Source organism: Mytilus galloprovincialis, chromosome 5 (genome assembly GCF_965363235.1).
Source record: "Mytilus galloprovincialis chromosome 5, xbMytGall1.hap1.1, whole genome shotgun sequence".
In the NCBI taxonomy this organism is placed as follows: domain Eukaryota; kingdom Metazoa; phylum Mollusca; class Bivalvia; order Mytilida; family Mytilidae; genus Mytilus; species Mytilus galloprovincialis.
This window is the reverse complement of record NC_134842.1, coordinates 48,205,448-48,277,536: the sequence shown is the minus strand read 5'-3', so window position 1 is coordinate 48,277,536 and position 72,089 is coordinate 48,205,448. Positions and strand designations below refer to the sequence as shown.

Genomic DNA, 72,089 nt, shown 5'->3' with positions numbered 1-72,089 from the left:
TAATACAAAGAAAGGTAACGCAGTTTTTAGAACTTCAATCAAAATGTTAACATGTTGAAGACTTTTGTTTAGTTTTTTCTGTTTACCATGACATTGTGTGTATTTCCGCGATTCTTCTGGCGTTGCATTTTTCCGTGCTTTAATAAACTTTGTTTTATTTCGCTTTTCTTAAAAAAAAATCTTACCAAGTTATTGGTTTTCAGTGCTTTTAAACATCGAACTATGTTGTTCCTTTTTACTGAACTTTTTTATTCAAGAATCAACTACCTGAAATGTAGTTACCTTTTCTGTAGTGTCAGTCACTTCAGTTTGAACTAGGATATGTTCAAAGCGGTAAAATCACGACCATTATCACTTTGTAGTTTACAGCGCATACCACAATTTTGAAAACTTCATTTAAATTGAATGTCAACTCTGAGCACATAAAAAAAGAAAATATTATTTTCATCTAGGTTTAATTTTTGAAATCCATTGATTCAGCCTGTCATCAAATGTTTAAGTCTTAGGATAACATGATTTTCACAACTACCTTCCCTGAATTCTTTTTCTTCATGATACAATTTTCATTGAGACGAAGAACTAGTTCAGTTTAATCACGATAAATATTCGAATGACCATGGAATTACGACCAATATTTGCATGACCATGGAATCACGAGAAATACTTGATTGACCTTGGAATCACGACAAATCTTTCCATGAACATGGAATCATGAGGAATATTTGCATGATCATTGAATCACGAGGAATATTTGCATGACCATGGAATCACGAGGAATATTTGCCTAATAATGGATTCACGATAAATATTCACATGGCCATGAAATCACGATAAATATTTGAATAACCATTGGATGACGACAAATATTTGCATGACCACATGAACTCTCGAGAAATATTTGCATGACCATTAAATCACGACAGATATTTGCATGACCTTGACAGCATGAGGAATATTTGGATGACCATGAATTCACGAGAAATATTACACATTATTAAATTAAGTTAAATCCTACAGCCTTAGCCATAACCATTTATTGCATCTTTTAAGACTTACGATCCAATGCTTAAAATGCGGTACCTTTTTAGTTGTAGTCATCATTGAATCACGAGGAATATTTGCATGACCATGGAATCACGAGGAATATTTGCCTAATAATGGAATCACGATAAATATTCACATGGCCATGAAATCACGATAAATATTTGAATAACCATTGGATGACGAGAAATATTTGCATGATCATTAAATCACGACAGATATTTGCATGACCTTGACAGCATGAGGAATATTTGGATGACCATGAATTCACGAGAAATATTACACATTATTAAATTAGTTAAATCCTACAGCCTTAGCCATAACCATTTATTGCATCTTTTAAGAATTACGATCCAATGCTTAAAATGCGGTACCTTTTTAGTTGTAGTTGTCTTTAATTGCTGTCTTCTCTTGGGATTCTAAAACGTAAATCTTCTTAGGCTGTGTCACTGCTCTATTAGTGGGATACCATACAGCAACAATGAATGAACTAGTGACTTGTTTTAAGCTTTAAGATCCAGAACTTACTAGTGAAAATCGAACCAGCTATATCCTAAACACCTCGGACAGTATGGTAGGCCATAGAGATTGGAATACTGCCCGACACTTTAGCAGCCGCACCTTGCATTGAAGTATTCAGGGCCAGAAAAACCAGTGTGCCAAGGACCGAGCTGTGATCATATTAACGTTTGTTCTGAGTTAGTGTCCTGTTTTTAAATATGGGGTCAATTCCTTACCGAAAGAAACAGAAATGTTAATAATACAAATTATGACGTATAAAAGAATACATTGAAAAATAATATTTGTATAAATATATCCTATGAATCAACGAGAAGATTATATGAGTACACATTCATATCTACATGTGTGTACTTAAGACCAAGCCAAAACCAATTAGACTTGTAAAATAGTTAGCAAAGGTACCAGGATTATAATTGAATACGCCAGACGCGCGTTTCGTCTACACAAGACGCACCAGTGACGCTCACATCAAAACAATTGAAAAGCCAAACAAGTACAAAGTTGAAGAGCACTGACGACCCAAATTTCCAAAACAATTGTGCCAAATACGGCCAAGGCAATCTACTCCTGGGGGAAAAAACTTAGTTTTTCGAAAAATTCAAAGTTTTGTAAACAGGAAATTTATAAAATTACCATATTATTGATATTCATGTCAACACCGGAGTGCTGACTACTGGGCTGGTGATACCCTCGGGGACGAAACGTCCACCAGCAGTAGCATCGACCCAGTGCTTTTTATTTTCGAATGATTTTAGATAGAATCATCAATCGAACACTTCTGTTGTAGACGAAACACGCGTCTGGCATCAATACAAAATTAATCCTGGTATCTGTGATGAGTTTATTTACAACCAATGGGTCAATGCCACTGTTGGTGGAGTATCTATTCCCCGAGAGTATCACATACCCAGTAGTAAGCACTTCTGTGCTGACATGAATTATCATTTATATAGACATACATGTATCTATAAATTAACTGTTTACAAAACAAAATTAATCCTGGTATCTGTGGCGAGTTTATTTTATTAAAAACGATAACCTCTTTTAAAAAATCTTTTTTGGAATACCCCAAAACAATACAAGTGATTCTGTTATGAAAATAAAAAGATAAAAAGATTTAGAAAAAAAATGAAGACCTGTTAAATAAATTTTGTATGTTATTAAGATCTCAGACAGGGTATACAATATGACATTCCGGCTTAGAGTTTATATTCAATGAGCAGTAGGCATAGGGTATCAACCCTAACCGGGAATGTCACATTTTATACCATATCTCAATTGAAAAGCAATTTAGATTTACTAATACAGGATATCTATATAAATTGTTGTAAGCATACTACATTGTACTATTTAAAAAATTATAAGTTTTGGATTTGAATTTTTTTTACAATATTGTATATCAACCTTTATTAATGGTTATTAACTAATGATTTAAAGTTCATTCTCCATATCATACAATTCGTTGTGTCTGAAATCTGGTCTGGTCATTATCACAGGTCTTGGCGAAATTAGTTGTCCCTATTTTCTCTTTTTAAGATATACCTTGTTTTGAAAAATAAATTATTGCTTATTCCTGTATTATAACATTAAACACCATAAATATTTCTTTCTTTTTTTTCAGAAGAAAAGACCGCGCTTCTTGAAGGTAAAGATGGTGATGACAGTAAATCTGTATATCTTGAAACATTCAATAAGATTGAGAAATTACGACGGGATGGAAGAAAATATAAGCGGTCGGCACTTAATTATTGTGTCCTAGTGTATACTATTTTGCGTGGATCGGCATCAGCGGATGAAATTCGTTTTGATGTTTTAGAGCAGATTGATAAAGCTCTGTATAATATGTCGACGCTAGCCAAAGACACTTTGCTGATCAAAAAAACTTTAAAAAAATTAGTTCCATTATACCTCTTACAGATTGGAGATTCCTTTACATCACATGATGCAGTTGTTGACAAATCAGTCATTAATTCATTCGGAAAGAAATGCGCTGAATGTTTCTTACAAATCTGTAACAATGAAATGCTTTTAGAACACGTACGTCCTAGAAATGCGAAGAAATCTAGCGGTTTTCTACGTGTTGATGCGTATACGCTTGCATCAGCCCTCATTAAACGAATGCAATGTGGGTTAGACGATGCAAAGTACACTGGTGCATACATTGAAAAGCTTATTGTGGAAATAAAAGAAACCGAAACAACTGGATTATTTTTAGACATAATGGGGCAATGTAATGATAAGATCACAACAAACCAGTTGGTGTCTTTATTAGATGGACTTACAAAGAATGGGGAAGATTTCAAAATTTTCAAACATTTCAAAACATTAAATCGTGCCTTTCATCGTAGGGTAGACAAACATAAGAATACAATATTTCATTACCTAGTATCATTATACAATGAAGACAAAAGATACAAGATATATATTGAATATTTCTGTGAAAATGGAATGTCGCTACTGCAACTGAAGAACTGCGACGATGAGACAGCTGTAGATTTTGCGTCTTATCTTGGAAGATCTGAGGTAATTGCCAACGTTATGTGCAACACAAAATGCGACAAGCTTTTAATCAACAGGATTCTTTTGATGGTGCAACGAGGTGTTGGGTTTTTGAAAAAGCATAATCTATTTGACTCAGTTAAATTCAATATTAAAATTTTGCTTGACCAGATCACTTTTGGTGAAAAGAAAGACTACGAGCAAATTTTACAGATAATTGGAAAGGAATCTGAAATTTGCCGACGATCTATAACCGGAAAAAGAGAAAACAAAGCAAGCCCAGAAGATGATTTACAAAAGGTGTCCGGGAAAAAAGAAAGCATATCAAGTTTGGATGAAAATATGATGACATTTGGGGAAATATTTATAGATACAGCAGTCGTTATAAGAAAAACGCTAGATGATTTTCCAGATATTGTTAACAAAATAGTAGCAAAACTGGATAAAGATGAAAGTTGATCTTTAATTGATGCAATTGTTGTTAAAATACCATTAGTATGCTATCGTACCTTGACCTATAATGGTTATGTAATTGTGACTTGAATGGAGAATTGTCTCATGAGCACTCATACTAAATCGTTTTATATCTATCAATTGGAAATAAGCCATTCAATTATACTAATAAATCGGGTACACGTCGAGTGCTAATGGTCTCGATGAAAAATCATTAATACGTATGTTTGGAGTATCAATCTTACATAGCCGTATTTGGTATAACTTTTTGGAATTTTGGATCCTCAATGCTCTTCATCTTTGTACTTGTTTGAATTTATAAATTTTTTGATATGAGCGTCACTGATGACTCTAGATCTTATTTAGACGAAACGCGCGTTTGGCGAACTAAATTATAATCCTGGTACCTTTAATAAATACACCACTTGGTCGATGACACTGCTGCTGGACGTTTTGTTCCCGAGGGTATCACTAGCCCATCAGTCAACACTTCGATGTTGACATGAATATCAATAAGATGGTCATGTTTATAAATTTCTTGTTAACAAAACTTTGATTTTTCGAAAAACTAAGTTTTTTTCTTATCCCAGGCATAGATTACCTTAGTCGTATTTGGCACAATTTTTTGAAAGTTTGGATCCTCAATGCTCTTCAATTTTGTACTTGTTTGGCTTTATAAATATTTTGTTATGGGCGTCACTGATGAGTCTTATGTAGACGAAACGCGCGTCTGACGTACTAAATTATAATCCTGGTACCGTTGATAACTATTTACACCACTGGGTCGATGCCACTGCTGTTGGACGTTTCGTCCAAGAGGGTATCACCAGCCCAGTAGTCAACACTTCGGTGTTGACATAAATATCAATAATGTGGTTATTTTTATAAATTTCCTGTTTACAAAACTCTGATTTTTCGAAAAACTAAGGATTTTTCCTATCCCAGGCATATATTATTTTAGCCGTATTCACAGTGTAGATACTATTCTGTACGCTATCCGGAAGTCGCGATTTTCGAAGCGAGAACTTTTTGGATCACATTTTAAATTTGATGGGTATACTGAATTAAACGGCAAGTTTATCATCTGTACATTGCTTAATTATTAATTCAGCCGACATCGATATTCTCAAATGGTTTAGAATTAAATTCCGCACATTCATTATTCGTATCTTTACCTTAATCAAGAGATTTGCAAGTGCATCACTAAGGAAAATCAGTCGGCGAACCTAAAAACAATCTTTTTACCCTCTTAGTGTACAAATTAACGTAAAAACCTGACTTAATTAACTAAATGAAATATATTTCAAGTGGTGGTAAAAGTTTCAACCAGATCTTTGAAGCCAGAAATAAGAAAATTACACTTGTTTGAATTTCTCACTGTACGATCAGTCTCGCTTGTATATTTTGAAACTGTATGATCAGTCTTTATGTCACTGTATTCTAGTGATGATTTCAAAGTTATTTACGATACATTAGAAGGTGGCATTTTTCTAAAAAAATACAAATATATTTCAATACATTCACATCCTGAAAACTTATGAAACATGTTTTAGCTTGATGGGGTGTACTCGACTTACTACATTAAGTATAAGGATGTTTAAATGTTGCTAAAATAAGAGGAAGGTTTGATGTATACTAGTATATAAGTTTCAGAAATGTCCTCCGTTATTTAAAATTTTACAAACACAGATTTAGTTGTTATATAAAAATGCATGTATTTACAAACATTCGAGGCCGTACTGTAGCCTTTAATTGATCACAGTTCCTGCGATTGGTTTAAGATGTAGAGCTGTCTCTTTGACACTCAATTGTACACCACTTTGTCAAGCAGGGGGTTATAGTGATAAAGAAGTCCGTCTTTCCGTTCGTCCTTTGGACCAGTACAATATGTTTCGCCGGTTTTGTAAGCGCATCTCCTCATAAACCACTTAATATACATTGGGGGTTCCGTCCATTTTTAAATGGAGAGGGGGTCCAATCTAGGAGAAAAGGGGATTCCAAATATATGTTCCCATACAAATGCATTGTTAAAAAAGGGTTTCAAACTGCCGGATCCCCTTTTTATGAACCCGTCACTGATATAACTATTAATTAATCTTATTCGGTTTCCTTATCATAAATGATAATGACTGTATTGTGCACCGTCTACTTCGAATTTTAGTAAAAATCTTTTATGGGGTTACTTTATATAAGATACGGACTTGAACATTGCATTATGTGGGGGCACCCATCAGGTATTCCTATCACCTCCTAAACCAATCATTAAAGTTTTCTGAAGTTGCTCCATTTTTACTCGATTAATGCTTTATGGACCTTCTATTTCTGTAAACTTACCAAAATTATATCACATGAATTATCCCCCTACGCAAAGCTGTCTTTATCCATTTTTTGTTAGTTTAAAAGAGACAAGCTTGATTTATGTTATCATCAATTGGTCAACGGCGGACGGTGTAAATAATCTTTAAAAATTTAATAGCTAAACAGATAACTGTAACGATACACTATTACAAAGTCCACAAGCGAATCATGTATTACTTTTTAGGCATTTGATTTTAAATAAGACTGATGGAACAAAAATACAATTATTTTGCCGTCTAAAAAATGCATCAGAAATATATTTGTATTGTCTGATGAAAGTAATTACACGTTATAGTTCCCTGGATAGTTCATAATATCACATATACACGTATATACCTTCAAATTGCTTTTGTTTTTTCTTCAAAATCACGACTGGTCATACAGTCAGAAAATCTGAAATCGCTTCTAGAATACAGTCAGTTCTAGACTGATCGTACAGTAATTTATTTTGGGATCCTCAAGGAAAACATATTTTTTATGGGAAATACGAATATTCTACTTAAATACGAAAAGAATATTGAAACAGTATATATTTAACTGTAAACTGATGCAAATATTTGCAATAAAAGATTATTTACTTTGTACTACGAGAGCAAACTTGTCCATCGATTTCACTTTTTTCTACCAAGTTGATGTGATGCACACGTATATTTTATATTCTAATGCATGTTTTTGTTACAGTTACTCATATTTATGATGCTATATATACATTGAAGCTGTTCAAAGCACTTTGTAGATATAGGAGTAAACAAATGATGAGAAAAGTTAACGTAGGCAACACCGTCCTGTTAGCCAGTTGGAAATCATCGCTTCGAAAATCGCGACTTCCGGATAGCGTACAGAATAGTATCTACACTGTGGTATTTGGCACAACTTTATGGAATTTTGAATCCTCAATGCTGTTCAACTTTGTAATTGTTTTGCTTTATAAATAAGAGCGTCACTGTTGAGTCTTATGTAGACGAAACGCGCGTCTGGCGTACTAAATAATCATCCTGGTACCTTTGATAACTAATTACTGATATGATACACATTTTGATAATAAATATCTCTTCAGTGATGCTCGGAACCAAAATATTTGAACATCCAAAACTTATTTAAAAATGAAAAAAAAATTATGACGTCGCATGGATTTCTCGAAGCAAGCATTGAATTCGATTATTATATTTTTTTTCTTTGTGTAATACTTCTTTGTATCATAATTAGACACAAATCAGTAAAACAATGCAGACCCAAATGCGTCATCGTGCTGTTGCTTGACATGTTTAGGTTTGAAACTCCTCTTATAGTCCTTACAACAACAAAAAAGGGAGACTTCATTTGTTTATACCACCTATGACTAAATCAAACTCTAGTAAAAACGCCACGTCAATACAGTTTTATAACGCTACCCCGTCTGCGACACATATTAATTGCTGAGCGAGTCGTTGGATGTCAAATTCACGCCACAAATATTTCCCATAAAATCGACTGCAGAAGAAACATTTAAAGACAAACATTTAAATCGCATGATTGCCAAAACATACTCTTATAGACGAAACAAAGGCCAAATCAGAAGGTACAAAATTGAACTAATGCACATTCGATCTATGTGACTTTTCTGGCAATCATTTAGGTGTTAGCCAGAAGAAGTCACGGTGAACGGGGATTTATCTGTTGATTAGGAAAATACCAGCTAGAATTTCAGCGCATTCCACATGACTTGAACATTAAACGTACCGTAGCAGTTGAAACTTTGGAAATGAAAACTTTATTTAAATAACAAAGAAATTAATAAAATTTGTACAAGCATTGCATTTTTGAAAGTGACAATCAAAAGGAACAATGTAAACGTTGCGCTTCCAAGTTCGTCAGTATATTTTGGGGTTGTTAAATGAAAAATTAATAACCACTGTTTTTGTTGTTTTTGTAAATGGTTAGTTAATAATAAGGACCCTTGACCTTAACCCAGTTATAATTGTTTATGAAATTTACATTGTTTAATCATAGAATATCCTAGATAGACAATGACAGTATTTGTATAATGCAATGCTTCAGAAAGTAGATAGACCCCCCACCTTTGGGTTATGCACCCCCGTTTTTACAATGGCTGGATCCGCCCTTGCGCTTTTATGTCATAGTAGAAATAGTATTGTCAGTAATGTAAAAGTGTTATCAGTTGAACAAAAAAAGGATAAGACGGATTATTTAGCAGTTTATTCCAATGTGATACTTATTGAATATGACAAACTGTACATACTGTAAATAACAGTTAGTTATATCACTTAAAGAGGGATAAAAGATACCAGAGGGATAATCAAACTCATATATCGATAATAAACTGTGACAATGCCCTGGTTAAGAACGAAAGTGTCATACAGACAAATAGTATTACACAAAACAAAACATAGAAAACTAAAGATTAAGTAAAACGAACTCTACCAAAAACTGTAAGTGATTTCAGGTGCTTCGGAAGGGTACGCAGATCCTGCTTCACAGGTGGCACCCGTCGTATTGCTCATGTTGTAACAAACACGTAAATGGTCCGGTAGGTCACATTCGTGAAGGGAAAGTGGATTGTAGTAACGACATTAGGAACATATCAGATTATCTGTGAAAAGTTATTTCATATAACGGTCAACCAACTCGGAATCGCCCGTAAATTTACGATGGGATGATTTCAACGTCATCATTTGGAACACTTGGTATAATAGTTTTCTTGTGTGTAGCAATCCTCTATCAAGGAATGCATGATAGGAAATATATCCCCTAGCTGGAATATCAAATCAATTGACAGATATACTTCGTGTGTGGGCGCTGCTGGATTGTTGGTACATAGAAATGGAAAGTTCACCATTGCGAAGCTGAAGTTTTGTTTTCAACCGAACCTGATTGTCAATTTCTAAATGTAAATAGATATAGGAAGAGTGGTATGAGTGCCTATAAGACAACTCTTCATCCGAATAACAATTTATAAAAGTAAATCATTATAGTTCAAGGTACGACCTTCAACATGGAGCCTTGGCTCACACCGAACAGCAAGCTATAAATTGCCCCAAAAATTAGTAATGTAAAACCAGTCAAACGGGAAAACCAACGGTGTAATCAATATAAAAACTAGAAACGAGAAACACGTATGAACTACATAAACAAACAACAACTATTGTACATCAGATGCCGGACTAAGTTCAGGTGCAGCGGGATTAAACGTTTTAATGGTACCAAATCGTTCCCTTTTCTGAAACAATAGTATAACATCACAACATAGAAAAATACAATATAAAAGAGGGACGAAAGATACCAAAGGGACAGTCAAACTCATAAATCTAAAACAAACTGACAACGCCATGGCTAAAAATGAAAAAGACAAACAGAAAAACAATAGTACACATGACACAACATAGAAAACTAAAGAATAAACAACACGAACCCCACCAAAAACTAGGGGTGATCTCAGGTGCTCCGGAAGGGTAAGCATATCCTGCTCCACATGTGGCACACGTTGTGTTGCTTATGTGATTACAAATCCGGTAAATAGTCTAATTCGGTAGGTCACATTCGTGAAAGGGGAGGGGATTGTAGTTAAGACGTAAGAAACATATCCGATATCATTTGTGAAACGGTTATTTCATAACAGTCAACCAACTCGTGATGGCGTCCGTAAAATTTACGAAGGGATGATTTCAACTTCACCATTTGGAACTCTTGGTTTAATAGCTTCCTTGTGAGCAGTAACCCTCTATCAAGAAAATCATGATAGGAAATGCAAGCACGAGAATATCGTATCAATTGGGAGATATAAACCCCGTATGCAGGTGCTGCTGGAATGTTGCTACTTAGAAATGGAAATCATCTCTTTTGTCGTAAAGTTTTGTTTTCAACCGACCCTCATTGTCAATTTCTAGATGTAAGTCAAGATATGAATAAAATTGAGAATGGAAATGGGGAATGTGTCAAAGAGACAACAACCCGACCAAATAAAAAACAACAGCAGAGGGTCACCAACAGGTCTTCAATGTAGCGAGAAATTCCCGCACCCGGAGGCGTCCTTCAGCTGGCCCCTAAACAAATATATACTAGTCCAGTGATAATGAACGCCATACTAATTTCCAAATTGTACACAAGAAACTAAAATTAAAATAATACAAGCCGACTTAACTGTATCTGTAGTATCCTTTATCTCCAAATCGATGGGATAGATGCGTTCCACTTAGTCTCCAAATTTTGAATTTTTTAGTGAAAGAACGTCATCTATATAGCGGAAAGTAGAGTTAAAGGATATTGCTAACTTCTTATCTTTCTTCGTAAGAAGTTCCTGCATGAAGTCAGCCTCATAATAATAAAAAAAAAACAGTCGGCAAGTAGAGGGGCACAGTTTGTTTCCATTGGGATGCCGACAGTCTGTTGAAAAACACGTCCTCCGAACGTTACAAATATGTTGTCAATCAAGAAATCAAGCATCTTGATAATATCGGTTTCACAGAATTTTTGGTTTGAATCAGAGTGATTCTTTACAAAGTATGATTTATCCCTCCCTAAGACAAGATACTTGTATCTACGTTGGCCATTCTTTTTTATGAAGCAAAGTAATACCAACTCTTTCAATTTGTCTTTTAGTTTGGAATGTGGAATACTTGTGTAAAGAGTAGAAAAGTCAAATGTTTTAATACTGTTACAAGATGAAAGAGAGTTAGATTGTATGTACTCTAAAAGATCTTTGGAATTTTTAAGTATCCGCATCTGATTCACGCCACCTCTAGAATAGGCAGTTTCACAATAACTTTGAAGCCCGTCTTTGATTGCTGATAAAATAGATGTTAATAATTTAGAAAGAGGTTTCGTGGAGCACTTGGAAGACCCAGCAATATACCGTTGTTTGTAAGGACACTTATGTAGTTTAGGTATCCAATACAGTGATGGAAGATCCAGTTCTTCATCTTTGGTATAAAATATCAATTGAAAGGCTTAACTCAATCAAAAAATGCAAATTAACACACAATGAACGAATGAATTTGATCTTGATACCTGAATGCAAATTCATAGTTTATGAAATTTACAAGGGATAAATAATTAAGGTCAAAAGTTAATAAACAGGTTTAAACAAAATTATGGTTAGATACCACTGTGAAATATTAAACAATTTATAAAACGTCATCACTTTTGAAAAAGCTGCGTCATGTCCTACACAGGTAAATGAAAAACATTTTGTTGTTACGTTTACTTGATCGTCTGTGTGTATAAAATATTTCGTTTAGGAATACCAAGATTTTTTTTTAATAGCAAGAAAACTAATCTAACACTTGTTACATATGGGGTGAATATCAACAATAAAACTATAAAATTAGAGCTAGATAAAACTTCCTTTACAAGTGCAAGAACGGTATTTAAGGAGAAATGAAATAATTTTGACGTTCATAGTACGAAGAAGTGAAAACTGGTAGTAATTCTAAATAATCAAAGCTGGTATATAGACAGGATCCATATTAACATAAAATAACAAAAAGCCTTACAAACAGTATCAACAGGTCAAATTAACAGGGAAGTACGATTTGAGAGTACTCGCAGTTGCTAACAGCTAGTTAAAAGCCAACACAATTAATTACCAAAAAATTATGCATCAGAGACTGAAATTAACTAAAATACACCCAGGGATTTAGTATTTTGACATCATGAACAGCCAAAGAAGACATGACTTGTGCAATGCCAAAAATAAATGTATCGACAGGTAGTAGATAAAGGCAACAGTAGTATACCGCTGTTCAAAACTCATAAATTCATGGACAAAAAACAAAATTGGGGTAACAACTTAAACTGAGGGAAACGCATTAAATATAAGAGGAGAACAACGACACAACATTAAAATGTAACACACACACACACACACACACACACACACAGAAACGGACTAAGTACATTGTAGGACAGTTAGAAGTTACTTCTTTATAGATAAAAATAAACGTGTGAGTGTGTGTCTATACATCCCGTTTGATATGAGGCAGACTTAGCTGTATCTGTTGTATCCTATATCTCTTGTTTGACGGGATAGATGCGTTCCACATAGTCACTCATTAGAATTATTTAATGAGGGACCATCATCAATATAGCGGAAAGTAAAGTTAAAGGATATTTCCAACTTCTTATCATTCTTACTTAGAGGTTCCTGCATGAAGTCAGATTCAAATTAATAAAGGACAAAGAAAAGGGATGCAATTAGTTCCCATTGGAATGCCGAAAGTCTTTTGAAAAACACGTCTTCAAAACGTAGCATATATGTTGTCAATCAAGAAATCAAACATCTTAATAATATCCGTTTCAAAGATTTTTTTGTTTTAATTTGAGTGACTTTTTATAAAGTAGAATTTATCCTTCCCTAAACAAGATACTTCTATTTACGTTTGTCATTCTCTTTTATGAAACAAAGCAATACCAACTCTTTCAATTCGTCTTTAAGTTTGAAATTGGAATAACTCGTGTAAATTCTGAAAAAAGTCAAATGCTTTAATACAATTAGAAGTTGAAAGAGTTTTAGATTGTTTGTACTCTAAAAGATCTTTGGAATTTTTTGTATCCACATTTGATTCACGCCACCTCTCGAATAAGCACTTTCGCAATAACTTTAAAGCCTGGCTTTGATTGCTAATAAAATAAATGTGTATAATTTAGAAAGATGTTTCGTGGAACACTGGGAAAGTTGGAATACCCAGCAATATACTGTTGTTTGTAAGGACACTTATGTAGTGTAAGTATTCAACACAGTGATGAAAGATCCAGTTCTTCATTTTTGGTTGAAATTCCAAAGAAACATAAAACAGACCTATGATTATTCACGATTTCCTCTTTGGCCAGTGTCGTGAGGATATATTTTGATTTGCCAAGTGAATTGTCAATACCAAATCATTTATCAAGCAGTTTACGTATTGAGATTTACACATACAAACGATGATGTTAGGAGCTTTATCTGCGAGGACAACAACATATTTGTAGTGGGGATAGGAAGTGTTTTGTTTGGGCTTTAAAGATTGACTAAGCATGGGTATTGGTCCGAGTACACAGTTATCGTCCTATGATTTTCGTTGTCCACGAATATAGTCCTTAGTGTGGACAGTGTGTTACTTGCCAATTTTTGTCATACCCCTTCCAAATTTATTTCTCCATGTTTTATGCCTCATATAGCAAGTTGGGGGGTGAAATGACACTGTAAAAAAAAAATGGGTCATAAATATTAATGTAAAGTAGTGATTAGGTCCAGCTGAAAAAGGTCAAAAATTAGCACTTCGGAAGCTGTCAAAAGATTTCAAGACCCCCTTAACACAAAATTGTCCATATTTTGAGTTAGAGCTGATGAAGTTTTCTACAATTTTGATATAATTTGTCCCAAAAGTAGTACAACACACTGTAAAAATATTATTGAGAAAGCGCAGGTGGGATTTTTTTAATTTTCATTTATTGTCTAAAAGAAATGCACTAAGAAATAACTGTGTACTCGGACCTAAGAGGTGAAATCAGGAAATATAGAATCTGTACTTTGGCAACTTCCCTGAATGATTTGATGGTGTCAATTTGTCAAATAGCATAAAACTAAAGGATTTAAACTTTTATTTGATAGAATTTCTGCTAAAATGACCAATTTTGGCATTATATGGTCAAAATAAGCATTTCATAGCTTTTTCAATTTTGATGCATAAGTGGCATTCTGACTTTCTATCTGACATGTTTTCATGTGTCAATTTTTGTGTTTCTATGCTTTAATCCAGTTTTAATACTCATGTGTGAACTCTGAATCTACAGAAAAGAAGATTGTCTCAGACAATATGAGCAAAATGTGTTGTATAAATGACCCTCGCCTAACGCCCTGTTTGGATCAAGTTAAATGTGAGAAGCATGGCACATAAAAGTTGAAGTCCATAATAAAGACCTCACTAAATTTGTATAAAAAGCACTTAACAATGTTGTCTTTTGTACCTTTTTCATTTCACATAATATCTTTCTTTACTTCTGTAGAATAGCATGTGGTTCAAATATAAGCCTGTTGAGACTAAAATTGCATGCAAGTTTTTCACTAAAAAGTGAAAAATCTTTGTATCAGACCATACTGTCTGCTAAAAAAGTTGAGTGTAAGAGCCTTTTTGTGCTCAGATTTATTGTATCATGTCACCTGAGTATAGAAATGATAGAAAAGACACAAATTTTTATTTCCTATAGCTTCAATATGCATTTTTAAATGTAAATATGTGCTACGGCCTAAATTGACCCTAAATTATTTTTAGTCTTACTTAGCCTAAGACCCTTTTAAACTAATATGATATGTTATTTGTAAGTTTTCTTTCCATTTAAAGTACATTAAATACATATGTAAGGATTATTTATAATCATTAAGCTTCACAAATTAAAAATTGCTGGAAAATATTACATCTTCATGTAAGCCCCCCCTTCATTGGAAAACCTCCATTTTTAGGCACAGGCTCATATAAATTTGACTTTTGAATAATTATGCTAAGTCTGATATATCAAATGAGTACTCTATTGCTTTAAATACATGATATATTATATATTAAGGCATTTTAAAAGTATTTTTTTGCAATATTTAAATTTTAAAAGCCCCAAATGTTGATAGTTGAAATTTTTCAATTTTAACGTCTAAATTTAACACGTAAAGTTGAATATAGAATTAATCATATTGTCTATAATATATATCCTATTGCTATGAAACTTTGTAAGCAGTCTTATAATATATTAAGCTTTAGTCATACCAAGTTTTATTAAGATTGGTTAACTTATTTTATCCTATTAGGTCCGAGTACACAGTTATCGTCCTTTGATTTTCGTTGTCCACGAATATAGTCCTTAGTGTGGACAGTGTGTTACTTGCCAATTTTTGTCATACCCCTTCCAAATTTATTTCTCCATGTTTTATGCCTCATATAGCAAGTTGGGGGGTGAAATGACACTGTAAAAAAATTTGGGTCATAAATATTAATGTAAAGTAGTGATTAGGTTCAGCTGAAAAAGGTCAAAAATTAGCACTTCGGAAGCTGTCAAAAGATTTCAAGACCCCCTTAACACAAAATTGTCCATATTTTGAGTTAGAGCTGATGAAGTTTTCTATAATTTTGATATAATTTGTCCCAAAAGTAGTACAACACACTGTAAAAATATTATTGAGAAAGCGCAGGTGGGATTTTTTTAATTTTCATTTATTGTCTAAAAGAAATGCACTACGAAATAACTGTGTACTCGGACCTATTGATAGACTCCCTCAGTTTCCTATTTCTGATTTGTATCAATGTATCTATGTCTTCCTTCTCGCGTTTAGCCCATTGCCTGGCATAATCTTCGACTGAATCTATCAGTATTTTGAAGTTGTATTTCCAATTGGATTTAGGCTCACGATACTTTGGACCTTTGGATAACACATTTCGCAGGAAAATAATGTTGACAATGTTGAGGTCACTGGTTTTAACATGACCAACTGGACTGTATGTGAATGGGTGTATGGGAACTACCACTGTTGCAATAAGAAGGTTCAGACTTGAAATCGTCAATATTGAGAGCATGCAAAACTTGATTGTTATCAAAATGTTAGTTGCAATTGGTATGGTATAGGTATAAGAAATGATTTGTACAGATTGATAGGAATTTTCGATTCAACTAATTTATTATGAAAGATATTGCTCAAGTTGACGCCATCGAGACCTTTAATTTGTTGGCAAAGTAAAGTTTAAAATAATATATTTTTCTCTTTTTCATCTTTTCAATGCGAACTAGTTTGAAAAGTCTGTGATTGGCAATATCCGAAATTATGGCTGTAAATAGATATCAAAGGTACCACGATTATAACTTAATACGGCAGGCGCGATTTTCATCTAAATACGACTCACCATTGACGCTTACTTCAAAATAGTTATAAAGCCAAAAAAGTAGAAAGATGGAGAGCATTGAAGACCAAAAATTCCAACAAGTTGTGCCAAATACGTCTATGGTAGTAGAAAATCTTTAGTTTTTTTAAAAATTCAAAGTTTTGTAACAGGAAATTTATAAAAATTACCATATAATTGATAATCATGTCAACACCGAAGTGCTGCTGCTGAGCTGGTGATAACCACTGGGACGAAAAGTCAACCGGCAGTGACATTGACACAGTGATGTAAATAGTTAAATAGTTATCAAAGGTACCAGAACTATAATTTAATACGCCAGACGCGCGTTTCATCTACATAAGACTCACCAGTGACGCTCATATCAAAGTAGTTAAACGTTTGTATTGGTTGGAATGAGGGTTTGCAATTGTAACAGTGGTTTCCAAACATGGATTGAAACGTTAATGAAGTTTTGAAAGGGATAATGAATAAAGTTTCGTGCGAATGTGATGTATACCTTACAGCTTGCTTTTGTGTAAATGGCAGTAAGTCATAAATAAAGACATCATACAGAGTAGGTGATGTATAATGACGATGACCATGACTGCGTAAGTTTTAAAGAATTACGACACAGTTTTACCCAGAGATACTGGGATAACCGCTTGGGTATCTGCAAAATTGACACAAAAATGATAATACACATCTTATCTATGGTCGGTGGCTGTTTGATGAACATTACACTTTAGATATCTTATCATATAGGATTTATAGAGACTAAACAAAATTGTTGTGTTAAGCATACGAAAAGCAGAACATTAACTAGATTTTCATGTATACAATAATGCTAATACTATAGAAGTTGTAGATTCTTGAATTCATTAACTTTTTAAAATTACATCAATATTTTATGTACACATATAAAAGGATTGTTGACCAAACACAAAAGCAATGTTTGCTCTGTGCAGAAAGATAAAACCTAAATAGTTACCAATTGATATTTAATAGCACTAAGCACTAAACACAAAAACAAAGAGACACAACAAGTAAAAATGGGGTACAGCAGTCGTCAATACAGTGATAATTCCATATGATTTAATTTTGTAACGCGTCTTCCGATCGACTGACAGTGTTTTGTTTATCATATCATAGACATAATTTTAGTGTAAACAATATTTTATTCAGAAACAGATAAATAAATGCGAACATAAATACAATACAATGGATTGGAAAACAAGTGACAAGTCACTTATACAAATTCCTCTCCTTTTAAATGGCAAAATCAATTACAATGGACAGAAAATGTACAATTATATAATATAATATCATGGAAAAAGAAATCAAATGTAATGGAAATTAAAATATAATGCAGATAGTATTTTTAATATTGGGTGACATGTTGTTGGGCCAACAAGAATAATTATGTGAATCTCTTAGTTTTGAATATATAGTCTTGGACAATAAGAAAGTTCTTTTTATTGTCTATATCGGTAATGTTCGGATCCCCATATAGTAACGTATCTATGTTAAGTGTACCAACTAGGTTAACAAAAAGGGCTTCACGAGTTCGATGATAATTGGGACAGTTTAGAAGGAAGTGTTCTGAGGTTTCTATCTGTTTACATTTACAAAATGGGTCTGATTCCAAATTTTTCTGATACAAGTGATCCCTAAGACTACTGCTCTCGGTACGGATTCGGGCATGATATATCTGGCCTAGTCTACTGCCTGCATAATAATAATTTGGTATAGAATGATTTATCTTTAGAAATGCTTTAAGTGGCGCGATAGAACCAGCATTTTTTATATCTGGGGGGAGGCTATTCCATAGTCGAACTGTTGATGGAAGGAAACTTTTCATATGATAAGTAGTTCGACAGGGTACTGATGGAAAATTATTTGCAGAACGAGTTCTATACTGATGAATGTTTCTAAACTGATCGGGAAGGATATCATTTAGATAACATGGGGTCTTTCCATTCACCATATTATGAAAAAGTAAAAGTTTATGCTTATCTCTTCGCTGTTGAAGAGTCTCCCATCCGCATTCAGCCAAAAGTAAGCGTAGACTGGTGAGTTTTGTTGCACCAGTAACGATGCGTGCAGCATCGTAATTTATATGTTCAAGCTTTGCTTTTAAGTATTCGGGACAGTTATCCCAGACAACATCAACATATTCAAGTAATGGGCGAACACAGCTAAAATACATATTTTCAAGAGATCTTCTGTCTAGCCTAAATTTTAGGCGACGTAGTAAGTTTAGTCGAGGTAACGTCTTTGAAATAATTTTTTCAATGTGATGATTCCATGTCCCATCACTCGAGAAAGTTAATCCCAAGTGCTTATGAGTTTGAACTCTTTTTATAATGACGCCATTCATATTGAAAGGGGGGTGATAATCTGGTTCACTTTTGCGTGAGAATACGATGGATTCTGTCTTAGACGGGTTAAAATTTACTAACCATTTATCCGCCCAGCTATTTATTTTACACAAGTTGTTGTTTAAAGAAATCGACGAAACCAGTGGATTATCTACAACAGCATAAATACATGTATCATCCGCAAATAGTTTAATCTTACAGCTTACTTCGTTAATAATGTCATTAATATAAATAAGGAACAGCAAGGGCCCGAGAATTGACCCCTGGGGTACTCCAGCATTTACATCAGCCCAGGAAGATTCTACTCCGTTTATGACCACCCTTTGTTTTCTGTTCGACAAGTAATCTTTAAGCCACAGGAGAAGGTCACCAACAATCCCCATCATTTGCAACTTATAGAGCAATCCCTTATGCCACACACGGTCGAAGGCTTTACTTATATCGAAAAATATGAACCTGATATCTTTGCCTTCGTCTAAGGCTTTGCTAAGAACGTTACAAATGTATAAAAGCTGATTTCTGGTCGAATCGTTAGGCATGAAACCAGACTGGTGCTCGGAAATCAAAACTCGTATAAAGTTAAATACGTGCTTATATACACAACGCTCGAAAACTTTACTCATCACCGATAGAAGAGATATTGGTCGATAATTACTAAGTATGCTTTTATCGTCATTCTTGAAACAAGGAATTACATTAGCTAGCTTCCATGCGGACGGGAACAACTTCGTTCTAAGACTTAAGTTGAAAATAGCGCGTAGTGGTTTTGCTATAATATCGGCAACCGGCTTGAGAATACGACCGCTTATAGCATCAGGCCCCGAAGCCTTGTTGACATTTAAAGTTTGAAGAATGTCTTTAACTTCGTACGTTTCGAAAACGATACTACTTAATCGTTTATCTGGAGGGGTGTCGTCCCTAGGCAGTAGTTTGTTGCTATCGTCAATATTAGACTGCGACGCAAAATAGTCATTAAATGCCTCGGTCTTTTGTTTATCGTCCTCAATAATAGAGCTGTTTAAATTGATAGGCGGGGTATTCATGTCTCGAGATTTTAGGTTGGTTATGCGGTAGGCTAAATTCCACCAAATTTTGGTTGAAGACATGGTCGTTCTAAGCTTTCCGATCAGTTTGTCATAGAATTTTGTCTTCTCATTCCGTATTACGTTCACAGTTTTGTTACGACTCCTGCGAAATTGTAGCCAGTTTTCGGGACTATTTGCCTTTTTCGCCTTCTTATAAATACGGTTCCTTTTTCTAATAGTCCTGCGTATGTAATTATTCATCCACGGAGGTTCGGTTTTCCTAACATTGATATTTTTATTTGGAATAGCTTTCGAAGCAAAATCTATTAATAATTCGGAAAATCTCTCGACGAGCACATCGACGTTATTGCTAGATTCAATAAAATCGTTCCAGTTAACATCTGAAAGCATCCTACGGAAAAGGTCGTAGTCGCCTCTGTCGTACAACCATATTTTGCGTTTGAAACACGTATTTGACGATTTTTGAAATTTTAGTATACCGTAAACAGGAGAGTGAAATCGGATATTAGCGGGAAGAAACGGTTGGCCTACGTGGACCAAATCTACTACGTTTAATTTATTACTTAATACCAAATCAATAATAGATGCTGAATTTTCACAAAAATGTGTAGGTTCCTCTACAAATTGGGTCATGCCATATCTTGTGAAAATTTCCTTCATCTTAGATTGCCTCGGATTCATTTGGTCGTCATTAAAATCGCCTACAATTACGATGGTCTCAATGCCGGTATCTGAAGCGAGATCAAAAGAGTGCTCTATAAGATTCAACAAATGCTGTGGTGAGTTGGGAGGCCTATAGAAAGTACCGAGCAAAAAGGGTCGATTCTGTTTTAACTTTAGTTCTAGCCAAACACTTTCTACCCCGTTTACTTCTAAGTCACATCTCCGTTTTGCAGAAAGACAACTTTTCACATAAACAGCCACCCCACCACCCATACGATCTACTCTGTCGTGCCGGAACGGCTTTACAAAATTTTGGTATGTGACTGTGACGTCATCAACGTTTTTTCGTGATTTACGCCGGTTTAAAATGGAATTTAGACTTAAATTATAAGGAAAGAATGTAATATGTTTTTCTGTCTATTCAAAATAGCATGAAAAATGTGGTGCACACTGTAGCGAAAGAACAAATATTACAATCACTCTGTTAAAAATAGTGTTTATATGAAGGGAGCAGAAGTTATGGTCAGACAATATTTAAACATAGAAAGATCTTCCGAACGAACATGCCAATATGAGCACATCTTAAAGACAACCAAATACATAATTAAGTGGATCGAACTATTTAACATTAGACGAGACACGGTAGATGTCAGTTATCTGAAGTTTTTTTTGTAATGTTTATCTGGAACAAAACACTAATTCTGACAAAATGTATACTTCGTTCTACTCAAATGCATAAATAAATACAATAGTAGAACATAAACTTGATTTAGATAAATAATTGATGAATCTCAGTTGAAAGCAAATTATGCGTTGTTTATTAATGACGATAATAGATCGATCAAAGTAGGAAAGCTTAGAAATCAAAATAAAAAATGATTCTGAAGTCAGTATTTGTATAAATATGTATTGATAAAATTATACAGTTTAACATTGAGGTACTTTAAAAGGAGAATCATAGTTATACTTAACGTTATAATTATACGTCATTTTCACATCTTACAGTGTTGGGCTATACTTGAGACAAATTATATATATTATTATGTATTCACCAATATGTCAAAAATAGAACGACCTCGGCCACTTTGCAATTCAGACTGGCCTATATAAACTACTTTGTTGTCATTAACTTGTATCCATTGACATATAGCACAAGGATAAATATATCATCATTAATATGATTCGTCCGAGATACAAAGATAGACAAGATCATAATTCACATTTATTTATTTTTTATACTTGTATTTCATTCGCTTACATGTAATATAACTTTTCCTTCTTCACTTCAAACATTAAAAGCATATGTTTAGAAAAAACTAAAATTATCATAGTTTGTATAGATAAAAGACAAAGACATTTAAATACTTAATCAGTAATCTTTAAAATACGTAACATTTCACCTTTGACAAGGGTAGTGATATTTTTATCTACCTCACTTATATATAACTTAATAAAGGAAGTATACCACTTCAACCAATTATACATATAGACAAATATGACGCCCAATCAGTAAAATAGTACAGCACTATGTCTTAGATCATATTACATGTATTGTTCTAATATACTCTAAAATACATGTTTGTTACATTTGTAGTCCATGTTACACTTACTACTATTTACAGTATAGTATAGGACGTACTATACTACATGGCAATTATTACCGTGCTTAGTATTGTGGCTTTTACTAGATATATTTTCCTTGCAGGTAAGGATTTTTGCAAAGAAAATTAATATCGGCTTTATACATTCATTTTATTCTTATTGTAGTGTTAAAAAAGTTATATCATTTCAAACAAAGATATGCCAGTTTAATATTTACATCCCATTTTGTTTTACTTGGAGTAGAATGTAACCGGTGTTGTTCAAATATAAAAGACGACATCACATTTTATCTTGTCAACAACGATATCAATTTGAATAAAATATTTGTATTAATATTTCTGTAAATAATTCTTTGTAAATCATACGAGGTGCATTGTATTTTAAGTATGATCCCCTGTAAAAAAAAAACATTTACTTTATTAATTTGTTGGGTCCGAGTCGCTTTTATGTATTTATCTTAATTTTGGAAAAATGGTGTCTTTTAAATAGTAAATCAAATGATTTAAACTACCTTAACACCTGAAGTTACCGCAAATTATAATTATGTATAATATTTACCTAGTTAAACTAAAAATGAAACATATATGTTGTATGACGCGTGTCATTAAATCTACGAAGTCAAAGTGGATTAAAGGTGTAAACCGTCCGTCGGTTAGGTATAATTCATTAAAATTTTCACTTATCTTTTCTGAAAATCTTCACTATATTTATTAGATATTTGGTATAGAATCATATCATCAGATTTTAAAGGCAGCTTGATTATAGTATATTCCTTGCTTTTGCGGCAGTTGTGACCATTGGACACAGGGAAAATGCTTTAAAATATTTAAAAGTTGATACTAACTCGAAATGTTCAAAATAATAATTAAAACATTAGTGTTATCAATCTCCGAATGTTTGTCTGTGTTTTTCTATGATGTTGTCGTCATCCCTCTGTTTCATTTGGAGGGTTTACGGTATTGGATATTTTGATAAATCAAGGCAATATAAAATTTGTTTCCGTAAATCTATTGTTATTTCTACCTTTCCTTATTGTTCTCATGTCTTTTTTATCTACTTTTCCTAATGCTTTCAGTTTAAAGGTTTGGTTGGCTTGCTGGCTTTGTTTCAAACATTCAATACCATAATACAAGCTGATGCTCCGCCTGTCTATTGATTTCTAATGTCAATCTTAATTACAATGAATGAGCAAACATTTATAAATAACTAGTCATCTTTCAAAAAAACATGTTTTCCTGTTTTAAAATTTTAAAATTTTACGGTTTATTTTTTCAGAGGCAAATTCTCCTTCCAAGTCTTCGTGTTTTCCTGTACCTCCAGAAAATAACTTGTGCAAATCCATAGACATTAGCTGTCCACTAGGATATGTTATTTATAAACCAAACATTGATGCCTCATCTGACGAATGTTCGGCCTCTGGTCAATTCTTTCAGAATACTGAGCCTCCTTGTGTTGGCAGACCAGTCGATCTTTATGCAGATATAGCTGATTGCTTTTGGAAACAATCCTGTTTAATCAAGTTTCCCTTGACACCGATTTATACACAAAAATGTATAAATAAGGCCCAATCAATCATAGTCCATGACTGGATTTGTATCAAAGGCAAGTAAAAAGTTATCAAAGGTAGCAGGATTATAATTTAATATGCCAGACGCGCGTTTCGTCTACATAAGACTCATCAGTGACGCTCAGATCAAAATAGTTATAAAGCCAAACAAGTACAAAGTTGAAGAGCATTGAGGACCCAAAATTCCAAAAAGTTGTTGCCAAATGCAGCTATGGTAATCTATTCCTGGGATAAGAAAATCCTTACTTTTCGAAAAAGTCAATGTTTGGTAAACAGAAAATTTATAAAAATGACCATATAATTGATATTCATGTCAACACCGAAGTGCTGACTACTGGGCTGGTGATACCTTAATACACACAAAAAACAGTACAACTTATACATTATAAAAATCAGTTGAAAAGGGCTTTTACTCATCAGATCGATACAAAGCATAAAACAAAGGAACAAATCAAACAGTGGAAGTAGAAGGACACATACACATCCCCACATTAAAAAGACACTAAATACAGATATGAGACTTCTCAATGTTACTGACAGCAAGCACAAAGCCAATCGAAAAAAAATTTAAAAAATCATGCATCTATTAACAAATGAAAAGGACTTAACCTTATTTCTATATCTCAGCAAACCAAGTTTAGAAAAAACAGTACTTTTAACTTCTCTATTTTACCATCTTAACGTTTATCTCGCACTACGTTTTGATTACTTTGCTAACTGTTTTAAGATGTTAAACAAATCGAGGCACATATCGACAGTTTGAGAATTCGATTGACCCTGAAAAAAAGAGTAAAATTAAGAATGAAAGTTGGGAATGTGTCAAAGAGACAACAACCAGACCAAAGATCAGATAACAGCCGAGGGTCACCAATAGGTCTTCAATGCAGCGAGTGTATATTAACTAAATAAGATAATTATGACAATCAAATATTTATCTAAAATCATTTTCTATGTTTTCTTCACCTTTCAGCTGTACAAACTAGAGTGTACTTCAAAGATTTGATATGTAAAAGCCAGTACATTGGAACCAATGCCAATAGTGGTGTAATACTAAGCCATCAAAACATACCGTGGAATTACGACAGAACGATGTTTGAAGATAATTTGAATAAGTCACAGATTTTCAAACCCGAGAAAACTTGTGCAACTACAATAACCGTACCTACTTCAGGCGGAAGCAGGGTTTTAGTAGAGATAAGTTTATTTGACATCGATATGCAAAACGACCAGTTGACCATTAATGAGATCATGGTTGAAAAGGAAGATTTTCGTAAAGAATTCCCGCCTTATACCCAGGTCAACATCAAATTTTCATCAAAAACTGGCAAATCTAAATCGGGTAAAGGCTTCGTTATATGTTTCAGAAGTAAGTTTAAACCTACAGTTACTCTCAGAAATAGGAAAAAAAAAGAGGAGATATATCTTTTTCATTTTAAGCCATGGCGTTGTATCTTTCGTCCCTCTTTTATGAGAACTATCACACAGAGTCTCGCGCAAGCAAATAAGTGCACTGTGATAATTTTTAGATGTAATCTGGGTTATCAGATAAAACATAGCATATACCCACAGAAGACAGGCGTTAACTGGTCCTCTACTAATGCATTCCACAATATAGAAATATAGTCATGGTTAGATTTCAAACACTGGTTCTAGGTATTGACAAATATTCAACTCGTAACCAAACCATACTAAAAAAGACTTCACTCATGCGCAACGCGCAATCAGGAATTAAATCCATTTATTAAATGTGTTGTTCGGTTATTCATTGAATCTTTTTTAATTTGAATTTTTCTATTAATTATTCTATAAGAATAATATAAGTTATGGTTCGTTTTTGATCGTGTTATGCCGTTTAGGATGGTGAATATGATATCGAATATTGCATTACTAAACTGCAAGGTTTTTTAATTTTTGAGAGTGGAAACTATATATTTGAGACGGACGAACACAAGACCGGACACTCAAATTATGATAGGCGGAGGTCATTTGCCCCATTTAAATTTTCTTTGCTACGAGCGTGACTAAATAAGTCTTTTGTAGACAACAAATGATTAACCTAGTCTTTATTTAAGGAATATTTGTAATATTTTTTTCTGTCTATGAAGAAATAACATAAAAATGTGTTATACTTCATTGTTTATGTTATTTCGAATAGACATATACAATTACTGTTATTTCTTATAATTTAATTCTAAATTCCATTTTGAATCGTATTAAACCATGAAAAAACGTTGATGACGTCACGGTCACATGACTAAATTATATCTATGAGCTGATTAACAAAAACGACGTCAGCCAATCAGAACACACGTGAAATCCAAAAATTAATTATTCTACGTTAGAGCTGGCAACACAGATGAAAAAAGGTTAGTATTAGAGTTTAAGGTTTTATTATAACAGTTGAAGAATGCGCATTGAATCCATAATTATTTTATTCTTAAGTTACCGGGGTGTTTTTTTTTTTTGCGTTTCACATCACACCTTCTTGTTTATAATCGGCATAAATCATAATTTTGTACAAAATGTTTACATTAGCTTTTTCAGTACAATCGATGTCGGCATTAAAAGAGCAAATAGAATTTACAAAATAATAATTAGGTCTTTCCACTTTTCTATAAAAAGAACTTTTGTTTTTCTTCTGATAATTTTTTTCCCGCCTAATTTTGTTCTTGCGATAAATATTTGTTTCGCAATATGTCGCTCAGATATTTGGTATATGATATCGAACAGTTTATGCGCTTTTGAAATTTCCCCTGCTTTACCGAATACTTTTCTTTATAGGAGTTATCTCCCCAAACACTGTTTTCCTTGTGTCCACTTCTCCTTCGCAACTGTAAAAGATTACGACAAATTTATTTTATAAAATTACTCGTTATATCCTTTGCATGATTTGTTCTATTTTGACTGAAGCAATACTAATGCTCCATATGAGAGTTATTTCCTCTTATGCATTTGATATAAGTGATATGCATTTTTATCTTGTAAACCATAAGTGAAAGAGACCTAGGAGCTTTTGATTTGAGGTCCTTGGTTCAAAGAAATGAAAATTAGGTCAAGGTAAAAGGTCAAGGTCATATTCTAATTTTTGAATTTGGCTCATTTTCACTTATTTCCAAAAAACCGTATAAAATATCAACAAATTAATTTTACCAAATTGTTAGTTGCGACATGTTGTAACACGTAAATTTTGATTGCAAGGGAATGTGGGCTTGTGTTTAAAAATACGCGTATGGTAATATAACTCATTAACTAAATATAATAAAGACCTATGGTCTTTTGATTCGAGGTCCTTGGTTTATGACCTTGAAATTAATTTCACCTTGAAATTAATCTCAAAGTCATAGCTTAATTTGACGTTCTAGATTTTGACCTTTGCTTTTACCTCATATGTATACAAGATAAAGCCATGAGACATTTTGGCAAAAAGTATCAAACCATTTCACCTCGAAAAACCCAACCGGAAGTGACCTTGTGTAAACCGAAAGTAGCTATTTTTTGTACTTTATTAATATAAAAGTATATAGAACCAGATAATTTTGGAATCAGTGTCAAGTAAATATTCAAATATTATCGGAAATTACATTTGTCAAACCGGAAGTAACAAATTATCTTCCTTATTTAAAAAATATCGTATAGAAACCATATATTTTTAGAATCAGCGTACAATATTAAGCTATCATTTGACGATTGATATGACATTTTAAACATGTTAAACTTAATTTTTTACAACTTTCATATTAAAATACATTGTTTTGGTGGAGAGACCTTCAATTGTTCTCTGAACAATTGGTTTTTAATTATAATAGATTTTGTTTGTCAATTTACAGGACTAAACAAACAGGAAAACAATGCAAAATCTGCATGTGACGGAATTTTTGAGTTTGGTAAAGACCCACAGCTCACATTTGGTAAGATTTATTCAATTGGTATAAATAAAAGATTATTCAAAGCATGATTACGGTTAATGTCACTAAACATACATACCTTACCGAATTGATATTTCGATTTTTTAATTTTTTTTTTGTTAACTGCAGCACACATGCATGAAATAGTTGCCACTAGACGTAACGTATCGATTTTCAATCAATCAATATGTACATGCTAGCTAAGACCAAACATCACGAACCTGCTTATATCATTCAATGGTATTTTTTCGCCTCTCTTTTCCAACATATTTTTGTTTTGTTTTGGTAAGATGCTTTACTTGCACATTTTGGGGATAAATGCTCAACATTAGCCAAAATCTCTTAAAGAACTGCAGACGTTATGAAGTCTTAAGGCGTTGATGATTTGACGCGATGCCTTGACATTGTTCAGAAAGAGGCTCAATTATTGTAAGAAGCTCAGAGTACACACCTTGGAGCTTTTGATTTTGCCATTTAATTTGGGACGTTCCGTTAAGAGATCCGTATTTTTGTGATTTTACTTTTTGGCTGTGATACTTTGAATTTTAGTAAAGTTATAAGTACTTCATTAAAAGTTGCCATTGTATGAAATCAATTCAGCACAAATAAGCAAATTGAATTCATTACAACTTAAGTGCCAAACTACATGCACCCTATTTTTTTAGAATGTTTTCTTATAAATCATTTCCAAGTATCAAAAGTATCAAAACTAAAATTTCTCGTACGATAATCAAGCGATAACCTACCCTACTAGGCAAAATAGCTCAATAAAAAAATGCATACCAAACGAGACTTAATAATTAAATGAAATAAGTCAATAAGATATGAAAACTTCCAGTAGGCAATTATGTAGGTATATGATATTTACAAAATTACACAGTAATTCGGTATTGCCTTATACATGTATGTGCCTCCCCTTTCACTTGGATAGATATAACAATTATGAGCTTATAACGTTCAAAGCAACATAACCCGTTTATAATTGAAGATAACTAAATATTTTTTTTTCGCTGTATGTCTTGCGATATCAATATTTAAATTAAGCATCATATTGCAGACGAAGACATACAACTAGAACAAGGAACAACAGCTTCAAAAGAGGATAGTACAACAGTACCTACAACCGTCATAAGCCCGAAAACCAAACCAACACCTAGTACTGATCAACAGTGTACGAAATGCTTGAAAAGAAAAAGTCCAAGAGAAAAATGTAAAACATTTTGTTGCAAAGGGCAAGCAACTCATCCAAAATGTCAGAATCAAGCGTCTCCAACCACAAATACGCAAGGAAAGTGTAAACAGAAGAAGAATAAAATCGATAAGCTTTGTTTAAATTGTGTTAAAGGCAAGATCAGATGCGCAAAAAAAAACAGTTGTTATTCATGTTGTCCAGGCAAAACCATTTCTGCGAAATGTAGGCAGGGAAGACGGGGTCGTAACAGAAAGAGGAAAGACAAGAAAAAGAAGAAAACGAATAAAAAGAAAGACAAAAATGGTTCTTGGATTTCGAACAATCTTTAAAAGATCATGTTTTTCTTTTATTATTCAATATATAAATAAGAAATATATATATAAGTACGTCTGAGAAATATATATATATATATTAAATTAGACAAAAAAATAAAAGATATAAGATACCATAGGGAAACATAAATTGGGATGATTGGGATGATATACACTAACGAGGCAGCAAGTCCACATAAAAAAGACACATACATGATAGAAAGTGTCTATACATTGTGTAAAGCTCCAAATTATCCATAGTCTATGCATGTTGTGAATAATTAAAGAGAATATTTTTAAAGATATGGTATCAGCATTAAAATTCTACACGAAATTTACTAGAAGTTACATAAGATTACCACAGTTCCTGACATGAAAAAGACACATAAACATATGACTAGTTTAACTAAATTTGCCTTAAAGGAGTCTTTTTCTTGCATTTGACATTGTTTGATGGTTTATTTCCTAATTGAACAGGTAAAAGAGCGGCGAAAGATACTAAAGGGACATTCAAACTGATAAGTCGAAAATAAACCGACAACGTCATGGCTAAAACAGAAAAAGACAAACAGACAAACAATAGTACACAAAACATAACATAGAAATCTAACTAAAGACTGATCAACACGAACCCAATCAAAAACTGGAGTGAACTCAGGTTCTTCGGAAGGGTAAGAAGATTCTGATCCGCATGGTATGAGGGCTATGATGTTATCTTGTTTCATTGGCAATCATACCTCATCTTCTTCTATGTTAAAAACATAATAAAAGGATTGATTTGATAAGAGACGACATAAAAAAATCAATGAAGGATAAAAAAAACTTAATTCAAATAGTTTTCTTTTTTTTTTGGGGGGGGGGGGGGGGGGGGATGCTGCAAGTTTTGTTTAATGACATCGATTTTACATATATTGTTACGGCCGAAATCACCTTTAAATGGTAGCCAACAAAAGACACAAATCAATTATAAAATTTAACAAGATTTATTATACAAATGTTTACAAGAAGTATTACACAACTATTACTGTCAACTTAACTGTCAAAACATGAGTCCAATCTGTTATCTTTATCTGTATCCAGAAATCTTCTCGGAATCCAATCTGAATATTACGTTCACTACTAAGGTCACAATCCAGTATGATGTTGCTTGTAGAATTAAAGTGTCAATCCAAATGAGCTGAATACTAATGTCTATCGATGTCTAAGTCTAAATCTAAGTCTGAGAGTTTAACTTTAGTGTCTGTATATATGTTAGCGGCAATAAGTGAAATTAGGCATTAAGCTTAAATCCTAGGCAATAAGCTAACGCCTAGGCAGTAAGTCTATTGCCTAAATGATGTTAGGCATTAGTCTTAAATCCTGAAAAAAGTGTGCAGGCATTAAGCTTAATGCCTAAAATATATATGCGAGTAAATAAAAGACCTTTATCCATATAAATAAAAATATGTTTGTTACATAATAACATAATGAGAACTAGAGCCTCTTTATCGAAACTGTTCTAAGATCGGTCCTTTAGATAGTCTTAGGACAGAAATAATGATAAGGTTAGGTCCAACCTACGAAACGTCTCAGCATGCACACTGAAGTTACATGTATCTGAGGATTATCTTAGCTAGGATGTCCTAACAGCTGTTCTTAGTATTGGCGTGAAAGAAAATAGCAAATTAAAAAATTGAAATAGTGTCTCAAATTTAATCAACAACTTTAATTTAAAAGCCGATTAATTATTAGAAAAATAATTATCAGTTTTAAATTAAAGGTAATAAATAATTTTGATACTACATTTAAACTCTTTGAAACAAAACATAAGTAAAAAATGTTAATAGGTAAAATAAAACATGTTAAATATGTAATCGGTGACATCATAGTATGTTTTGAGGGAGCTGAAATATAATTGTCCCGGTTTTATACTTCAATTTTAAAAATCTAATCTCGTGCATCTTTCATATAAATACTGAGTACTTTAACTATTTTATTTTATTACTGAAAATAACATACGTTTGCAAATGACCAAGAGGAAGAAATCAAATGTTATCAATGCAAAACTACAGGGCCAAGTTTCATCCTAAATATAAAAAAAGAAGATGTGGTTTAATTGCCAATGAGACAACTCTCCACATGAGACCGGAAATAAACTTACTAATACAATATTTTATTTATAATAAAACGCATCAAATAATAATTTCAAATATGAAAACTTGATAGAAAATTGTGTTAAAATTATTTTGTTATCAAAAGTTATGGAACTGTTAACAAAGAAAATTTACTTATCCAATAAAAAATGGAAAATGGTGTGAGCAAAAAAAACGCATCTTAATTTTGTCAACTTTCGACCAGTTAAAACCAGCTCGACTAGTGATCAGTTCAAATTTTCAAAAAAATATTTAAATAATTCTATAGAATCTCCCCTTTTTTGTTGGATACAATCATATTTTTTTTTAAATCTTTTAAATATTTTTAAATACCACAAAAACATGAAAAAAGTATGAGTTTATTCTGTTTTATAACTGCTAAATTTACTAAATAAACTTACTAAATTTGAAGATCTGTCAAATGAAACATGTATAATATAAATGTAATATTAGAAATATAATTAAGAAACGACTTTATATCAAGAATAAATCATCATATAGGCATACATTCAAGATTTTACTTATTGCCTAAAATTATATTTGGCAATAGGATGAATAATCATCAACAGATTTCAGGAAATAAGCTTAATGCCTGAAAATTTCAGGCAATAACTTAATGCCTAGGCGTTAGCTTATTGCCTAGGATTTAAGCTTAATGCCTAATTTCACTTATTGCCGCTAACATATATATAGTTGTCACGGAAAATTCTAGAACATTCTCGAATGGAACGTCCTAGAAAGTTACAACAGAAGTGTCTAGTAAAATGTAGAAGTTTATATAACGCATCTTTTATTAGGATCATTCTGGAATCATTATGTAAGTCAAATAGAAAGTTCCAATCATTCCACAAGTATCTGTGATTGTTCCAGTGATTTCTAAACTGCACAGTTATAAGATTATTTTGTAAACAACTATCAGGCCATACAACACAAATTAGGCCAACATGAATAAATACAATAATTACAATATCATAACAATATCCTTATTGGTCAATCAATTTTCCCAAAATTAATTTAAGAGAGGGGTAGGGGGTCATTGAAAAAACTATATGAATTAAGTTTTTTATCCGTCATTGAACTTTTGATGTCGTTCTTAACCCTATTATATCTTAATCCTATAATAAAATTGAAAACGGATATAGGGAATATGGCAAAGAGACAACAACCCCGCCAAAGTGCAGAAAACAACTGAAGGCCATCAAATACTTGATACGGCCGTCGTATTTTGTGAGAAGTGTTATGCAATAATCATAAATAGTTTCTAGTTACGATGCGACCTGTGACACCCCCCCCCCCCTTTTCCCCTTTTCCCTTTACAAAATACTCAGTAACTCTAAAATAAGATTTTGAATCAAAGAGTAGGTCGATGTGTAATCGTGGCAGATGCACTAAACACGTAACTACATGAAAGTCTTTGCTAAAGCTACCTAAAAAAATTTGAGATATAAAAAAAACTGTTTTTTTTAGGAGAGTGTTGTTGTGGGGTGCCATCGAATTTATTTGCAAAATCATTCTGCCGTATAAGTTTTGTGTAAAATTGTCTTTAAAACAAAAAAGTAATTGAGACTTGCGTCATTAGACATTTCGTCCTTTTTATTTAACCAACAAAACAACTTTTAGCTTGACCAATGGAAAGAAATCAGCCCTATTTAAAAAAAAAACCTTGGTCTCAGTTTCCTACAGTATGCTGTTCACAAATAGAATCAAATGTACACAACATGATGTTTCTACTAGTCGAATGTAAAAAGTATATAAACATTAGAAATATATACTGTACGAACTAAAAAAAATAATGTTAAAAGAAAATTCGAGGAATGCTATTACCAAAAAGTGACTTTTAGCCTAATCAATGTTGTCTATCTGAGTGTTTCTTCAGATGCTGAATCTGATTAATATTAAAGACCTCAATAGTTACCACGAGTTGGACTGTCCTCTCTTCCATGAATGACATAATTAGTGATTTTTAGCCTTATCAATGTTGCGTATCCGAGTGTTTCTTCAGATGTTGACTCTGATTAAAACTCTTTGAACATATTTCACACTTATAAGGTTTTTCACCCGTATGTATTCTTATATGCTTTGTCAAATCATAACTCTGGCAAAATGCTTTACTACATAAATTACACTTGTATGGCTTTTCACCGGTGTGTATTCTCTGGTGTGAATATAGGGTACTTAACGTTCCGAACCGTTTTTCACATGTGTCGCATTTATAAGGTCTTTCACCGGTATGTGTTCTCTTATGTTTTTTCAAGTCAGTACCCAGATGAAATCCTTTACCGCATACATCACAAATCAATCGTTTTTCTCTGACCGATTCAGTACCAGTATGACTTTTCAAATGTTGTCGTAGAATACTTTTGCGACCGTACGCTTTTAAACATACATCACATTTATAAGGCCTTTCATCAGTATGTATTTTCAAGTGCTGTTGTAAGTATGCATTTGATTTAAAATTCTTACCACATTTGTCACATGAGAAAGATGTACTAACAGGGTGCGTTCTCGTTTTATGTCTCGTTAACTTTTTCTTTTGGTGAAATTCTTTATCACATATATTACATTTGTAAAGTTCGTCACGTGATTGTGTTGCCGCCATGTTTTCCCATGATTCACCCGTATGTATTCGTTTATGTTTCCTGAAGCCAGATGAGGAAGCAAATTGTTTACCACATACATCACACTCAAAGGGCTTAACATAGTTATTTGTGTGTATTTGCAAATGTCCCTGTAACGTCCTGTCGCAGCTGAATTTTTTACTGCAGATATTACATTCAAATGGTTTTTCACCCGCATGTGTTCTCATATGTACCATTAATTGACGATTCAGTAAAAATTTGTGGCCACACATTTCACACTCGTATGGTTTTTCGCCAGTATGTATTTGGATATGTCTCTTTAAATGATGAGACTTTAAAAATGCTTTTCCGCACTCGTTGCATTTATGGTTTCTTTCATTGTTGCCTGTATGGCTCCTCATGTGTGCCTTCAGAATACCAGACGTGATATACACTTTATTACAAACATCACACGAATGATTTTTATCGCCGGTATGATATTTTGCGTGTTGATTTAAATTAGCTTTACAATAAAATTGTTTACTGCATAGCTCACATGTGTGTTGTTTGTCACCTGAATGTCGTAACCTGTGTATTCGTAAGCCATAACTGCGACTAAAACATTTACCACAGACATCACATGTATGAATCTTCTTCTCCATAACTATTAAGACGTATACCAATTGTGTCTACACATATATATATACGGTAACACAAGTAAGATTCAAACTATTTACAAACCAAGGAAAATGTAATTTACTTGTCTACTGTCGATAACCTGCAAGAAAACAAATAAAATTGTCCATTTATTGCCACAACACTACATATATTACAAGTTTATAGTATGTGACACAACACAACAAGTTATAGATATTTTATATCTTTTGTATAGTTTTGTGGTGTTTAGTAAATTACACCATAGCTTTTGTTGAAACCCTCGACATTAACTTTTAACAAAAAACTATGGTTAATTTATCAGTGTTTACGAAACACCACAAACTATTCAACAGATATAAAATATCTGTTTCACGCTATTGCACCTTTTGCTGTTAAAAATGCATATTTCATATATTTTTGTTTTGTTAACTTTAAAAATATTTTTTATGAGAATCAGTTAAATATCTCTTCTCGGGCCTTGCACAGAAAGCTCTGCCTAATTTATAAAATAAGCACGAGATTAGTTAGATTTGATTTTTTGACAGTGATGGACGCACATTTACCTTGGTAGCTTATAATGTTACAAACAAAAACTTGTTGCAGAAATTATATTTTCAGGATATTGACACAAGACAAGTCACAGATGTTCTGATTTTAGGTTAAATTTTTATTTTATTTTATCTAAACGTTAGATTTCTGAGTATTTGAATAAATCATTCCGCGTTTTGCTTTGTACCACAAGCTTTTAAAGTCGTACATTGATTAAAAGGGATCTTAAAATGATCACGATTATAATCACATGCCGACAACAAGTAATTAATACAAAAAGTTTAGCTTCATTTAGAGTAACCAGACGCTAGCCTATCCTATTTTAATGTTCAGACATTATTGTAAATACTTTAGCAATCTCATTAATGATTATGTACCCGTGTGTTGATTCAATGCTAAACATATAGAAAGAAGTAAGTCCGGTAAAGTCCGATTTTGACCTCAAATTTCAGGTTTATCTAACGAACGTTTTTGGACACTTTTTAGACACTTTAGTGTCTATTTCAATTGGTTCGATTAGTTCATATGAAAGATTTTAACTGATTTAGTTATTTAAAACGCTCTGATTCAAGCTTAAATATGAAAAATCTATCAAATATGCAAAAAAAACGTCACTTTTCAGATGTTTTTTTTTATGGTGGCCGGATGCGGCCATTCCCCCTTTTCGTGTTTTCGCGTTTTCTCCTCTCACTTTTCCAACGCGAAATCGGGAAATCGAGAAATCGAAAAATCGGGAAATCAGGAAATCGGGAAATCGAGAAATCGAGAAATCGGGAAATCGGGAAATCGGATAATCGAGAAAGCAAAATCGAGAAATTGAGAAATCGGGAAATCGAGAAAGCAAAAACGCGAAATCGAGAATTTCATTTCGTGTTTTCGTATTTTCGCGTTCTTGCTTTCTCGTTTTTATCGATTTCCCGATTTCCCGATTTCGCGTTTGCAAAGTGAAGGAAGAAAACACGAAAACGCGAAAAGGCGAAATGACCGCATCTGGCCACCATATTTTTGTCAAAAATGAAAGTGGCCGCATTAGTGTTCATCCTCAACCTTTATATATGTTTTGTATTATCATAAAATACAACTTACATTTCAATATTATGAATGAACACGAATGCGGCCACTTTCATTTTAGACGGAAACCGTCTAAAATTTAACTAAAATGCTAAAATTGTGAAGATTTTAGTAATTTAGCATGACTTAATAATGCTAGTACGCGATATCTGTGCATTGTATTGTATAAAAACAGCCCATATTTATGTAGCGGAAGCATTCTACTTTCCAAAAAAGCTTAAAGATTACGTTTTCACAATTTTGTAAAACTGCTATATTTTGGGGCCAAAAAGGGGTCTTACTGAACCTACTCCTTTTATAGAAAATCCACAGCCTTTATCCTTGTACTCTTATATTTGGCAATTTGATCACTAATAGATAAAGGAATGTTGCATGCAGTGCTAGCATTAATTTCCTTAAAACAAGTTTATTAATGTAGTTATTGGTTATAACAAATAAAAATATTGACCAAATCAAGTACACCTTTCAGGGTGCGCTTGACTTAAGTTACTCAGCATGAGATATTTTGGCATTTAAAGATTGCTTAGAACTTTTTTGAAAAATGAACACGTCTAGCACATCATAGAAAAGCAAGTGAGTTATCTTTGTTTCAAATTTTATAACAAAAATCACTGTATTAAAGGTTGTGGATTTTCTATTAAAATCTTGATTTATTTGCCATTAAGTACTCTTTTTCTATTAAATGCAATGAGACAGTAAATAATAACGCTTTGCATCAAGTTTCCCCTTGGTATATGTACGAAATGGCCTATCTCTATGATTCATTATATCTGTAGTTTTGATACAATTGAAGTTTGAAAAATTCGTACAAAAATGGCTCCAGAAGGGGTCATAATCCTTAAGTCTAGGTGTCAGCAGTGTTTAACAAATCTGGTGCAATTCACGGATTTTGAAAAGAGGATCCAGTAAGCCAATATTTTGAATAATACTCTGAAGGCCGTACGGTATCCTATATATGTTAATTTCTGTGTCATTTGGTCTCTTGTGGAGAGTTGTCGCATTGGCACTCATACCATATCTTCTTATATCTATTCAGAGGATTTGAAATCTCTAAGGGGAAAAGCACGCATGTACACAAATAATCTCGCCATGATTTATTTCGAGTCTTTAAAACCGACAATTATGAGGGTGTGGATGGAAGTTTACAAAAAAGATAATAATAGGCAAAAAATGCAATGAAACTAGAATGTGTCCCTAGTACACGGATGTCCCATCCGCACTTTCATTTTCTATGTTCATTGGACCGTGAAAATGCAGTAGATTGGAATTAACTTCATCAAAAACTACCTCGACCAAAAATTTAACTTGAAGCGGGACAAAGTCGGACGGACGAACGAACGGACGGACGCACAGACCAGAAAACATGATGCCCATAAATGGGGCATAAAAAAGACAAATGGACTTAAATACAAAATATAGAATATAGAATATTAACCCCAACGATATAGAACGAATATAAACATGATAAACATAACGCAACATGAACGGTAATAGAATTTAGTTTCTCTTAGAAGATGACCGCTTCTTCCTTCTTTCTCGTTGAAGAAGAAGTCACTTTTCCTCACCCTCTTCTAAATCCTAGATTGGCACTGAATTACTTTGTCAAAATTAACGATCACGCATTTATTAGGACACAAAAAATGTCCGTGACAGTACTACAACATGTATAAACTTTTAATAAAAAAGTATAAACCAAATTATTTTAGGTGGCACGGTAGTATTTCCTGGCCCATAGGAATAATGATAGCCTTTTTAGAATTTTCACCACTTTCTAACACTGCAAAAAATTCTACATTTACAGTTAACTGAAGTACTTTCATTTTACTATTTAGAAATGAATTTGAATATGTATCATGACCGTTTACTTTTTTTGCTATATTTAAATACATGTACCTAAGGCCACTAGTGTTTTTAGGTCTTTTATGGTGCAGTGAATACAAAATTAAAAAAAATTCTCAAAAATTCATTTTCATCTGTATGTAAAATTATTTCATATTTTTCTACACCTGATTCATCCCTCAGTTTGGGAAAGTATGTTCGGTTGATACTGTATTTTTTGTCCAATCACACTGTTTAGATACATTAACCTAAGTAGGGTACACAAAAGAGCAACCTAAATTCTGGAATGCAAATACTACCGTGCCACCTTAAATATTCTAATACACAATGCATCTACTTTTAAAGAAAGAGGTCAGTTTTATTAAGCCGGATTTTCTTTTCCAACAATTGAGTTAAAAGGGTAAAAAAATACTAAAAATCACACTTTGCCACATTTTTCTGACGGTATTTAATATTTTCTTTCTTCAATCGAGAAAAATGTGGTCATTATCATTGCGTAATGATCCTCGTTTTCATCTCTTTAAGGAAATAGAATTAAATACATTAACTGTGTCCAAATCTTTACTGTGTCCACACTCTTTATTTCAACACTTGCCCAATTGTAAACAGCGATTTCGCGGGCATTTTCTAGTGTATATAAAAATAAAAGAAGAATATACTGTTTTAGCTTTCTTACCTTAACTGAACGAAAAACCAGTTAACAAACTTAACTATTCTTCATTTCAAGTAAGTGACTTAACCTACTGTCTATTTAAGGTATTTTTAATTATTTCTCCCGTGGTGACATCTTTGTTGATTATTTTGAGATCAGCTGATTAGAGGTGACATGCTTATCTGATTACAATTATGCGGATTATTTTGACAGATTAATATTCCGTTTAATTTATGGATGTTTCTCAATGAAAGGTTTATTAGAAATCCTATGCGATGTAAAATATTGCCCAAAGCTAACAGTAATTGTTACTTATGATTGAACTATGTAATGTTTGGTTCTTATGTTATTCCACAAGTTAAGTTAGCCCTTTGAGTTCGTGTGACACTTACATGTAACAATTCAAAACTTTAAAAAGTTTTTCAATTTTTTGTTTTTTAATTCCAAATAGTTAAACATTCTAAAGCAGTTCTAAAATTTGATATATTAGATATCTATACTATTAAACGAGAAGACCTCATTTTGTGTGTCGCTTCTCTTCCTTCCACAATAAATTAATCAACACGACTCTGTGTTCTTTAGGTAACATGCATAGTCGCATTTGTCATCCATTCTTGATTATTCAGATTGAGTTATTTTTGGAGAAAAACGACAAAATAGGTGTCCGGATATTGTTTCCGTTATCACACTGACTTTTAGTCATAGATTAGACTCCCGGTTTTAAACATGCACAAGAACAACCAATCGTAGTATAGATTACAAAAATGAAAAATAAATAAGCCAATCAGAGCGTTCTCCATATCATGGTTTTTAGATCGCAAGAACCACAACTATTAAACCTCAGAGACAATTATGTTTTCGCGTTTCTCCACCTGTAAAATACGATTATACTACTATAATATACTGTATTCTGTCTACTTTTTTTTCTGAAATATTTACTATCTAAGGGGTCATACCAGCTGCATATATATTGAAATAAGTAAAACATGTGAAAACAAGAATGTGTCCATAGTATACGGATGCCACATCGGCACTATCATTTACTATGTTTAGTGGACTGTGAAATGGGGTAAAATCTCTAATTTGGCATTAAAATTAGAAAGATCATATCATAGGGAACATAGTTGACTGGACTTCAACTTCATCAAAAACTACATCAACAAATTTTAACTTGAAGCGGGACAGACGGACGGACGAACGAACGAACGGACGAACAGACTAGAAAACATAATTCCCATGAACGGGGCATAAATATTTAGTGTTGAAAGGGAAATCTTTAACCTGAAGCCGGAAAGAAGGACGGACGCGAACGGACGAACAGACCAGAAAACATAATTCCCATAAATGGGGCATAAAAATTTATTGTTGAAAGTGAAAGTAGTGATTTGGCCAAAATGAAAGTATGGTAGAGATTAGAGGGAGGCAGGACTTATTCGGGACGTCGGGATCGGGTGTTTTTAAGCTTAGGATTTCGGGATTGATCTTTACGGGATGCGAGAATATTGGGTTTTTTTAATTTCGGGATGTCGGGATATGAATTTCGTTAAAATACGCATCTCGGGATTTCATGTTTTTAAGCCCGGTTTTTGGGATCAGGGTCCCTCAGACCACCCCTCAAATGAGCATTAGTCATTTATACGAGATTCAAATCCTACCATTGGCATGTTAATAGGGCTCTCAAAAGGAAAAGCACTGATGGATTGTCCTAGAGGCACATTTTATTAGAATAATAATGGTCTATAAGCGGTTTCATTTATTTCATGTTTGAAGCGGTGCAAATGTTTAATTTAAATAAATTTGACTTTTACCAAAAAATGCATTGTAGCAAAGGGGAAGAATAATTGTGGTATAAGACCAGAAACACGAATAATAATTGAATTTAACAGAAAGGAAACACATAACGGACTTTGGAAAAAAGGGAGAGGGCTTTTGATACCTTATATGAAATTCTCCAGTCATAATATCTTTTATAAAATTTCATCCTACAACAGTTTACAAGCTGTATATGCCCGCGATTTCGCGGGTGTGTTCTAGTACTACTAAAGGGAAGAGACCGATTTCATTGTATCGCATCGTCTCTGAAACTATATAAAGTCGAAAATATTTGAGATATAACATATAAATGTTTCAGTACTGTTTTATATTTCCAAAATTTGTCTTTGAAACAATCACTTTTCCACAGAAAACGCAATTTTTTGAGAAAATAACTTAATTCGGGGACCGTTATTGATCCGTGTCTTTTTCGCGCATGGTCAGTCGACGTTCTGCAAGCTAAATTTAAAAACTCTTTGTTTCAACGCTTGTCCCTTTCACCTCGTTTTTGCGGGCATCTTCTATTAAACAAAAGAGGAGAATCAATTTTAAAATAAGAATCGATCATGATCGTTCGTAGGAAGAAAAAAATAACCAAACGAATCCAATCATTTATAATTGCAAAAAAATCGACTACTAAAGAAAAGCTTGTATTTCTTTAAATAAATTCGCCGTTTCAGAATCTAATGCATCCTGGGTAATATTTTCAAAAGCGTACACCAAAGCGTTTTGATTGGTTTAAAACGTTATAAACAATGGAAATTCAACCAATGACGTAACGTTATTTTCACTTTGGGGTACGAACAATGAAATTACCCATGATGCTTTAGATTCTGAAACGGCCAATTGGACATCACATGAGATATTTGTATCCTGATTTCTTTAAGGTTGAAATCTATTGAAAACACAGAATTTCTTAACCCTTTTTAAAGCTGCATTAAACAGATTAATTTACTTAGTTGATATGTCTAGAAGAAAAGCTTAAAGCATATCAGATAATTCATTTAGCACTTTTTAATTTTCTCAATTATTCGAAAGGCAACAGTGAATTACGGTTTATAATTGGTTGAAATGGACGAAAGGAGCTCTAGGTTGGATAGTTAACTCCTTTTGCACTATTGTGTTTTTTCTACACTTCAATAACTCAAATGTCACTTGCTTGATAAAGCGCCTATCATTTTGGAGTGCTGACATTAGTACTTACATGATGTATAATAAACCTTCAACGGGACATCGGGAACAGATATATGGTTACTTTAGGTCTTCTTCTATCCGGCAGTAAAATCCTTGTCAATGTGGGGCATCCGTTTTGCTGTGCAAGATATACAATTATACAGTCCCGTTAGTCAAAATGGGGAGTGAAGAGAGGGTGTTAAAATCTGTGTAAGCTAAGAACTTTTGCGATAGCTCTTTGAGGGGTCCGTTGGTAGCATGTTGCAAGGCAGTATTTCTGTACCTATCCAATATATCCCAATTCTACAGTGTCGGTCGAAATTTCTTCGACCTTCATTCTAGACGGCCTCTATAACAGGACCTTCCTATTGTATTTGTTCTAAAATTGTTCTAGTTCTGAATATGCTTATGGTATTTGCCACTGGACGTTAAGCAGCCAACATTCAATCATCTAAAATTGTCCGTTTGCAAATATTTTTTTTTAAAGAATTTAAGATTTCAACTCCTTCAGCCAAAGCTGGTCTGAGATGGATTTAAGTCCCTTTTGCTCTTTTACTGTTCCAAATCTTATATTTATTATCATTGGCTTTTAAATATACATCTCAGAGCGTTTCGAATGTCGGTAAATCCAGAAAAGTGCACGGAATTTATGAAGTGCTATTTTTCATTTTCTTCTGGATATTCCTTCAATTCAAACGTTATTGTCAATGGGAAATAGTACCAGTCCGATATGCTGTTTAAATAGAACAAAAGAATTCGACCTCTTGTGTTTAGAAGGTAGAAAAGTAAAATAAACTTTGTATACGGTTGTCAATATGTCAGAAAAGTTACTTTCCGTAAAGTCATAAATATTTGCATTCACGTTGTTTAATTTTCATGTTGTACAATTGTTAACAATGCAACTTGCAAACAATCGTTTTTAAAACGACCACAAGTCAAGCTGTTACATCATTTAGGGGGTCTCCTTAAAAACTGCTACTGTTTTTTCGCCCGACATAGAAAAAATCTGGGGAAAATTACAAAAATTGAGAATTGAATTGTAAATCGTTTAAGACCATTCCCAAAGTGGCACACGTTAAATTGACATTTAGACGCAATTTCAAAGTTGGATGTTATATGACTGGGTTTTGTTAATTAATTTACGCATCAAACACACCCGTCCTATATATGTAACATCACATGACTTTTAAGGGATTAAAACTAACTTTTTTTAAATAATATTTGCATGTTTGACATGTTTTTTTCTTAAACAATTACTTTTACGCCAAATTAAAGTATTGACCCCAATTTCACGGTCCACTGAACATGTAAAATGATAGTGCGAGTAGGGCATCCGTGTACTATGGACACATTCTTGTTAGTCTATTTTATAGCATCTTACAATTGGCTCACTCTATTTTTCTCATACATGCTCACTATTACAAGTCAAGTACTATAGTAGTACACCGGTGTCTTCATATTTCATGTTCTACACATGCGTATATATATTACTCGAATGTGAAACATGCAACAATACTCTACCACAGCAAGACAGGAAACAATCCATCAACAAGGAAGTAAGTTAATCATTTAACTTTAAAGGGGATATGGTTTTCTTGTCTGAGCGCGACCATTTATTGTCCGCCTCCACCAATCAAATATTTTTTTCTTTTAAAACTTAACACTATAAAGTTTTAAAAGATCAGAATTCATAATAATTTTTCTGGTTTTAAATTTTGCCTGACAACAATATTTTTTCGAACGAATTTTGGATCAGACGATATTTTTTTTAATGAATCTTACCCCTCACTCTTTTTTTACAATTTGATGTTAAATTTTCGTTCCCGTATGTAAATAACCAGCACAAAGACTTTCATTTTTTTTTATACATTTGAATACTTCCATCGCACTGTTCAAACCATTATTCAGGGCGGATCCAGAATTTTACATTAGGGGGGGGGGGGGTGACTGAGCTTAGGGGAGCTCGCTCCAGTCATGCTTCAGTGTTTCCCTATGTTTAAGCAAACATATTTTTCCGACGAAAGCCACCCCTCCCCCAAATCCGCCTATATTCTTGAAAACGTTGTTCTTATATATACTTACCTCCATGTTATTGTCTCAAGTCTTCAGTCTTTGCACCAAACACTTACAATCAACCAAGCCGTTGCTGAGACAGTTTTTGATAATCTGTTACAGTTTTGTACAAGAGTTAGACTTTTGTTATTTTAATAATAAAAACGGAACTATTATGATGTTATGGGAAATATCGAGTTTGCTTCAAAAATTCAAGTCCCATGGTAATGTTTGGGATGCTTAAACCTTTGACATATTTTGTAAGTTGAAAAATGAATATGCTAAATTATTTAAAGACCTTTTTTGAGTGTTTTAAAACATTTACGGTTGACTAGCATATTTTATGTAGAATGTACAACCTGTTTTATTTTATTTTATTTTTTAAATGATGATTCTAAAAGATAATTAAGCATATGCCCTTTTAACTGTTCTTGAACAGGGCTCCAATTTATATAAAAAAAAGAAGGGTTCAGATAATCAAGTTCTTTGAAGAAGGAGAAAGGGGAAACCAATGGCACTGCTATATCATCTCAGAAATTATATAAATTATTACCATCAGTATTACAAGGCTATGAAGGATGCATTCACATCTCTTCTGTTATGGATACGTTTGACAAATTCTGTATATATAAAAAAAAGTTCCTTTTGTGGCATAACTTTATTCATATAGATTATTTCTTCTACATATCTTTATATATTGCTTTCTTTAGTTCAAATTGGAATCTCAGATAAGCATCTGGTACTTTAAAACCTCTCCTCTCTGGTCTACGCCCCTGGTCGACATGTGTACTTCAGAGTTATTCCTGACTGTCAGATGTATAGCAGACTTTTCACATAACTTCTTGATAAAACTGCTGTCTATCTCCCTTTTCGACACTGCAAACATAAAAATCGAACAGGCAATTAAAGAGGGGGTTGCAACCACATGTTCCCCGTACAAACGGATCGGAATTTAGAGCTCTTTCCCGGATCTGCCACTGGATTTATACACCAGATGCATCACAAAATATAAACATGTTATTAAATATACTAGATTACATCTTCTGACATCAGACTCGGACTTCTCTTGAATTGAATTTTAATGTGCGTATTGTTATGCGTTTACTTTTCTACATTGGTTAGAGGTATAGGGGGAGGGTTGAGATCTCACAAACATGTTTAACCCCGCCGCATTTTTGTGCCTGTCCCAAGTCAGGAGCCTCTGGCCTTTGTTAGTCTTGTATTATTTTAATTTTAGTTTCTTGTGTACAATTTGGAAATTAGTATGGCGTTCATTATCACTGGACTAGTATATATTTGTTTAGGGGCCAGCCGAAGGACGACTCCGGGTGCGGGAATTTCTCGCTACATTGAAGACCTGTTGGTGACCCTCTGCTGTTGTTTTTTATTTGGTCGGGTTGTTGTCTCTTTGACACATTCCCCATTTCCATTCTCAATTTTAGAATATGAAATAAAGAAAAATATAATTTGAAAATGTTGAATTATAATTTATGTCTACGAAACCCAAAGTCCCTACTTAATTGGCCATGTTTTCAAATCATATCAAATGTTTTCATTGGTCTTCACATGTTAGAAAAATGTAGGTTATTGCATATTCTTCAGAGCTGTATCTTGAACTAATGAATTGAAAAAGAGGGGATGGATATACGTACTAAACATTAATTTTTGTCTGTATTTTCAACATATCTAACAAACATGCGAGAAAAATTCGTTTTAGAATACGAAATATCTCTCTCATTCTGTAGAATGAGAGAGATATTTCTCTCCCCCCTCCCCATGTTTATCGGATTTTTTTACTATTATTGATAAAAAAAAAATGTTGAATGTAAATGTTATGAACCTCCGGTCTTATAGTAAAGAACAATATATAAGACTTCTGAGATTCATATCATTTACATTCAACGGTTTTATCGGATTTTTTGTTTTACTATGAACCGTTCAACATCAATAGTAAAAAAAATCCGATATAAAAAGGTTGAATATAAGTGATATGAACCTCCGAAGTCTTATATAATAGCACTACGGTAAATAGAATAATTGAAATTCAGTTAATTGAGTGTGGGAGGTTATTTTAATCCACTTTATGCGTGTGTATTATATAATGTTACAATGTTACAAACCTATCGAACACACCGTGAAAAATAACATTATCTCCCCTGGAAATGCTTAACAACAAGATACAAAAAGCTGCTACCTTTTTTTGCCATATTTCACATAATTATGAAAACACATTACATAGATAGGGAATACTGTGCTTTTGTACACGTTTGAATGTGAAGGTGGCACACTTAGAACGATCGTCTCTAGATTTTTTTTTAATTCGTCCCAGCCTTTCCGGGTTCACGTTGCAACACGTTTCTTTCCTTTCCAGATATTCCTGATTATAAATAAATCCAAAACATGCATTTATCCCAAAGCAACAACTATTAAACAACTCACCTAAACCAATGGTGATCGTCTAATTCCTAGCTGATTCCTTTAATCGTAACATTCTTGACGACACCCATCGTTGTAGCGTCTACCATTGGAGGTAGCGAAATTACATGATTTGACAGGAGAGCGAATAAACAAGGGGAGCAATTTTATCGAACCGCATTCCGGACTGGTACAGAGTTGATTAAGTGCATTTTTGTTCGTTTGTTAGTTTGTTTGTTGTTTTTGTTTTGTGATCACATGGATTTTTTCTGATTTTTCTCTACTGTTCCTTTGGTTTCTTACCTGTTTTTAACTCTAGTGTTCGCAACTGTGATATATATTAATCATAAAGTATTATTAACTACAAAAACAAAGATCCATATATGTAGCATGAAACTCAAAGTAAGAAGACTGTGAGTACTCGGTTGTAAAGATCGTAAATAGAAATACGACGAATACTTATCGTGAATTTTTTTTTAACTAGATGCTCCAAGGAGTCTGTGTCGCTCACCTTGTTTACAATTGACTAGAACACACCTGCGAAATCGCGGGCATTCAGAGCGTAGTTTATAGTATGTAAAGTGTTGTTGGAAGAATTATGTAAAATATTGAATGACTGGAAAATTTCAGCAAAAGTATCATAAGTCAAAGGTTATTGGGGACAAGAAAATGTGTTTTTTTTTTCTTATCCCTCCTCCTTTATTTCCAAAATTCCCAATTTTGGTTTTCTATCAATTTCAATATGAATATAATACATTTAGTGGGGAATTTCAGCAAAAGTATCATAAGTCATAGGTTATTGGGGACAGGAAAATATTTTTTTGTATCCCTCCTCCTTTATTTCCAAAATTACATTGAGTATGTTATGAACATTTAAGTAAGGAGCCTGTAATTCAGTGGTTGTCGTTTGTTTATGTGTTACATATTAGTATTTCGTTCATTTTTTGTACATCAATAAGGCCGCTAGTTTTCTGGTTTGGATTGTGTTACCTTGTCAGTTCAGGGCCTTTTAAAGCTGATTATGCGGTTTGGGCTTTGCTCATTGTTGAAGGTCGTACGGTGAACTATAGTTGTTAATTTCTGTATCATTTTGGTCTCTTGTGGAGAGTTGTCTCAACATGGCTATCATACCACATCTTCTTTTTTTTGTAATCAATGAATTTTGTAAAAGATTTAATAACTGGAGAATTTCAGAAAAGGTATCAAAAGTTCACATGAATAATTTTAGCGCTTATATAAATCTGTATATTATGAACATTCATTACTATATAAATATAGTGTATTTACTTTCAATTTTAAGTTTACTAATCGATCCATGGTGGTCATTGATATAGTATACAGACCCTCTCTATTTAATAAACTATGTGACCGCCGTGGATAGTAAACTTGAAAATGATAGCAGATAGAATTCTTAAAATACAGTATACAGAAAAACGCAAACCGGAAGTCTAATCAGACTTAAAATTTCGTCCAATGACGGGACAATATCCGGATGCCTTTTTTCTCGTTTTTCTACATCTGAATAATCATATGAATGGATGACAAATGCGACTATGCACTGAACCTATAGGACACAGAGGCGTGTTAATTAATTTATTGTGGAAAGAAGAGAAGCGACACCAAAAATGAGGTCTTCTCGTTTAATAGTATAGATGCATGAAATAATGCAACCATTATACTTTTGCTTTAGTTTCAGAGATATAAGCCAAAATGATGATATATTTTCAGCCATTTCGGCCATGTTGGTTGACAGGCGGGGTCATGGGACACGATTGTTTAACTTGATACCCGAATGATGATTAGGGCCTTCATCTCAGTAGTTTCAGCGGAGAAGATTTTGTAAAAGATTAAAAAATCTTCTGGAAAACTGTTAGAAATTGACTTTAAAGGACCATAACTCCTTAAGGGGTAATTTGACCATTTTGATCATGTTGATTTATTTGTAGATCTTACTTTGCTGAACATTATTGCTGTTTGCAATTTATCTCTATCTATAATAACATTCAAGATAATAGCCAAAAACTGCAAAAAAATCTTTAGAATTACCAATTCACGGTCTGCAACGTGTGTTCTGATTCGTCTGAAAATGTTAGGTCAGAAAGATCTTAAACTGCTCAACCATTTGATCCATTTACAGATTTGCTCTAAATTCAACAGTTTCAGAGATAGAAGCCAATAACTGCATTTTATCCAGATGTTCTATTTTAAGCCACGGAGGCCATGTTGAATAGCAGGAAACATCGGACACATTTTGTAAAATAATACCCGAATGCTGATTGTGGACAAGTTTGGTTGAATTTGTCTAAGATGTTTCAGAGGAGAAGATTTTGTAAAAGTTAATAACGTTTGACGACGACAAATGACGAAGACGACGGGTGACAAGAGATGAGAAAAGCTCACTTGACTCTCTGAGCCAGTTCAGCTAAAAAGGAAAGTCCGTGATCAAATGGTAAAATCAAAACCTCAAACACATCAAACGAATGAATAACAACTGTCATATTTCTGACTTTGTACAGGTATACTCTTCTGTATTAAATGGTTTATTTAACTTGGTTTTAAAGCTAGATAAACTTGTCACTTGTATCAAATTTCATTATATTGGCAACGACGTGTGAACAAAACGAACAGACATAATAGGTAAAAGTATCCAAAAAGGGGGTACAGCAGATTGTGTTATCATCTTAATCACTATAAGAACAAACAAATATGTAACAAACAAACACAATACGGCAGAAAAAAACAAATGACTAAAATTAAAGACAAGAATAAACAAATTTACCATAGCACAATAACATAATGACGGGACGTACAAGTATTGAGTCACGTCATGTATGTATCAAAGAAACATAAAAAGGCATAAAGACAAAGCATATTCGCAAAAAGATGAATGAAAAGAATACAAAACTGATTTATTATAGCATAAAAATGGGATGTGTAAGTACAGAGCCACGTCATATGTACCAAAGAAACACAAAAAAGACATATAGACAAAGCCCATTAGCAAAATTGAAAGACAAGAATACGAGAATTATCATATAACAATAACACAATAACGGGATGTTCAAGTGCCGAGCCACGTCAAATGGATTCTGTTTCTGTTGTTTATCTAATTTCAATTTATCGGGAACATATCAATTGAATCCAATCATATAAGTTTGGATTGTTGATAGAAAGAACGTCATCAATTTATCTGAATGTGAAATTAAATAACCTGGCTTCTTTGATCTTCTTGTTTCGACAAAAAAAGGCTACATCCAAATTCAACAAAAATGTTGTCAATAAGAAACTCCAGCATACTGATCACTTGTTCCTCTAGATATGTGTAGCATGTTTTACATTTGTGTTCACTATTAACAAAATTCAGTCACCTTTAAGGTCAATTTTATCATGATAGTAGTGATGTACCCACATTGAAATTTCACTATGGCGGTTTTTTTCCAAGATGGTCGCCACGAAATATTAAAATCAACATGTATCCCTTATGTTAGTTCAAATATGTCATGTTAATAGTGCTAGGTGCTTCGAGCAATATTAGCTAGGAACCCAAATTAAGATTTATAAAATAGAAAATGTGGTATGATTGTCAATGAGACAACCCTCCCCAAGATACTAAATGACACAGAGATATAGCAACTTTTTCCAAGATGACCGCTAAATGTTATCAAACTCAACAAATAATCTTCATAAGAGATAATAAAGTGTTGTATTTTGACTTACCTTCGGTGTTAAGAAGTCCCCTATGGTACCAAATGTATGCTACATTTATCATAATGCCAAACATCAAAAGATGTTTAGGGAGAGTAAAGAAAATCGTAACTACGGTACCATTCTTGCAGAAAGATACCAACCACGAGGATTTACATATAGACACAAGCGTTATTCCAATATTTGAGCTAGACTTATTTGAAGTTTATACTTCTAGACTTAAACAGTTTCTTTATGATCAACTGAAAGAGGATAAAGTAATGATCTAGAAAATTGTAGTAATCTCTAGCTTGTTATGCCATCAACAAGACAGGTGCTTAGATATAGGGAGATGTGGTGTGAGTGCCAATGCGACAACTCTCCATCCAAATAACAATTTATAAAAGTAAACCATTATAGGTCAATAGGCCTTCAACACGGTGCCTTGGCTCACACCGAACAACAAGCTATAAAGGTCCCAAAAATTACTAGTGTAAAACCAATCAAACGGGAAAACCAACGGTCTAATCTATATAAAACACGTATAAATTACATAAACAAACTACTGTACATCAGATTCCTGACTTAGGACAGGTGCAAACATTTGCATTGGGATTAAACGTTTTACTAGTACCAAACCTTCTCCCCTTTTCTGTACAATAGCATAACATCACAACATAGAAAAACACACGATAAAATATCAATTGGCAGGCTTAATTAAAAAAAAAACGAAAATTAACACAATGATTATTTTGGCGTTGTAATCAATCGAGCAACCGCATCAACCTGTTTGAATGACAAAGATATTTGAAATATCTGCACATGCAGATATTCCAAAAATGTATGATTCTTCTGGGTGCTTTGACCAGAGAAGGAGGTACTAAATGACCAGTTCACGTTTGTAGTTTATGAATGATCCAATCATTCAACATTGAAAATCATTGCATTTGTTGTTCCTCCCTCAAACCCTGATGGTATTAAAACAGCAGCCGTGCTCAATACAAACATCTCTGGATGTGCTAAGAGTTCAACTAGGGATAAAGAATCGTAACTTTACGATTGTCAAATTTGTTCAGGAATATGACAGTTGTTGTGCATTCTTTTGATGTGTTTGAGCTTTTGATTTTGTCATTTGATTAGGGATATTTCGTTTTGAATTTTCCTCTTAGTTCAGTTTTTTGTGATTTTACTTTTTGTCTCAACCTTGTGTTTGAAATACAAAAGTATATGCTTTTCCCTTATAATTTCGTGTACTTTAACCAATATATTATTTACCAACACACCTGTACGTACTCTCTCTATATTACTACAGAATAAGATATACCGTTACTACTTACCAAATATAACCATGCTTTTCATACTTACATCAAGTACTTACCGTTCTATGAATAAGCACTCAATTGTCTTACCAGAAATAAATGTATGGTACAATTATTTTTCTTTGCTTATTTTGACCCCAAAAAAATGACAATGGCTGTAAAAGCAAATTATAAGTTCACTAATTCACTTTCATTAAAGAATAATTTAATTTTGGATTTAATGCTTCTTCTGATTGGCTGACATTATTTTGTTATCAGCCCATAGACATAATTTAGTCATGTGACCGTGACGTCATCAACGTTTTTTCATTGTTTTCTACGGTTTAAAATTGAATATAGAATTTAAATTATAAAAAATGGCTGTAATATTTGTTCTGTTTATTTGAAATAACTTTAAAAATGTGGTGCACACTGTTAAATAACCTGCTACTCGCGTTATTCCGTGTGCACCAAATTTTTTATGTTACTTCTTCATAGACAGAAAAAATATTACAGTCATTCCTTAATTGAAAAAAAGACAAAATCATATTTGAAATTTATCATATTTTTCGTAGCTAAAAAAGTGTCGAAAGTAGAGAAATATCTTATTGCAAGAGATTCGATGGTGGAATCGGTTTCTCAAATGATTTGTAAACTATATGTAGACAAACTCTTCATTGATCTACAAAAAGGTGTGCTTTTTTTAAAAGAAGGACGAAAGATACCAGGGGGACAGTCAAACTCATAGATCGAAAATAAACTGACAACGCCATGGCTAAAACATAAAAAGATAAATTGACAAATAATAGTACACAAGAGACAGCATAGACGTTGACGTCATCAGTCTTCAAGTATAATCCCCTTTTTCGTGACTTTACAATAGACCTTTCAAGGGACATCAAGAACATTTGATGTATTGAATCTTGACTAATGAAAAACTGAGATAAAAGGAAACCCACGCGTACGTTGATTGTATAAAAAAAGAGCCGTTCTGGAGAAGTAAGACTAGAATCAAAATCAAATAAAATACTATACATTTGATTAACTGTATATACATAAAAATGAAAATTGAGAATTTATGAGTATAAAGAATCCATTAACTTAAATTAAACTTCAATATTAGAATATTATATACGCAAAAACACTTCAAAATAAAGCATAATCCGAAAAATTATTGAACTTGATTTTTACATGAAACTACTTACGATTGCATTTTTAAACACATGAATAATACACAAATGAATGATACATACAGATTTATCATAATTCATTAGAGTTCTTTAAGTATTTTAAGAAATAAATTATTTAATAACCAACATCATTTATAGTTAATTGATTCTTTTTCCTTTTATTTTGTTAAACCTACTTTTCCCATTTCCAGATATTTTGCCAATTATTTAAAAAGTTCTTCATAATGTTTTTGTTGTAAAAAGGTATTTTTCTTCTTTAGTTACAAACGGAGTTATATATCCTTTTTACAACAGTTCAATAAATGTTGAGATCAATTTTACTAACGGTATTACCCATTCCAATAATAGACTTAAAATAATCAATTCAACTATATAGCTATTGAAATTGAAAATTTCCATGTTCTTATTGTATATCCCGCGAGGATTTCCACCACAGTTTGTTTATTGCATACACACTGATAAATACAAGTGTTTATTTAAACAGGTATGTTTTAAATTGATTTTTACTCATATCTCTTTTTTTAACTTTGTTTTTTTACAATATTGCTATGATTATGTCAGTTAAAACATTTAAATATATTTGTTGTATTTTTTAATGTATTTATATATTTTTTTTTAAACTGAAAAGGGGAGAGACATTATTATTTATTTTTTTAAATAATGTATAATAATTTCCCTTCAGATGAAATTTTCCTTAATATAGTTCAATACTTTATACCACGGTCTACAAGTCTGATCACATAATGTATTAATGACTTGCAAAATTTTTCGGCTCTTTTAAAATTACGTTTTATGTCAATAAAATACAATTGTTCTAGGAAGGTTGTAACTTATAGTTGTCCGTCATGCATTGTAACTCATTCGCTGGATTGCTTATTGACCAAGGTAAAAAAGTAAGATAAATAATGTGTTCTGGTATAAGATAGTTAAAACTCATGATGTTAAATGAAGAAGTGAAGGGTGTCGATAAAGTGCAAAAGTAAACAGACGCTTTAAAAACATCAATGAATTTAAATTGCATTTTAATTTCAGACACCTATATAATGAGGTATATTTAATAAAATGAAGAATATTTAATGGTTTTACGTGTAAACACACAATATTTCAGACAGTATATATGAATGCATTATACATTATATAAAATATTAGATGTTTTATTGAAATGAAAAAACTATTTTTGTATTTACTTATTGAAATAGTAGTGATTTACTAATTGAATAAATAAGTATGTAATATTTGTGCATGCATGGTATTGAAAAACGAAAGAAATAAGCATGGCGATTTTTAACATCGTCAAACCCAAAATGATACTTAATTGATACTTAACAGCAATTACGTAGTAATGCTAAAAAACCATTAAACGGAACATGTGGTCGACCTAGTCATATATTGTATTATTTCTAAGGATACTTACGAGATTTTGATATGCATTGATATCCCAATAAAGCCAGTATATTTTAAATAAAATGTTTCAGATATATGCTTATAGTAATTTAATTAAAATAGTGCAGCTTGTAAGATATTGAAGCAAATTAATACACAAAATGAGGAAAATAGAAATATGTTTCCTCTTCTCTCGATAATAGAAAAAAGAAATATCAAAATTTATAACTGATATGTTACAAACCAGCCTGTTGCCGGCACAACCATTTATTAACTATGTGTCCTTACATCACATGCGCAATGTAAAGAAGCTTTTCTTAATTAGTTAAACACAAAAATTGTATTATCATGACGACAACCATTTAATAGAAATTATTCAAAATATATTCTTCTCGGTCTTTATTTCAAATGCAATTCACTTTTATCATGATCAATAGATCAATTATTAATATTTAAAATATTTAAATATTACATTGCAGCTAAAAATAACAAGATTGGAAAATTTCACTTTATTTTGGGAACATCCCAAAACGTTATATTCTTATCATATAGTCGCTAGGAAGTAAAGACATTTTGTACAACTTATGGAACGGGTGTTTTAACAGGTACGTTTCAATACCTTTTTTAGGTTTATATTGTATTTTTTTCATATATTGAATTATTAACATCTGCTTGTATAAATTGATTGATGATAAACAAAGAAAAATTATAAGATATTGTTACATTTTCCAATTTAAAAATATAAGTAAAGGCTATATTAATTAAATTCACTCCCTACCAGAAATAGATAAAACATGAACGAAATATATTATCAATAAACGAAAAGAGGAAGTTATAACGTTATCGATTATGACGTTTACTTTCTTTGTGTGTCAATCTTGATTATTTGTAATCACTAACGTTATAAAGCACATGTTAACAATAGCCAAATAATACCTATATATTGTCAAAAATAGGAACAATCTACATTCAATCTATCTAGACATGGTTCAGTGTGTATATAAACTGCTTTATAACGCTTTTGATTACAAAGATTTAAAAAACAGAGAAAGCAATATATTAATATATACTATAGGTTTTATTATATAAATTTAATGAACCTTAAGTTTCCACATATTTGTAAATTCCTCATACTGTTCTCTTTCAATTTCAGATGAATGAAGGATAGATGAAGACAAGAAGATCGTTCCTTGTCATTATATTAATTTTCATATCTACTTATGATGTGACAGGTAAATATAGTTTGTGTAAATACAACCAGTATTTATCGATCATAAAAAGACAAAGACTGACACATGAAAAATGGCTTCAAACAACATTAAAATAACAGCAAAACTAAATAATAACAAAGGAGATAAATGTAAGATTTGAAATAGTTTCGGTATTACAAAGACCCCGAGACAATATTTCAGTTGTTATTATTTTTAACGGTTGAAACGTATCAGGTATTAAATAATAGTTTCATATTAGGTTTAGTGAACATAATCCTTACATTTAAAGACTTGCATGTAAAACATTTTGATATATGTATCATATGTTACAAAGATAGACAAATAGTTTCAACTCGGTTACTCATTAATAGTTAAATTATTGAAAACTATATATTTTATCTATAATATTTTTAAATTTATGTACATCGGATATAAGTCTTTGTCAGATATTGTACACATTTGATGTTCCGAAATTTAAAATCTCTTTCTTTCATATCATATATGAATGTGACGTATCTCCGGGGAGTCCTATCTCATTAACATTTACTCCGCATTTCATTTCATTCATATTTTAACCATTTCGTTATCAGAATGACTTCTATTTATCAAGTCAAATATCCCTTTGGTTTCTTTCGAATTTGCATGACTCTTTATTTACTAATACTCAAACCATAACTATAGATTTCAAATGCTACCTTTTTTAAATACATATACATTGTACGTCTTTCAGTCGTCAATGCGTCATGATCAAGTGCAATTATTAAGTTGAACATTGAAGCATTTGTTGTTATTTAGGAAATTTGTCTCTGATAATGAAAAGATGAAGCAGGCGATGAAACATGGCATAGGATGTTGTTGTCCAAACCTCGGTTATTTCCGTGGTACATGTACAATAAAATTTAAATAAACAACACAAGTTACTAAAATATCTTAATTCTTGTTTTTTGTAAATTTAGCAATATAAATTGTATCTATAACTACTTATAATATAAACGTCTTTCGGCCGTTAATGCCTCATGATCAAGTGCAATTATTGAGTTACATTATATGAACCTCTAACTTGTATTTCCATTAACAGAGGCGACATGTGCTGCAAATGAGTTTACGTGCGACAACGGAGCTTGTATTCAATCTGTATATAGATGTGATGATAGCTTTGAGTGTGATGACCGTTCGGACGAGTTGAACTGTACGTATTATTATAATAGTATAATACCATTTTTTGGTTGTTATATCTAATTATTCAAGAATATTTTGAAGCCCATAATTAGATTTATCCATCGTCTCTATCAAAGACAAATATAATTGCTTTGGTATGGCTTCATTTAACTACACTTAAGCAATTTAAAATAAATTCATTTTGAAAATTCCAAATTTGTGCTACCATCAAATAAAACAAAATTGATATTGGTAACGTTCTTCTTATACATTTTATAATGTTAATTTATATATCAGTGGCATTTTGCTTAGTAGTTTCTTCTGTTACCTATTCTAACCATGGACTCGGTGTTATTTTGAAGTGAATTTTACTTTGCGTATTGATGTGTGTTTGTTTATTCTACATTGGCTAAAGGTATAAGTTGAAGGTTGACATCTCTCAAAGCATTTTTAACACGTTTGCGCCTGATCCAAGTTAAGAGCCTGTACATGTAGGTTTGTTAGCCTTGTCTTGTTTTGTTTTGTTATGTTATAATTTGTTTTTAATTTTAATTCATTCATTTAATTCAGAGTTTTGTGTGACATCAATTTTCACTGGACTGGTACACATTTTTTATGGATGAAGACTGGCCCAAGGTGCGGGATTTTTTCTCGCTGTGTTGAAGATCATATGGTGGCCTTGGACTGTTTTCTGCTCTTTGGTCGAGTTGTTGTCTTTTTGACCCATTCCCCATTTCCATTCTCAATATTATTTATAACTACATTGTTTCTCTCAAAGCTCTGTTCTCGATAAAATCCCTTTACCAATGTGGCAAATTATATATATATTTCTAGGCACTTTATATATAGGTAATTTGCATACATACATTTCAATAATTTTGACTTGTTCCATCGTATGGGATATTTCAATTTTATATCAATGAAACATAAAATGATTACACTATTTCAAAAAGCTAATTTTTTGTACTTCGTCAAATTTTGTTCTGTTGAATTGCATTGATTGTTGATGTGACCCCTTCAGGTCAAACTTAAAACAATAGTGTGGTTTGCCAAATCCCTACAGAAATATAGGGACAGTGAGTAGGTTGGTAGGCATTTTCTTTTTTGTCGAATGTTTTTTTAAGGCTTCATGCCTATATGAATGAATAACACATTTTCAAATTAAATGATTTTGATAGGCAGCTACTTTCTGGGTTTGCAGGCTTATGGCAAACAAACGTTCTCTTTGTGATGGCCTCATTACCTTTTTGCACTAAAATACAATGTTGTTATTATCAGGACACGAGTATTCGACCACTTATTTATTGTTTTAAGGCCCAAGTGAACAGCCTTGTGTCGAAGGTTTACATAAATGCACTTCAGGGGAATGTTTAGCTGACTTAAACGATTGCCCTTCGGCAACATCCGAAATACAGACATCTACAGCAGCACCACCAGAACAACCATCAGGTATTTTTTGGCACATCTGCTTTATATGACACTTATAATCCAGCAGGTAAAGTTGACGTTAGATGAATAAGAAAATTAAGTTTTTTTTATTTTGGCGTGAGGAGGTTCTTTCGGTGACATGGGCGTTCAACTGTTCTGATAAATTCTTGGCATTCCAGCATTTGACATTGAGCGTTTCTGGTCAAAGTGAATCAAGAAAAACGCGTCAAATGATTACAATTTTTCAAATATTGTTTTTATTATTAATTTTATATAAAGTATATTAAAGGGGCACTAGCTACACGATGTATAAAAAAAATATAAAATATGATTTCTTTCGTTCAATCATTAATGAAAGTGAAATACTGAAATACTAATTCGTTATTAGCAGCTAGTACGGTTCAATTTTGACAAAATAAGCTAAGAAACATTGATAATGAATTAATCACTTGCAAGTGTATAATTCTACCTCATTGAATACTTATCTATGTACTTCAATTCAATCAATGGGTTGAGATGAATAACGCATGAATTGTGCGTGACAAGTTACTTACAGGAAAAGAATGTCAACATTGAAAGTGAAACAAAGATAAATAAATGAATTGACTGATTCTATCCACAAATATCATTCTTATACAGGTAAAAACGATGATAAACATATAATTTCAATTTATAATATGAAATTCTAATATGACGTGCTTCTTTCGCTTTGTGAACAAACCCATGCTCCAAATCCAATAAAATGTGTTTGCACATGCGTATATTGACTTCTTCAGAATAATGAATTCAATTTATCAAACTATCATGCACTTAATATATTTCCTTAACTGTAAAATTCTTCGAAACTCTTAAATGGTGCACATGATGTTACTAATTCATTTCTTTTGACTGTAATGTGTTGCATTCCGAAATTGACATATTTGACCTAGATACGACAACCTCTCATGCTGGCTGTTCAAATTCCTCCCCGTCTGAAAAATCACAGTGCCAGTTGTTTGCTTCTTTACAAACAAAAAAGGGAGGTTCATGGAAGAGCCTACACAAACGCTTTTACACTTATACTTATCGGACATAGAAATTACCTTAATTGTCCTATTTAGAATCGAAATAATTGACGCAAGCTATATTTTATTGAAGTTTTAACATGGGTAGGCATTATATTCGTGCTATTTTAGCCCTAACTATCGTTCGGGCAAGAATAATCACGAATATAATGCCTACCCATGTTAAAACTACATTAAAGTATAGCTGGCATCAATTATTTCTTAATTAATCATACCTATAAAAATCAAGTTGCACGCGTTCGCAAATCTATTTATATCCATATTTATGTTTATATCGCTTATATGAACATCGGAGGTCAACTCGATAGTTAATTAGATGATGTCTTGACTAAAATACACACGCAACGAAGCTACATATAATCGTGTCCATGCCGTGTAAATTGATTATTTTAGAAATTTTTGGATAAATATTTTTCATTGTTATAAATAAAATATGAAAATTTGAGTCAAATCGGTGGACATGAATTTGACAGCTAGTGCCCCTTTAAAGCAAACTTTCAATTGTAAATTACCCACATTCAATTTACATCTAAAGGTATACTTTAAGAAATTGTATATATAAACCTCATATAGATTAATTTTTACTTTTAACATCCATTTAAATGATTAAAATTCACAGCATCATAGCTCAGAATTGGCATTAAGGATCTGACAATATTATGACTTATTTAAAACAGAGCAACATATTACAAATGTCTAATGATTGTCTGATAAAGCTGTTTTCAAATGTTAAGAACTTATCCAAAACGTCTTTTAATAACACATCAAAAACCAAAGACGAGTGTTGACAATAAAAGTATCATTTGTTTTTGGTTTTATAAAAAATATAAATTATATTCTTCACTAGGTCAAGTGGGTATGAAGGAGTAAGTTTTCCTGTAATTCTGCTGGAATCTGTAGTTTATTATATCACGAGTGTTAAAAACTGTGGATCTTACGATAGTACATGAACTTTATACTCGGTGTGGCCCGGGGGACTTTTAACATTAATATAAGAAGGTGGCGCGTTTGTGCTGTTTTCACGACTTTCTCATTTACTGCGTAGGTAAAAATCTTACTATTTCCATATTGGCTGGATTACATGTCATTAGCCTCGTTATCATGCCAGAGACATGATAACGATGCTAACTGCAGACATGTTCGCGAATATTGCAGATGTTTTGATCATTTTAACAGTTAACAGTCATGTCATAGAAATATTAAATGAGAACTAACGTGTCTTCAAATAATTGAAGCAGCAAACTTACAAGGTTGCTACGAGTATAAGTCAAAAAGCACCACAACACATATTTTATCTAAACCTGTTTGATAATCTATTTAACAGAACGACATACTTGTCACTGGTTTGAACAAGAAATAACTATGATTGCGCTCTTTATATGCCACACAATAATACACATTTTGTGTTTCCTTGAAGACCTTGTTGTAGGGTTTGCATTTATTAATGTTCATGTATTAAATCTTTTTCAATTATTTTTTCAGATGACTCTTTTCCGCCTTGGATAATAGGCGTAATCGTTGGTGTTTGTATACTGATGTGTATTGTGGTGGTCTTAGTAGTAGTATATATGAGGTACGAGTACCTACGAAATATAATTTGGAAAAGCTTATTTGAAAAATACTTCCATTCTTATTATGTTTATTAGTTTATAGTTATTATTCAACACGTTCACAATAAAACAATAGTAGTAATGAAACATTGCCAACTCTTTATTATTAATGAATAATACATAGTTTTAGTGTTACAAGTTGGATTTCAAGTTAAAATTTTGTCCCGGTCTAATAATTTTGTGCAGTATTATGGTCAAAGAAATCAATTTTTCACATATTTGTTCGTCATGTTTGAAGATATTTGTTATGTTGCTAACATCATTACAAGTTATACCTGTAAATCAAGTTAGCATTTTGTTTAAGTACACTGAATTTTAGGGGACTTTCATAGACGATACTCACAGAATGTTTTGTTTTTTTAATGTACAAAATAATGTATATGTGAGTGAACAGAAAAACTTATTTATATAAGTTCTTTTTCCTACCAAATCTCAATTTTCTGTTGTATATTTGTCATGTGTGCACTATTGAAAAAAATGATTTAAAAAAACATTCTTGATTACGCAACGATGATGGAAAAAAAATTACAACATAAACGTTTCCGATGGTAACACCAGCCCAGTAGTCAGCACTTCGGTGTTGACATGAATATCATTTATAAATTCTTTTTTAATTAATTTCATGTTACACAACTTTGAATTTTTCGAAAAACTAAGGATGTTCGTATCCCAGGAATAAATTACCTTAGCCATATTTGGCACAACTTTTTTGAATTTTGAGTCCTCAATGCTCTTTACATGTAACTGTGTACCTTTTTGGCTTTATAACTATTTTGATCTGAGGTAACGGGTGAGTCTTATGTAGACGAAACGCGCGTCTGGCGTATTATATTATAATCCGGGTACCTTTGATAACTATTCGTAATGACAGGATGGTATCCATGTTGAACCCACCTCATGCAGACGTGATTTTCTTAACGCAACAATGTGGCTCTTGTGAATGTGATATTTGAATTTGGAGGCTCGACTGTCATAATGCTATACTTAGTTTCTACTTGATTATTTGTTCAGCAACTTTGGGATAATATTTGAGTGAAGAATATGATATGGGGATACTTCATGGAATCGTATAGCATCTTTAATTATTATTGCTGATTTTTGAATTGTTTTGTCAGCGGTACTGACTTTAAGATTATGTTTTGAAGTAAAAAAATATTATAATAGCATAAATTGAAAAATTACTGAGGAGTACATGAACAAAACAATATTGAGACAACCATTGTGCACATCGATATGCTATTACATTGCGATAACATAGTAGGAACTTCTGTTTGAATTTCAAGTTATTCGGGCTGCCTGTATACTAATATCCATAATACTACGGAAAACAAAATAATGTGCTGTCCATATTTTGATATTGCTAACATATATACACTGTGCCCATCTGGTGCAGTAAAATGGGTACCTTTAATATTGTTAATAACATAAAAAAAAACAACGTTTAAACGTCTTGGCCCTAATTTGCATCTCGAACTTGATTAAGTTTTACAATCAAAATTAACGGTGATGTTTTGTGAAATGTATCTTTTCCCTTTCATGTTTTTTCTGTTTTGTGTACGGAGTATATTCAATTTTACTTGTTGATTATGATATTTTCTAAATATCTACCAGACACCAAAATACAATTCTATTGAACTGCATGTTCTTAAAAAAATCGACCTCTTATCAATAAATAAGGCACCGAAAAACTGTATAATATTTAAAGACACAATTGAACAAATGCGCATTGAATTATTGAGTAAGAATGGTAATATGAAAATACCTGAAAATGTTTTATGTGCTTTTCCTGTATACATTTTTCGATATACAAAATTTAAGCATTTCTTTTCATGACATCGCAGATTGGTGTTGTTATCCTTTAAGCTATTTTCAAAACCTCCCATAATAGATTTATTACCGATTAATTAGGTCATTTTACCTTTAGTCTTCTCTGTATTATCTTATTTATTTATTTCAGAAAGCCGGGAGCAGTTGCTCCTACGATTGCCAGCACTACTTGAAAAGACTTAAACATTATTATTTCTGATATGTGATATTTTTTATAGCCGTCCTGACTTAGTTGTAAAAGATTTTATGTTTTATACTGCAGTTATTTATTTATTTTTATTACAAAATGTGATTGACTCTTTTTGTGTCTTTGTTTATATTTGAACTGACTGTCCTAGTCCAACAGCTAAGTCCAATATATTTGCACAATTTATCTCTTTATGGTAAAAGCATAAAACTTTGCACAGCGTGAGTTATGATTCTTATGATTATTGTCATATCTTAAATGTATTTCCTAAAATTTGTGATATTTACAGAATTCTTGGTCGTCGTCATGTGATTAAAAGTTTAATGTTGTACTCCAAGTACTTTGTGTCGGTCATTGGTCGTATTGGAAATTTTGTTGTAGTTCCAGATCTGATTTTTGGTTTATACCCGTTTAATCTTTCATCACTATGCCGAGTTTCATGCTTTCACCATAAAGTGATCGACTCGTCCTATATCCGCTGGACCGTCCGATTCCACGTGTTTTTGCTTGTGTCTTTTTGTTTCCACCTGCTTGATGCTAAAGACCAACCTATCAGTGAATATAAATTAGTTGGTGTTAGGAGTAAGACTTGGTCCTTTTATAAATGCTAGTGTCAAAGAATTTTCAGCAACGAAAAGGAAATAAACTCATTACCAGGTTTGAAAAACACATCAATAAACCTGCGTTCCTTGTTACATCTCGATAATTTTGTGGCATGGTAGAAGGTTCAATCTAATAAACTTTACACACATAATAACTGACACCCACTCGCATGATGCTATACGTACATCCACAAACAACATTTAGCTCGGAACTTGTTTGTCTGGAGGTATTGTTTAATACTGTTCCTAGTAAAGTATCTATTCATGTTCAAGTGTTTGGGAGTGTCTGTATTTTATAAGCGATACTATTAACAATAATTTTCGTAATCCAAAGTCATAGTCAATTTAAGTTATATAACATTGTATAAGAATGCCGAATGTTAATATGTGACGTGTATCGAACAGACAAACACAAACAGGATTCAGTGAAATATAAAAGTCAGCAGGTATTACCTATTAATTTGATTAGTACCGTTTTCAGTGGCACCAATATGAACTGTGGGGAGGCAATGAAAGAGGTGAATTAGGTCGTATCCCGCTTCGATATTTTATTTCAGTTGGCAGAAACAATAACAAAAATAGTATCTAAACCACAATGAGAAGATGTGGTATAATTGCCAATGAGACAACGCTCCACCATAGAGTAAATGACGTTTTATGTTACCACCTGTATGTCATCATACGGCCTTCAACAATCAGCGAGCACTTACCTGATAGCAAGCTTAACAGACACCGAAATGACAAATATAATACAATTCAAACGAGAAAACAAACGGCCTGGTTTTACACAAAACAATAAATTAAAATTAAATATAATACACAACAATAAACGATAACAAACTTGGGTCATGACAAATTATTTAGGAGGTTAAACATGTTTACAGACACTAAACCCTCCATTTTTAATTAACTGGGATGTAACATCATTACATAAGTACAATTTATAAGTACCAGTTAAAAACATCATCAGATCGGTACAAAGCCACAGGACAACTAGTAAAATCATAATAGACAAAATGAGCAGATCTCAGAGTACTCACAGGTACTGAAAGCTGGTTCAAAGAAAATATTCAATTTATTTGATGTAAAGACTTATGTCTTTAGTAATATAAGAATAATATAGAACATTGCAATACTAAAAAAAAGGTAGCGACAGATGGTAGGACCATTAATTTTCATATTTGTTTAGCAATAATGTTTAGTAACGTAAAATTCAATTATGAAAAAATATATTTTTAACACTATTCCATTCTGCAAAAAATAGGGTAACGATACTCATAACTGAAAAATAATAATTATGGAAATCTTTAGACAAATATAGATTCATGCGATTGCGTAAAAATGTGTCATATTGCATGTATTGTTGTGTATAAAATTTTCCATAACTATTCATTATTAAAAAAAGTTAACAATTGCAATTGTTTTCTTTTTTTTATTTTTATTTTTTGTTACAGTTTTGATTTGTTTTAAAAAAAAACCATTATATAAATATTTTTTAATTATGTTTTTATTCTTTCAATAATTAGTTAATAAAAATATTTTGTTAATTTGAATTTGCATATAGATGTCTTATTTTTTAACTATTTCAACTAATCTTGAGTTAAGTTTTCATAGTAAAAAAGTTTCGTCATAAAGATATCAATTTACATGTGTTGTTTACATGATAGTCATTAATCAGTTAAGCATCATTTAATGTTTATTTATAACTGTGAGGTATATAGAATTATTCTATTACCGTTTTACTAATTCAGCAATGTTTCTATTTTCTATGAAACAAGGAAATAATATCAGATATACTGAAACAATTTAAACATTGGACAATAAAATAATGATGTTAATTTACAGAGAAGATGATTTTATGTCATTCAATTCGCGATCGGATACAAGAACATATAGTTGTTTTTAGATTGCAAAATAATATTCATTTGCTTCTCAAATTTACGTATGACATAAGCTCCTGAAAAGAGGTTACATAGATAATGAAATAGACATGCTGACGTCGAAAGCAAAGCAAAACAAAATCAGATTTAACAAATTATGTTATGAAAATAAAAACAAAAGACAAACACCACTATTAAAATTTGCTACTAAGTTTAATCTTATATTCAAAAGTTTAGGTAAATGTATTAGAAAAAAGGCACTTAATTGAAAATAGCTCAAATACCAACAGTATATATTCTAAATCACCTATCATTGCATCTCGGAGACATAAACATAGACAGGAATTTTTGACAACTACGAAGATTTTGTTGTAAAACAAATTATGCAACGCTTATAAAACATAAACACAAATTCTCTGACTGTCGTGCTCCTCCTTTATCAGTTACATTCGCTTGCATAAAATTTCAAGACTACAGCACCTGATGAGGATGAACGGCCTTGGTCAACAGGTTTGACCTAAATTAAGATCCGAAACACTTGTCAATGAGTAGAAAAAAAAACCGAATCAATCAAAATTTGAAAGCAAAATAGAAATTTATAATTATAAATTGCACGCTTTATTAAAATATTTTTTTTAAATTTTACATGTATTGGTAATGGGCACGAATTTTATTTAAATACTTTTAAGATTGATGTTTATAACATACAAAAGTACAATTAGTTTTCCCATCGAGAACTACGAAAAATGTCCGAAAAGTTTTAACAAAAGTTTGATAAAAAAAATAAGCGTGCTTGAATTTTCTTGAAACAAGAAATCCGGTAAATCATCAAAATCTTGATGAATGTACTGTTATTGGATTATTGTCTTCCAGTACACTTATTCGCCTGTATTTGTATGTATGCTATGATCCTCTACTTCGAATCTTCTCGTTAGAACCACATCCTGCGAACAATGCAAGTGCTATCAAGTAAACGTCGACACCCAACTCGAAAGATAATAAGCTTGTCGTCAACACTCTCGGAATTAAATATCATTTGACGATAGTACGTTAATGGTTCTAGATTAAAACGTGCACCCAGGACCTAGTTTCTAGATTAAAACGTGCATCCAGGACCTAGTTTAGTATATATTCAATATAAAAAAGAAGATGTGGTATGATTGCCAATGAGACAGCTATCCACAAGCATTGATTAGATAATTTCAATAAAATAGAAACCACTAAATTCGTTTCATATGTTTTATAAGGTCCAGTCAGGAAATCAACTTACGTTTTTCGGTCCACTTGATATGAATATATTCTGTGTTCATTATCGAAGTAGTTTGTTTAGGATTAAATTTGGGTCAGGTTAAAACAGTCAGTTTATCTCCCACCTTACAAAATAAATTATCAATCAATACAACTTATCTAGAAGGTAACAACTTTAAATGGAAAAACATATTTCTCATATCTTTTTTTAACAAGCAAATATATTTTATCAACTTAGTAACATGACTTACTTCCAAAACAAAGAATTCTACAAACTACATTAGATCGCTGCAGGTAAATTCATTTATCTTTTCATATCAGTTACTTTCATATTAAATCGTCTGATTCTACAAAACTATGTTTTCCTTACTAGTCTTATGAAACTATTTCAATTCCTCTCTAATATACATGTATGTCATATCGAAACAAGTATAAAAACACAAGAAGTAATTAATTTTAATGAATGAACGTTTCGTTGCTGTACCACTAAACTATTCCATACTATAATATCTTTGTAGATGCCAGGAGTGATATGAGGATGAGAATTAAGAATCTTTTAGTAATGTTTGTGTTAATTACTGTTAATGAAAATCTTGGTAAATATTTCATATTTATTTCATATTTGCAAGCTAAACAACACTAAGGAAGATTTAATACTGTCAGGCTCAGATTGGAATAGGTTTAAACCGAAATTTATTTCATATATATATTCTAATTAAGTTATATACATGTTTATAAAAATTTCAACATATGGTAGTCAATACAAAAGCACGATAGACGTCATTTTTTTACATTTTATTTTCTGTTAAACTATAAATCGTTTGATTGTTAATATATTGAAAAATCCTTAACATATAATTTAGGTTTAAGAAGACTAAAAGGCTTATTTACCATTTGATAAGGAACTTTCGGATATGAATGCTCTTGTTTGTGTTCGGTAATTTTGTTGTTTTACTACTTAGAATTAAAATAATTACCTTGTTATCTTTTGCCTTTCTTTCACGAAAGGCATTCCTCCGCTTGAACTAAAGAGAAATTGCTTGTACTGAAAGATAAACAATTTTAAACTGTACCTTTGTTTTGACAGTAGAGACATGTCAAGTGAACGAATTTGAGTGTTCTGACGGAAACTGTATTCCAATTGCAAAGACATGTGATTACGATGTTGATTGCCCAGATCGTTCTGATGAAATCATGTGTAAGTATCAAATTATTGTGAAGTTTTATTAATATTGAGGTCTCTATACACAAATGGTCTCTAATGAACAGCTAAATAAGATTTGTACATTTTAGAGACAATTATTTCAAAATAAATTGAGAATTAAAACGGAGTTAGTGTCAAAGAGAAACAACCTGGTCAAAGAACTAAATGCTTTTCGTAACTTTTGTAAGAGTTGTTTTTCTTTATAAATGAATCATGTTATCCTGTTTTCAATCTGCATCGTTTGCATTTAAAATATTTGTATACTTACACGCATATATCATCAACAACACATTCTCAATTATAAATGTAGCAATTAAACCACGAAGACCTTACGAATGATGTTCGGTGAAGACCAAGCTAGTATTCCAATCTGTGGCATCTTTCTCAGAATTTCATTTTCCATGTATTGTTATATACTTTGCTAGGTCCTACTGTGCAAGCTTGTCCCGAAGGACTAAGCCGTTGCAGTTCAGGAAAATGTGTAGTTCGACAATTGGAATGTTCAACATCAGCTAACTTTGGAAACCATACTACGCCAGAAAACAAATCAGGTGAACCATTATATATCAGATATAACTTAATCAGTTTTTTTGTGTAGGGTTGAGTATTATTATACAAGAGCACTCCTACTGTATTTGATGTGTCCGTCCAAAGTAAGGACCTCAACATTGTTTTCAATTAAAATTATGCAAGTTATGTGTTGATGCAAAATGGTATCTATGAAGATTCGGATCACGAAATGTCTGGTATCATTTAAGCTTGTTTTACATTGACAAGATACTATTCGATTGTTGACGAACGCATTAAAAAATTAGATGTAAATAATGTAAAAACAAATGAAGGCAAAATGGTACTTAACGCATGCATTTTGGCATTGCACAATTGTTGTGTCTTTCATTGACAATGAATGACGCCAATACACTAAATCCTTTAGATGTTGGAAGTTGACTGATTTATCATTTAGTTTACGATATTTTATTAGATGTTATTGGTTTTTAACTAGCTGTCAGTAGCTTTGAGTACCTGAAATCTTTATTTATCGTCTTTTTGTTGTGGAATATAAAGATATTCTGCCACGTCCAGTCTGTGGTTTCGTTAGATGTGTCATGCATTATATCGATCTGATGATAAGTTAAATCCTTTTCAGGTGATTGTCATAGTTTGTTTTAGTACTATAATATTTCACCAATGTCCTCGATTATTGGGAGAGTTGGGCGAAAAAAACTAGTTTACCCCCCCCCCCCTTTTACTTTGTAATGTTCCTGTATCCAGTAATGAGCCAGTAACTTAGTAGGTTCATGTCTTTCATACTTGTGATAACATATATATTTCTAGCTTGTCTCTTATAAAAATGATTAGAAAACTTGATAAAAATTTTACTAAATGATGTAGCAAATGCAAAACACACGACCGAATGACAAATAACGTAGAATATTATGAAGTTGTAATGGAAAAAGAGGAGGAGGAGAAGGAACCATGGACTTCTGGACATGAAGATGTTAATTTTCTACGAATGTGAAACTTATTGTGTACCATAACGACACGCTGAGTAGAGTTTTTAAGTAATGTAAACAATCATCGGCTTATGACTGTAATATCAATCTAATTATGCACAACGAAAATTAATTTTTTCTAAATCTTTTCAGATTGTGATTGGAAAATTTGCGTACTAGTACCTATCTCTGTTGCAGTTGTGTGTTTCGTATCTGTAATTATATTTATAGTATTCATAAAGAAAATAACGTAAGTAGATATAAGGAGATGTGATATGAGTGCAAATAAAACAACTCTCCATTCAATTCAAAATTTATAAAAGTAAACCATTATAGGTCAAAGTGCGGTCTTCAACATCGTGCCTTGGCTCCCAACGAACAACAAGCTATAAAGGGCTCAAAAAGTTACAACATTCAAACGAAAAAGCCAACGGTTTTATCTATATACAAAAACGAGAAACACGTATGAACCACATCAACAAATGACAACTAATGAACATCAGATTCCTGACTTATGATAGATGCAAACCATTGAAGCGGCTTTAAAACGTTTTAGCAGTACCAAACCATCACCATTAATTATCTGAAACAATATTGTTACATCACATAGAAAGACATACTATACAATCTTTTTATATCGTTTTAATTATAGAACTGCGTATAAGACGAAAGATCCCTCTAACAAAAATGTTTACGGCATGACAAAACTAATCTTTGAATCGTTATCATTTATTCTTTTTTATTCTAATGCTTAATCCTATCTGGAATCACGAATAGGGAATCGTTGAAAAAAACAGAATTTAATTTGCCTTACAATCATCAATTCTTCCATTTCAAATCCATCGATTTTTCTTGAAAAAAAACAATTGTTGATATATAATCATACGGTCACCATATATGTTTTGGTCTATAAACCAATCTGTTTTAAGGCATACTATTTCATTACGTTACATTTTGTGGTTTTGTTATTCTAGTTCACCAAGTTGAATGACGTATACCGTAATATGAAGTTGGTGACCCTATTATCTTCTACGATCATTTAAACGGAAAATTTTGTATTAACAATATATATTATTTTTTAAGAAATATCAAAGGATTATGAATTGGTTGGTTGCTGATTGTAAGACAAGTTTAAGAACGTTTTAGCAGTTTCAAAACGACGCAAAAAAGGATACACACATATATATCATACTATGATTAGACTGAAGGATAATGTAATGAGCTCAGTCATGCTAGTATGACACTATTTTTATTAAACGATTTGTTTATTGAGTAATTTAATTGTTTATTCCAGGAGTTCAAAGTCAAAAACGGATCCTGAGGATTAAGCATTGAAATAAAAAGCGTTGAATAAGTGTGAAGAATTGAGGTTGATTTTTGTTCAAATTTTAGTTCATAAATTCTATATATAAACTTTAACATAGTGTACAATAATTATTTTGAAAATAAACATAAAACATGATTGACTGTTTTTTTATCTTTCTATTTAGTATTGTTTTTGTCATTTCCATAGTAACTTGGACCTTGTCTCTTAACTATATGATTAAAACTGCTTCATTTAGAATTGCGCATTTTAGTTCTGAAATGAGATCATCCTTAGTCATTGATAGACATTTCTACAGAGATGCAAGCCTCAATAGATGTTCGTGATTCTTTTCTTAAAAATCGTGGCTTCCAGATGGTTAAATCTTTTGTAGAAGGCTGCTTTAATGAGTCTAAAACCCGTGTCTACATTCCTATTTCGAGGTCTCCTCTCAATACATTCGATGATATGATCAAGACCTTAACACTAACGTGTAAATCAGGTAACTTTGTTAAGGCAAATATGAACCCAGCAAAATTATTTCGTCGTGCATTTGTTCTTGCTAATGTTCGTCAGAATGGGACTGTATACAAAATCTGGGCATATCATATTGGTCCCATACCTTCAGTTCTGTTCCATGATGATGGTACCATGTTGAAGTGTTGTAAATATATGTAATATAATTGACCTCCTTCAAGAGGAAATTTGTTCTTCTTTCAATCTTCTAAGTTATGACAATAGTTATAAAAGGTAGCAGGTTTATATTGTGATACACTAGACGCGCGTTTCGTCTACATAAGACTCATTAGTGACGTTCAGATCAAAAAAATAAGAAAGCCAAAAAAGTATAAAAGTGAGAGCATTGATGACCAAAATTCCAAAAAGTTGTGCCAAATACGGCTTATGTAATCTATGCCTGGGATAAGAAAATCCTTAGTATTTCGAATAATTAATACTTTTGCAAAGAGTAAATTTATAAAATTGACCATATATAATTGATATTAATGTCAACACCGAAGTGCTGACTACTGGGCTGGTGATACCCTCTTCCGAGTAGATTTCAAACGGGAGATCAGGAATTCGCCGTTAACATTTGAAGTGCGTGTTTCACCTCATTGTATGATCGCAAGGAAAAGTTCATGAATCATCATGATGATCTGAACAAGCTATGGGTGAAATTTTCCACCACAAAGGATGCCAGTTTTGTGAAAAATGCCCGATATGAAAACTCGTTTTTACAGCACATCCCACGTGCAATGCTTCAAGCGCAAGTTTGGATGAACTCTCATGTTGCTAAACCAGTTATCACACTTTTCAAAGACTCTGGGTGAAATATCATATGGGCACGAAACCCATCATAGATAACAGGCTTAAATGTGCTTTCCGCAAGACACGCGTTTCGTCTACAATAAACACATCAGTGACGCTCGAATCAAATAAATTAAAAGACCCATTAAGTACGAAGTTGATAAGGATTGAGGGCCCAATTCCGAAATTATTTACCAAATACAGCTATAGTAATCTATTTCTGGGTAGAGAATCCTTAATATTTCGAAAAATTCAGTTTTAGTTACAATTAGATTATAAGTTTGACAAAATCAATGATAATTCTTGATATCAATTCTGGATATAACACAAGGTAGTTGGTTGGTTAGAAATTTCGCAGGTAGGTTAATGCTGTTCGAGAGTAAATCGGCTATTTATTCGTATAAAAATCAATAATATTTAAAATTATTTAGAATTTTTGTCTAGAAACTTTCATACCCAGAACTTATTTTTATCATCCCTAATATCATCCAAAGTTTTAATTTCTGGTGTCTCAGAACCTTCCACCTGGTTGCTATGGTAACGGGTAGCATTCAAAGATGGCGTATGAACGTCCAACTTCAAGGGCCTGGCGCACCCCATAGAACTAGACAAATGAATAAAAATAAAGTTGTATTTGGTTGACAAATATGTTATCTTTCCTGTACCAGCTGTTTCATTCTTTAAATGTGCACTTTTATAATAAAATATAACAGAAGTGACATACAATC

General features: G+C 32.4%; 3 protein-coding genes and 2 long non-coding RNA genes across 5 annotated transcripts in view; 4 read left to right on the top strand and 1 right to left on the bottom strand.

The window, feature by feature from the left end:
• LOC143075942 (uncharacterized) overlaps positions 1 to 4,526 on the top strand; it is a 10,608-nt gene extending 6,082 nt beyond the window's left edge. The window contains exons 3-4 of the long non-coding RNA XR_012978477.1: positions 1 to 14; positions 3,185 to 4,526. The exon at positions 1 to 14 is cut by the window's left edge and continues 152 nt beyond it. This is a non-coding gene — a long non-coding RNA (uncharacterized LOC143075942). The remainder of the gene's footprint in view (positions 15 to 3,184) is intronic.
• A 17,806-nt stretch (positions 4,527 to 22,332) lies between these two features.
• LOC143075941 (uncharacterized) lies at positions 22,333 to 29,508 on the top strand. Its single transcript, XR_012978476.1, has 5 exons — positions 22,333 to 22,501; positions 23,674 to 24,000; positions 24,936 to 25,331; positions 27,793 to 27,873; positions 28,928 to 29,508. It is a non-coding gene; the product is annotated as an uncharacterized LOC143075941 (long non-coding RNA).
• A 730-nt stretch (positions 29,509 to 30,238) lies between these two features.
• LOC143075940 (uncharacterized) lies at positions 30,239 to 38,923 on the bottom strand. Its single transcript, XM_076251542.1, has 2 exons — positions 38,856 to 38,923; positions 30,239 to 34,841 (listed from the first exon to the last, which is right to left on the bottom strand). Exon 2 carries the CDS (start codon positions 34,723 to 34,725, stop codon positions 33,478 to 33,480), a length of 1,248 nt encoding a protein of 415 aa, XP_076107657.1. The 5' UTR covers positions 34,726 to 34,841; positions 38,856 to 38,923; the 3' UTR covers positions 30,239 to 33,477.
• A 13,905-nt stretch (positions 38,924 to 52,828) lies between these two features.
• On the top strand, positions 52,829 to 62,437 carry LOC143075944 (uncharacterized). The gene is made up of 7 exons (XM_076251546.1): positions 52,829 to 52,939; positions 54,318 to 54,443; positions 54,992 to 55,070; positions 56,128 to 56,238; positions 57,522 to 57,656; positions 60,182 to 60,272; positions 62,267 to 62,437. Exons 3-7 carry the CDS (start codon positions 55,007 to 55,009, stop codon positions 62,307 to 62,309), a joined length of 444 nt encoding a protein of 147 aa, XP_076107661.1. The 5' UTR covers positions 52,829 to 52,939; positions 54,318 to 54,443; positions 54,992 to 55,006; the 3' UTR covers positions 62,310 to 62,437.
• Positions 62,438 to 66,562: 4,125 nt separating this feature from the next.
• On the top strand, positions 66,563 to 70,212 carry LOC143074579 (uncharacterized). The gene is made up of 5 exons (XM_076249971.1): positions 66,563 to 66,649; positions 67,141 to 67,251; positions 67,683 to 67,808; positions 68,904 to 69,000; positions 70,045 to 70,212. Exons 1-5 carry the CDS (start codon positions 66,586 to 66,588, stop codon positions 70,076 to 70,078), a joined length of 432 nt encoding a protein of 143 aa, XP_076106086.1. The 5' UTR covers positions 66,563 to 66,585; the 3' UTR covers positions 70,079 to 70,212.
• Positions 70,213 to 72,089: the final 1,877 nt, after the last annotated feature.

Bases quoted from the DNA above. Each gene is read 5' to 3' on its own strand.
- LOC143075940 (XM_076251542.1), bottom strand. From the start codon at position 34,725: ATGGAGAAGAAGATTCATACATGTGATGTCTGTGGTAAATGTTTTAGT.
- LOC143075944 (XM_076251546.1), top strand. From the start codon at position 55,007: ATGAAGACAAGAAGATCGTTCCTTGTCATTATATTAATTTTCATATCT. The intron at 55,071-56,127 runs GTAAATATAGTT...TTCCATTAACAG, and splicing joins ATCTACTTATGATGTGACAG to AGGCGACATGTGCTGCAAAT. The intron at 57,657-60,181 runs GTATTTTTTGGC...TTATTTTTTCAG, and splicing joins ACCACCAGAACAACCATCAG to ATGACTCTTTTCCGCCTTGG.
- LOC143074579 (XM_076249971.1), top strand. From the start codon at position 66,586: ATGAGGATGAGAATTAAGAATCTTTTAGTAATGTTTGTGTTAATTACT. The intron at 67,252-67,682 runs GTAAGTATCAAA...ATACTTTGCTAG, and splicing joins TCGTTCTGATGAAATCATGT to GTCCTACTGTGCAAGCTTGT. The intron at 69,001-70,044 runs GTAAGTAGATAT...TGTTTATTCCAG, and splicing joins GTATTCATAAAGAAAATAAC to GAGTTCAAAGTCAAAAACGG.